The sequence below is a fragment of the Xenopus tropicalis genome, chromosome 5, assembly GCF_000004195.4.
Source record: "Xenopus tropicalis strain Nigerian chromosome 5, UCB_Xtro_10.0, whole genome shotgun sequence".
Lineage (NCBI taxonomy): Eukaryota > Metazoa > Chordata > Amphibia > Anura > Pipidae > Xenopus > Xenopus tropicalis.
In genome coordinates this window covers 69,601,699-69,673,787 of record NC_030681.2, presented here as the reverse complement: position 1 = coordinate 69,673,787, position 72,089 = coordinate 69,601,699, and the positions used below count along the sequence as shown (strand labels likewise).

At 39.7% G+C, this 72,089-nt stretch overlaps 1 protein-coding gene across 2 annotated transcripts; it reads right to left on the bottom strand.

Annotated features, from left to right (window-relative positions):
* Window positions 1–18,962: 18,962 nt before the first annotated feature.
* akap7.2 (A-kinase anchoring protein 7 gene 2) lies at window positions 18,963–67,436 on the bottom strand. 2 transcript variants are annotated; one of them, XR_004222625.1, is made up of 3 exons: window positions 67,286–67,431; window positions 19,513–19,887; window positions 18,963–19,041 (listed from the first exon to the last, which is right to left on the bottom strand). XR_004222625.1 is itself a non-coding variant. In NM_001376416.1 (2 exon segments), coding segments are annotated over 2 exon segments (243 nt in total). In that variant the 5' UTR covers window positions 67,335–67,436; the 3' UTR covers window positions 19,161–19,693.
* Window positions 67,437–72,089: the final 4,653 nt, after the last annotated feature.

Below are 72,089 nucleotides of genomic sequence, written 5' to 3'. Positions count from 1 at the left end.
TCTTTTTTTTACTGTTTGCTTTTCTTGGCGCTCTGTGGCCATTATATAATATTTCATACTATTGTTCCGGGATGCTTGTGTCAAAACACTTTTACTGCATTTTTATGTACTTTACTTCATTCTTTGTAAGCAAACCAAAAACTCTGCCTGTGTGCTAATGTTATTATTTCTGCAGTTTTTGCCAGTCTTGGCCTCTTACCTTTATAAGTATTGTATCATATTTTACTTCTGTAGGGTTTTGCACCATAGAAACCTGATTTTAAATTTCTGTGGTATGCCCAGGGTTCCCCTGTGTTAGCAGTGGAAGTGGAATTTAGCGCAACTATACAGTATAAAGTGTAAGAAATATACAGTATATTGACAAATGCCCTAAATTATAGTGTTTTTACACGCAACTGACTGAGGGAAATTTGCAGGACCACAACTGCACTTCAGAATCTAAATGAGCCCTTTCACATATAAACTTGTCAATATAAATGAATTCTGTGAACACAAAATACAGTCAAAGTAAAATAACATTCATTACACAAAATGTATTTTGTAACTACAATAGAAAATTTTTAACAGGACTGTTGTTACAGTTATCCTTGTGTTATCGGGAGTAAATTTGTGATGGAATAAGTGTAACTACAAAATAATTTTTCTGCTGAAAAGTGTATTTTGTTAAAACAAAATGATACTAATGCTTATAGAATTAATTGTGAGCTGACAAAATGTATTTTGTGAATGTACAAAAAGTAATTTGTCAGGAGAAAACGCACACATTTTGGCTTTATAAAATGCATTTTGTGTTACACAATACACTGCATAGAAAAGGCACCTCATATATTGTTATTCTGATAACAATTTTTTAATTATGTTATGGAAAACTTTACCTTTAACCATTAAGGGTGTCTATAAAAATAAATCACATAAAACAGGCCATAAGTAAACACTGATTTATGATTAAAAAAAATATAAATACAAATAAATCACTTTCATGAAAAATATACTTTTTTAAAAGTATGTGCCCTTGGTTTGTGCTTGCACACAAACCAAGGGCACACATACATGCTAGGTGACATCATCCATTAAATTGGCAAAGCTATGACTTTTACTCCCACACTTCTTCATACTACAGTTAGAGCTGCATTATTTCTTGTTAGGTAATCAGTGAGTTACACACAAACATCACAAAATGGGAAATAAAAAGAGCAATAATTACTGTATTCCAAGTTGGTAATTACCTGTTGGAAAAATTTTCAGTCTGACAGTATAGTTCTTTTTAAGAGAAAATAAACCATTCTTTTTAACATGAGCTCATTCAATTGGGCTTATGTGGAAAAGGTGCATAGACACTATCTGAACGTCTAGATATAATATAAATGTATTTTTTACACAAACATGACTGATTCCACGAAACTCTTTTCGAGTTATTTCCCAAGATCCCTTATGTAGACAGTGTAATATAACCCTCTCCCTCACTTTGTTTCATTGTAAAATGATGAATTCTGCAATTCTGTGTAAAAATAAAATACATTTATATTTATTTCTAGAAGTTCAAAGACTGTACCTTTTCTACATAGCCCTACTAAATTAATTCATTTCAAAATGGGTGGTATATTGCTCCTGTAACAGTCATTTACAAATACAGTGCAATTTGCAATTTTTCAAATCACCATATTTTTCATTCCACCGAAGTTTTTTGTATTTTACAAAATTCCCTCCTCATTGCAGGCATGAGCTGAGTTGTGCCTGCCCCAATTGTGTGTGTGAATTTTTGCTAATCCAGTGCAAATTGCCAGAGTAGGGATTACATCATTTGCAGCATGACAATGCACAAAATGCTAAAAACAGCATTAGTTGTTTGGACACAAGTACCTTTAATGAATTGCGTCAATATGTCCCCATTTTGCATTTATTGTAGTGGGTCCCACTTAGGATTGCTCACTTTTAAAATTCTTTTTATCAGATAGCTTGGGGCGGTGACAAGGTAGGTGAGTGATGTTCAAAGGGGTGGAGCTATGTCACAACAAACAGCTAGAGAGTGGATGGAGGGGAGATTGGTGGGGGGCAAAAAAGGTAAGGTTGTGGTGGGTGGGCTGAGGGCAAAATTTTAGGATATTACAAATTTACTGGTATTTACTTTGCCAGTAAATGTGTAATTCCGGCCCTGGCCTTGAAGGATGTTTTACCAGTGAGGTTAGCACCCCATGTCCCACTTGGTCTTGTACTTGTTTCATAAATTGCAAAATATATTGGTGCTTAAAATAAGAATCAAAAATGAATACTACGCATACCATATATACCTAGACATTTCTAATCAGAGGAATATATTGAAGTAGTCCATTTCTCTGTACAACTAGAAAAGCACAAGAATTTGGAGTTGCAGCTTTTCATTAGCCTAAGTCACTCAGCTGGAGCAAATATTTATTTTCTGTAACTATATAAATAAATACTGCTGCCAAGAGGAAACATTGCAGGAGTTGAGTAGTGCATAAGAATATTTTTCTGGGGCACCATCTGTCTGAGTATTAGAATGTGTGTGATTTTAGAATTTAGTAATTAAGCATGAGTGAAGTTATTGTCTTTGTGTAGATCACTTTAAGCTTCAATTGCAAACTCAGTTTGTAGATTGTAAGCTCTTTTGGGCAGGGCCCTCTTCACCTCTTGTATCGGTTATTGATTGCTTTATATGTTACTCTGTATGTCCAATGTACGAAACCCACTTATTGTACAGCGCTGCGGAATATGTTGGCGCTTTATAAATAAATGTTAATAATAATAATAATAATAATTACTCAGTTCAAATTTTGAATGCAAATTGCCATATTTTTTTCCCAGTAATGCAGGCTTTTTCCCTGGATTCCAGCATTATTGAGGGCAAGAACTGAGTTGCAGCCATCACAATTGCGCCTGAAGAGTCTGCAAGCTATTGTGTGTTTTTGTGTATCAGATGAAAGTTGTGATTTTTTTGGCAAAAGACTAGTGTGGCTTTTGATGCAGCCCACTCTGGAGACCTTGGAATTACCACCACATTCAGGTTGGGTGGTAGCTCCAGGACACCCTAGCTTCTGCTGCACTTTTCATCAGAAAAGACTGAGGAGGTGAGGAAGTGTAACAAACAGGTCTGGTCACAATTACCTTAAGAGAATGGCATCAATACACACAGCAAGTGTGTACAAATAGCCAGTAAGCCCTACTACCGCATGTGTTTGCAGTAAGCTTGAAAGGAATCACTGGGTAAACTGGTTTTGGACACATAATACACACTATTTCTGACCAAAATGTGCACTTGTGTGGAGTGACCAACAGATTCCATTCACACCTATCACTACAGTCACAGGTGATAGTGGGATTTATTGATTTATTAGCTGCAAGTGAAAACAGAGTGTGTGTGACATGAGCCTTAGAGTTTTAAGCCTGAAACCTGTAGAACGATACAGAGGTGCCAATGTTTAACACTTACAGTTTATAGACAATATAATGCAAAGAAATCTTCCAATTGTATCAGAAGACCATGGGGCTCATTTACAATGCCTTAGCATGTTGTATTGTGCAAATAGCCTTTGCCTTTGGAGCACACAGATCTGCAGAATGCACCGTGAACTGAGCGCTGCCTGCATTAGGCACCTAGGTTTCTCCCATCCCACCCTGTAACTTGTATGTCATTCAGAGGAGCACGGTATGGAGAGACAGGAGGGGCAAAGGCAATGAGTTGGAGAGCAGCATACTGGGGGTGTGCTCTTTCATCTCTTAGTGCTCTTGGACTTGGGCCCCCTGGGGTTATGAATTACCCCTTGTGTTTTGGTCATGAAACTAAAAATCATAGTAGCATCAAAAGTAGCCAGGGCTGTCAGACACACCTCTATGAACCTTAGCACAAATGCAGCACTAGTGGGTCCTACTGAGCCCACCATGGAAGAGGCGGTGCATTGGCTGAAAGTGGGCATTCCCTTGCACACACATTCCTTGAGTGACACTCAGATAATGCAAGGAAAAAGCTTCAGGTGATGCAAGTTGCAGACAAAGCCCTGTACTACCACCTGCTCAAGATAGGCAATTTAGTACAGGGTTCTCTTGTGCCAGTGAGTGCTACACTTTATATCCCAATTTAGATATTGTATCTGTTGTAACAGTTGCCACTGTAAGTGGTGTGAATCTTTATTATGTGTGATATCAGGGACACATATCATGTATCATTCAATTCATTTGCCACCTGTCTGACATGGCACAAATCATAGTTTACTAATCATTTAATAAATGAAATGATTTACAAATTTGTGCAGCTTTCTCTATTTTGAGGCACAAAAAATATTTTCTATAACAGCTAAATAAGCTAAAAACCTGCTCCTTAATCTTCCTTATCTTAATAAACTGAAAGCCATTTCTTTGTACTGAAGCTTTTATATTACTAAGAGCTGTGACAGCCAACTAATTTAGACATTCACAACAATTAAAAATGTAAAAGACTGGATTAGAAAGCAAATGATTGGATAATTTGTAGGGTGGAAAAACATACTGCATTACCTAGCCTTTGTTGACTGTTTACTTGTAACGGCTGCCCACATCATGTCCCTGCAAAGAAATATGATTTAGTTTAATTCATTCTTCACACTGCTTGGATTACAAGTTGTGTTATAGAAAATGAGAAATGTGCTATGAGAAGTGTTTTTAAATCCCAGGGGCGAGCAGCTAAATCACTGTTAGAAATATCTTGCAGAGCAGTGAATCACACTTAAATGGGAACAATGGGGGGCTTCTAAATCAAAATTTGTTATAGAGCCCCACACAACACAGAAACTCTTAATATTCCTATCACTGTAATGTGTTCCTCCAAAAAGTATCACTTAATACCATTTTTATGCTAAAATCCAGCTGCAAAACAGATCTCTTTTTGCATCATTTGAAATCCTGACAGTGAAGGAGGGCCTAAAACACTGATGTTACAAATTGTAGCAACCTCTCCACAGCTTATAGACCACATGCAGGAACTACATAACCCACAATACACTGCAATGTTCCTTTCCTTATTGACATCACATGTACAGGGAATTACAGGATTTGGAGAATGCAGGCTGAGGACAGTCAACTACTGTTACATTTTATCTCAAGGTAGTCAGATCAGCAGTAGAACAGGGGGCTAGAATTAGGTAACTGGTCCAAATCATACATAAATCATGAAAAGGCTGCATATTTTTTAATTGATGTATATTGCAAAGTTGCTTGAAATTATATTTACCTTTCAAAAAGCTTATGTTGTGTTTGGATGTAATTCACCTTTAACTACACATACTGCATACATGCAAGCAAAACTATTGATATTAAAATATTACAGTTTAAAAATTAACTGCCAAGCATATCAGCACTACATTCTTAGCTGATGGACCTTTAAAATCTAATTGACAGCTCATAGTATAAATTATGTGCCAGTATATGGAACAAATGTACTCCAAAGGGGTCACTTGTGGTTCCATATATGATGTCGCACATCTGGGTCCCCCTACTTTTTTCGAGCAGTAAGCCCTCTAGAGCTGGAGAACCAAATTAACTAGTTCCCCTTTTGCCAGCTGGTTGTTTGCAATTTGCTATCCAGCTGTCAAAGTTTTGAATGAAAAATAAAATTCAACATGCAATCTTAAAATTAAGTTATATCACGAGCACCCTTATACAAAGCCACTTGTAGAGCACCTTCCTTTTTAAAAACAAATTAATATTCACCAATCTGATCTTTTGATCGGGTCCCCCAAAAACATGTCATCCTAAAGATGATGCATTCAGACAGTTGACAGCCCCTTTGCAAAAGCTGAACTACCATGTTTTGACAGTGTTGACCCATTGGTATTAGAGCTTAATTGCAGGGGCCCAATCAAATGTTAAAATAAAAATACTTTGGGGTCTCTACAGCTTCATACTTTGGGGTCTATACAGCTTCATACTTTTGAGTGCTTGGGTAACCATTTATTAAGGAAAGACATGAAATTTAGAACATTTATGGTATAATTTATCACAGGGCTGGCAAAGTGCAAAAAAAAAAGGCAAAACATAGCATTTAATCAAGCTTTGGTAATCCTGTTTATATACGGTTCCAGGTATTCAGCAGACCCCTGAAATTCATATTTATGATATTTTGTCTTTTTAGGTAAAAAGATGTGGCAATAAGATGGTGCACATTTTGCAGTTTGGTAGTCTGTAATAGAAAAGCATTTATTGGACCAGTCACATCAAAACAGGAGAGGTCTATCTTTACATTTAAATAAGTAGCACTGTATAAATACAAATATTCATAAATAATATACTAATAACTTTCAATGCTAACAACTGTGTGTTTGGGTTGTAGTGTCTGAAAAATGAAGTGTTAATATTTTCAGACATAAAGGTGAAGCAGTCTAATTGTAAGTGTCATTAGATTATTGCCCCTAGTTATAAGGAACAGGAAGGTAGACAGAATCTCAAGTCAGCTTTGGTCTTCCTGGCAATGTTTGTTTGTGCTGCCTGTATTAACATGGTGATACATAATTAAATTAAAAGATTTTGTGGCAGGCATAAATAAGTTGCAACTGTTCGCCAGATCTAACTGATACATAGGGGCACATTTACTAACCCACGAATCCGAATTGGAAAAATTCCGATTGGAAAACGAACATGTTGCGACTTTTTCGTATTTTTTGCGATTTTTTCATCGCCTTTACGACTTTTCGGAAATTGTCGCAACTTTTTCGTTACCAATATGATTTGCGCAAAAAAACGCGAGTTTTCGTAGCCATTACGATTCGCTCGTATCTTGTCGCGACTTTTTCGTATTGAGCGCTCGTAAGCAGCGGGCGAAACTTTCAGACTTAGCATGATTTTGGAAGCCTCCCATAGGACTCGATGGCACCCTGCAGCTCCAACCTGGCCCAAGAAAAGTCACCATACTGAAGCTTGAATGAATCCGAATCTTTCATACTCGGCACGAAAGCTGCGAAAAAGTCGCGACTTTTCGCGCAAGTAGTAACGCTACGAAAAAATCGCAACATTTTGCGCAACATTCGGAAAGGCTACGAAAAAGTCGTGGCAATTTCCCGAAAAATCGCCAAATACCGATCATTACGAAAAAAACGCAATCGGACGCATTCGGCCCGTTCGTGAGTAAGTAAATGTGCCCCCTAATGTGCATGAATAATCGATAATTCATTTTGTTACAAAGTAACTCCTGGATATAGCATGTGGCAATAATACCCTGTTTATCCAATCATTCATTACCAATGTGATTTAATTTGGCTTGTAGAAGTAGAAAAGCTGTATATGCTAGATTGACTTCTCACATAACAGTGCAAAAATGTTCCCATATGCACTTTTGAACAATTGCACAAGAAGTAATTTTATTTGCATCAATTCACATTGGGCAAAATTCAGGTATTTTAGGGGGCACTGCCACTCACGGGGAGAGCGTCCCATCTGCTATTGTCTTTAAAATGAATGGGAGGTACCATGAGCCAGTTTCTCCACTCAACATACAGAACAGTTTCATTACCAGCTGTCACGGTCGGCACCCAATACCAGAGCTAGTGCCGAGCACCCTGGTCTCAGCTCGTGCTTCACCAGTAGCGTGACCGCCTTTGGCTTCGGGAGGAGCCCTCAGCTACTCGGATGCCACCTGGACTTATACGAGAGGTGCAAGGCAGGAGTTCTGGCTAGCAATGGGGCACGACTGTAAAAAGTCAGTTAGGCCAAACTGACGGTCGTCGTCAGGCAGGCTAGGTCGGGGCGGGCAGCAATCAAGGATAGTCAGACAGGCAAGGGTCAAACCGGGTAATCAATACAGCAGGATGAGACGAAATCGTAGTCAAAGTACAAGCCGGGGTCAGATATGGATAATCAGAATAGTCAGGAGCAAGCCGGGTCAAAACACAGGAAGGCAACAAGCAGGATACAGAAACAAGGCTCAGAAAAGCACCAGGATCAAATCCTATCACGGGCAATGAATCTAATACAGATGGCCCTTTAAATATTTTGAATTTCGCGCCTTTGCGCGCTGACGTCATGACGTCAGCGCGCATGCGCCTTTAAGATGGGGAAGTGCGCGCGCGCACCTAGGAGACAGCCGGCACAGAGAGCAGACGGCACGGCGGGCGTCCCCGCCGATGGCAGCGCGGCGGGCGTCCCCGCCGTGCCGGTAAGGCACCTTTCCTCACATTACCCCCCTCTCTAGGGGGGGCCACTGGACCCCCAGGCTTCTCAGGAAACCTTAAATGGAATTGCTTCCTAAGGCGGTCAGCCTTGATGTCATCAACTGAGACCCAGGAGTTCTCCTCAGGGCCGAAGACTTTCCACCTGGTAAGATATTGTAACTTACCTCTCACCAGGCGGGAGTCAAGGAACTCCTGGATCTCATATTCAGGCTGACCTTCAATCAGCACCGGGGGAGGAACGGACAAATGACGAGTGTTAGCAGCAGGTTTAAGGAGAGAAACATGAAAAGTATTAGCAATCTTGAAATTAGGAGGTAACTGCAGACGGACAGAAGATGGGTTAACTATTGCAATGATGGGATATGGACCAATAAACCTGGGTCCCAGTTTGGGAGAGGGAACCTTTAACTTAATATTCTTGGTTGATAACCACACTAAATCCCCCACCTTGTACTGGGGAGCATCCCTACGGGATTTGTCAGCAGCTTTTTTCTGGGCTAGGGAAGCTGCAGATAGCGACTCATGAACTAGCGACCAGATTTCGGAAAACCTTAAGACAGAGGAATTGGCAGAAGGTACGGGGGAATTAGAGCCAGAAAAAGAAAATGCTTTGGGATGTAACCCATAAACGACAAAGAAAGGAGACCTCCCTGAGGAGGAATGGGTAGCATTATTGTATGCAAATTCTGCCCAGGGAAGTAGTTCAGACCATGTGGACTGGTTATCGGACACATAGCACCTGAGATACTGCTCAAGGGACTGGTTCACCCTTTCGGTTTGACCGTTAGTTTGGGGGTGGTAGGCAGAGGAAAAGGATAATTCCGTCCCAACTAAAGAACAGAAAGCACGCCAAAATCTTGACACAAACTGAACTCCCCTGTCAGAAACAATATTCACTGGAAACCCATGAAACTTAAAAATATGAGTAATGAATAAATCAGCCAGGGTTTTAGCAGAAGGGAGGTGTGGGAGAGGAATAAAATGAGCCATTTTACTAAATCTATCGACCACCACCCAAATTACTGTTTTACCCTGAGAAGGGGGTAACTCCACAATAAAATCCATAGAGATGTGGGACCAAGGCTTCATTGGGATGGGTAAGGGATTTAACAGACCCTGGGGCTGCTGATGAGATGATTTAGACCTCTGACAAATTGGACAGGAATTGACGAAAGTTTTAGCATCCTGCTTGAAGGATGGCCACCAAATATGGCGGGACAATAAAGAAATGGTTTTTGCAACTCCTGGATGACCTGCCATTTTAGAATCATGAACCTCTCTTAATACTTGTTCCCTAAACTCCTCAGGGACAAACCATTTACCAGATGGGGTTTCAATAGGAGCAGAAGATTGTAACGGGGACAATAAGAAAGAGAGGTCAGATTCCAAAGTTGCAATAATTAGCTCCCTGGGAATGATGGGAGTACACTCACTAGAGTCGGAGGAAACAGAATTGAAACTCCTAGAGAGTGCATCTGCCTTAGTATTCTTTGACCCGGGCTTAAAAGTTAAAGAAAAATTGAACCTTGAAAAGAATAAAGCCCACCTGGCTTGCCTTGGGTTCAGGCGCTTAGCGGATTCAATATAAAGTAAATTTTTATGGTCGGTATAGACCGTAACTAGATGTTTAGCCCCCTCTAGGAGATGACGCCATTCCTCGAAGGCCAATTTCACGGCCAACAGTTCCCTGTTCCCTATGTCGTAATTGACCTCTGCAGGTGAAAACTTTCTAGAGAAAAAGGCACAGGGATGCATCTTATTTGTTATCGGGTGTCTTTGGGAAAGGACTGCCCCAGCTCCTACCTCAGAGGCATCTACCTCTACAAAGAAAGGGAGAGCGGAATCGGGAGATCTAAGGATAGGGGCAGAACTAAACTCTTTTTTGAGGGTTTCAAATGCTTGTACAGCCTCAGGAGGCCATATACTGGGATCAGCACCCTTCTTGGTTATATTTGTGATGGGAGCTACAATTAGAGAAAAATTCTTAATGAATTGACGATAATAATTGGCAAAACCAAGAAACCTTTGTATTGCGCGTAACGAAAAGGGTTGGGCCCAATCTAGGACAGCTCTCACTTTGCCTGGATCCATCTCTAGACCCTTGCCGGAAATAATAAAACCCAAAAACTGGACAGTAGAGACTTCAAAGGTACATTTCTCTAGTTTTGCATACAGGTTGTTCTCCCTTAGTCTTTTTAAGACCTCACACACATGTTTACGATGTTCATTTAGATTAGCAGAGAAAATAAGAATATTGTCAAGGTAGACCACTACGAATACCCCCAGCAGGTCACGAAAGATGTCGTTGACAAATTCTTGAAAAATTGCGGGGGCGTTACAGAGCCCAAAGGGCATTACTAAATACTCGTAGTGGCCGTCCCTGGTGTTAAAAGCAGTTTTCCACTCATCCCCCTCTCTAATACGGATGAGATTGTATGCGCCTCTAAGATCAAGCTTGGTATAGATCTTGGCAGCTTTAACCTGATCAAATAACTCAGAAATTAGAGGAAGAGGGTAGCGATTTTTAATAGTGACTTTGTTTAAACCCCTGTAATCTATACAAGGACGGAGACCTCCATCCTTCTTACCCACAAAGAAAAACCCCGCCCCTGCAGGAGAATTAGAAGGCCGGATAAAACCTCTTTCGAGGTTTTCCTGGATATATTCCTTCATGGACTGGGACTCAGGTAGGGAAAGAGGGTATGTACGACCACGAGGGGGAGAGGAACCTGGAACCAGATCAATGGGACAGTCATACTGTCTGTGTGGGGGTAAGGTTTCGGCCGCCTTTTTGGAAAAGACATCGGCATAAGCCGAATAGGCTGCAGGTAACCCCTCAAGTGAGGTGGCTGCTATAGTTGAGGGAATACAAATACCCCTACAACAAGAACCCCATTGAGACACCTCCCCAGTAACCCAATTAATCTGGGGGTTATGAACCTGGAGCCAGGGTAAACCCAAAATGAGTGGGGAAGAGGCACCTTCAATAAGAAAAAGGACTATCTCTTCAACATGGAAATTGTTCACACATAAGGATAAAGATACAGTTTTCTTATCTACTACACCAGACCCTAAAGGTCTTTTGTCCACCGTAAATAACCTCATGGGAACACTTAGAGGGACCACAGGAATGCCATGTTTAGCAGCAAATGTGGCCTCAATAAAGTTACCCTCTGCCCCAGAGTCCACGAAAGCAGACAAGTTAACAGAGTCCGTAGGCCAGGACAGTTTGACCGGTAGCTGCACCTTAGAGGCAAATTGGGGAGAGGAAACGCCTGCACCCAAATGAAGCTCCCCTTCTTTATTTAGGCTTGGGCGTTTCCCGGCCTCTTGGTGCATTGATTGAGAAAATGACCCTTGTCCCCACAATATATACATAACCCAAGGGTCCGCCTGCGTGTCTTTTCCTCAGGAGAGAGATGGAATAGGCCTAGTTGCATAGGCTCCTCCTGAGGTGGAGACACCGGGGAAGCCGAAGACTTAACATTGGTCACTAAGTCAGGTTTCCCATAAGTAGCCCCAGAGAAAGCAGTATGACCCCTTTCACTCCTTCTCTCCCTTTGTCTCCTATCGATCTGGATGGCTAGGGACATGAGATCATCCAGACTGGACGACAAGGGGTAATTAACCAGGCTATCTTTAATAGAGTCGGATAGCCCGATACGGAACTGACTGCGCAAGGCCGCATCGTTCCACTCGGTCTCTCCTGCCCACCGGCGGAACTCTGTGCAATACACCTCTGCATCCCGTCTCCCTTGGCGCAGTTTACGAATCGCCGAATCGGCTGATGATGCACGATCCGGGTCATCGTAAAGAAGTGCCATAGTATCAAAGAATACCTCAAGGGAAGAACGAGCAGGATCGGAAGGAGGCAGTCTAAGGGCCCAAACCTGGGGATCCCCCACTAGAAGGGTCATAACAAATTTTACTTTTTCCACACCAGAAGGGAAAGAATGAGGGAAAAAGCTAAGATATAGTTTACATGCCTCTTTGAAGACGAAAAATTTGGACCTGTCCCCAGAGAATTTCTCAGGAAATGCAATTTTAGGCTCCTGGGGCCTATAGGTGTTACCTCCCATAGCAGATGCCCCCACAGAAGGGGAAAAACTAGGAACAGGCTGCTGCTGCGGAGATTGCGAAGTCTCCAGCTGGCGGGTTAGGTTGTGAAAACCCTGCAGGAGATAATTCTGTTTTTGCTCCTGATCCTCCAAACGCTGTAGCAGGGCAGTAAGAAGCGCTTCAGTAGTAGCAGATGGAGTGGGGGGAGCAGCAGCGGACTCAACGTGATCTTGGTCCTCCATGGCCCGTGATAATGTCACGGTCGGCACCCAATACCAGAGCTAGTGCCGAGCACCCTGGTCTCAGCTCGTGCTTCACCAGTAGCGTGACCGCCTTTGGCTTCGGGAGGAGCCCTCAGCTACTCGGATGCCACCTGGACTTATACGAGAGGTGCAAGGCAGGAGTTCTGGCTAGCAATGGGGCACGACTGTAAAAAGTCAGTTAGGCCAAAGATCACGGTACAAATAGGGTTAAACAAGGTCGTCGTCAGGCAGGCTAGGTCGGGGCGGGCAGCAATCAAGGATAGTCAGACAGGCAAGGGTCAAACCGGGTAATCAATACAGCAGGATGAGACGAAATCGTAGTCAAAGTACAAGCCGGGGTCAGATATGGATAATCAGAATAGTCAGGAGCAAGCCGGGTCAAAACACAGGAAGGCAACAAGCAGGATACAGAAACAAGGCTCAGAAAAGCACCAGGATCAAATCCTATCACGGGCAATGAATCTAATACAGATGGCCCTTTAAATATTTTGAATTTCGCGCCTTTGCGCGCTGACGTCATGACGTCAGCACGCATGCGCCTTTAAGATGCGGAAGTGCGCGCGCGCGCGCACCTAGGAGACAGCCGGCACAGAGAGCAGACGGCGCGGCGGGCGTCCCCGCCGATGGCAGCGCGGCGGGCTTCCCCGCCGTGCCGGTAAGGCACCTTTCCTCACACCAGCACACTGGAGGGAATCACATTTTCCTGTGATAAAGCCAAATCTTTGAGTCTATGAATGGCATCATGAAATTAAAAGAATCCAAAGCATTATGGAAAGCAATACTGAGTGTTACAAAGTTATGCCTGATTGCAGATCATGGGTCTGAAGCGCACTTCAGACAGCGCCAATGATTGGTTAAAGATTATTCTGGAGTGCCAGCAATGATTCCAGGTCTAAATCCCATTTAATATCTGTGGAGAGATCTGAAAATTGCACTTAGAAAAAGGCCCCTTCAAATCTGAAAGAACTAGAGCAGTCTGCAAATAAAGAACATTCCAAACTGTCAGTAGCGACATGTAGAAAGCTTATTCATGGCTATAGGAAGCACTTGATATTAAAGGGTGTGCTAGCAAATACTAAGTTAAGGGTGTCATGATATGATATAATATGAGCAATATTAGATTAGTTTGTGTGCACATTTAGGTGACCTGTCGTAAGACTTAATAATAATAATATATATATAAACATTTACATAAACTGCAGTAAGATGATTTAAAGAATAAGTAAACCTTTAAATAAAATATCTTTAAATTTCTATCTTCCCCCAAAATCACATACTTCACTCTTAAAGTTCAGTCTAACCTCCTTCCTAACAAAAAAACACAACCAGGCCCGTACTGGCAATCTGTGGATTCTGGCAAATGCCAGAGGGGCTGCTGTAAGATGCCATAGACAGTCACTATTTATTGGGCTGATGGGGGGCTGTTTGGGCCTTTTTGTACTTGAAATGCCAGGGTCTATTTTGAATGCCAGTCCAGACCTGAATCTGCAGCACAGATCCGTCCCCTTTAGTCTTCTGAGCCAGTCTCCTTTTTTGACTATTAATAAAGATTATATGAGGGGGACTATAGCCCATCGCCTTACAGTCTGTGAAAAAGTCAACCTCCACACCTTGTGGAAGAAGTCCTTCTCCCCACCTTGTTACAATTACATTTTAGTAAATAGTAATTGACAAACCATAGAGTTACAAATGTCTTTATTAAAAATGCAGTTGATTTCAGAGTTCCTTAAACGTCTTTAATAGCTATTAGGCTATAAAAATGAAATGTGCATTAAAAACACAGTTTCATAAAGAAAACACAGCTCTCTGGTAAAACATTCCAGAAAAGTTTCCAGAAAAGAACATCACATATTTTCAAATTCTCTTAAAGGGGTGGTTCAACTTTATTAAGAGTTTGTAAATATACATAGTCTTTTTAATCATATTTGTAATTTGGTTTAATAAAAAAAATGGATTGATTTTAAAATAACGTAGTGCTGCGTAGATCTCTAGTTCTCTCTTCTCTGCCCAAGCCAAGGAGTTCGCCAACACTCTGGCTGTAAAAGGTCCTATCCACATCATTCTGACGTTACAAACAGTGGAGGAAAGGGTGGAGGAAGTGCAAGCATGGATTGCTATTGCACATGCTCCATCTATTTGCATATATGTGATCTGATTGGATACGTGATACAGCCAATCAAATTAATGAAGGGGTGTACACAGTAGTGAGCACTGCCTGCCCCTCCCTGCAATATCAGTCCCCTGACTGGCACAGTAAAGAGACAATCCATTTTCTGAATTAAAACAAATTGCAAATATGATCTAAATTACTGTACCTATTTATATTTCCAAACTCTTATAAAGGTAAACCACCCCTTTAAGGATCTTAATTAGATTAAAAGCTGTCTTTCACATTTATTAATATGAATCAAACGGTACAAGCAAGATTTTATTACACCATAATTGACCAGTGTAGTATAAACCATGGATCACACTGTGTATGTAAACACCTATCATAAAATGTTTACATTATTAAAAAAAGTTACTGAAAATTAGAAATTTTTTGCAAAAGTAGGAGTAGTGGTCTATGCTAAGGGGCACATTTACTAATCCACGAACGTCCGAAAAGCGTCCGAATGCGTTTTTTTCGTAATGATCAGTATTTTGCAACTTTTGGTCGCGAATGTTTCGAGCCCTCAATACGAAAAAGTCGCGACAATTCGCGAAAGTAGTAATGGCTATGAAAAAGTCGCGACAATTCACGAAAGTCATAATGTCTATGAAAAAGTCACAACAACTCGCGAAAGTCATAATGGCTATGAAAAAGTTGCGACAATTCATGAAAGTCATAATGGCTATGAAAAAGTCGCGGCAATTCACGAAATTTGAAATGGCTATGAAAAAGTTGTGACAATTCACGAAAGTCATAATGGCTATGAAAAAGTCGCGACAATTCACGAAAGTCATAATGGTTATGAAAAAGTCGCGACAATTCGCGCAAGTCGTAACGGTTACGGAAAAGTCACGACAATTTACAAAAAAATTGTAACGGCGACGAAAAAAACTCAAAAAATACGAAAAAGTCGCAAAATGTTCGTTTTCCAATCCAAATTTTTCTCATTCGGATTCGTGGATTAGTAAATCAGCCCCTAAGTATATGGGTTCCGCTTATTTTGCAAGAGTGCCTTGATATCAGTTTTAAAAGGGTGGGAACTTGATGGCATGTAAAATGATCTTCAGCAAAAACATCTTAACTATGCACCCAGTTAACCCAAGTTGCAGAGCAAGCTATACAAAAACGAATATTGCATACCACATTTAGAAATTTGCAAATATACTTAAGCCAGACATTCTGGAAATGGAACGGTAGTTAGAAATAAAAGAATAAAACTAACATTAGTTAGCAATGACATAATGTGACAAAATTACATAAAAGTGAAAAAACAGAGACAATAAAGCTCATTTACTATGGGGATGAGAAGCAAGAAACGGGTCCTAACAAGTTATGTGAAATGTATACGTTGAGACATTGGGGCAATGTATTACACATATACAGTAAGGGGCAGATTTTTCTAAACTCACTACAGTAAAATTCCACCCCTCTCTATTAATTAAAGTGGTGAGTTCTAATTTCACACTTTGATAAATCTGCCCCTAAATCCTGCGGTATCTGAAAACAGTATACATGTGTATACATGCACTATATGAGCTATTAATCAACCATAATTATTTATGAGGCCTTAGCAAAAAAATCAATATGCTGGATTTCAATTGGAAAAAAAAACATGCTGATATTTTCATATGTAAAATATATATTTTGCAAAGAGGTGTCTGAATACAACACAGATAAAATGTCTCTCTTCTAATTTCCAGGTGTTCAATAAGAATGGTTGTTTTTTTAAAAAAAGAAAGTGAGAATATTTTAAAAGAGAAAAGAGACAATTTACTGTGAATTCTATCACAGATGTTGCCATAGCAATGGCTGAAAGAGAACTTTCCTTTCCTGCACAATGTTTAACCTTTTAACATGTGTTTATAAAATAAATGTTATGTATTGAAGGAGAAATATTAGTAATACATAAGGTTCAACGTCACAAAGCTGTAACACTGCCAATTAAAGAAAACTGGGCTTTTCTAACATTGTGTGGTCAACTGAGAAGGACCAATATCTGCAGCGGTACTGGGTTGGACTGGCCTGCTAGAGCACCAGAGGATGTCTCTGTGCAACCCAGCCAAGGCACCCAAACTGTCTCTTATATGCACCTTAGGACTGTAAAACACCCAATTAAATTTAGAACTATCTAAATCTAATTTTTGTGAGACTGGCCCATCAATGTTAAAGTCTCTGATGGGACCCTAGGAGGTCAAGCCTGGCACTGGTGGAGTCTTTGCACAAATATGCATTACTGTAAAGTAGATCAATAAAGCATTAAAGTAAGAAAATTGCCCGTATTGTATTTGAATTGTATTCAAGTTTACCAATTCATATTATGATCAGTTTTGACAGAAACATTTCATCCTGCCACATTTCCAAGGCATCTTTTACAACCTCTTTAATGAACATATCAGTCTAATTTGGTCTCCTGCTCATATGTGGCACTATTGGTACAATTACTTCTTATAGGAGAATGTCGAGCTTGTTTCCTAGCAAAATGTAAAAGAGTGAGAAAACAGGTTCTTACAAACCAACACAACATTTTGCATTTTGATACAGGAGTTGAATACATTTGACATAATCAGTGAATTGTATGATGGAAGGGGTGGCACAGAGGCTGCCCATGGACCTTTAAATTGCTAATGATTCAGCAAAATTAAGCATGTAAAGATAATGTACAAAAAGAACACTTTAGAGCATATAGAGGAGCAGAATTAGGCATAGCTTCTGAGCGGATGGTGTTTTTAGTGCCTAGAGCTGCACACAAAAATAGAAAATGAGCCATAAAATGACATTATATCAAAACCATTATAGGCTACAAACAAATGGGAGGACCCTTTAGCTGGGTATGACACTAGCACCTATTGCTTTCTCTAGTTAGAAGCAATTTATAATTATTAGTAAAGCTGAAAGGCATGCTAGAAAAAATGTCCTTTTTAGGGAATAAAGGCCCAGAGCTTGGGTGCTTCTCAGCAACTCGTCAATGTTAACTGAGATGTTACACTGGAGGTACAGGCCATAAAGGCTATTTATACATCTGAAAAATTAGGCCCACTCTTTGTGATCAGTTCTTGCGTGAAAGCATCAGTCTTAAATAAAAAAGAAAAAAAAAATTATGAAATGCACCACAAGCTATCCATAACATTTTCTTAAAAACATTTTCTAGGGGATATTTTATCAGAAAATCTGTCATTCAGAAATTGCAGAGATACAATGGCATTTCCCTATACAGTCCTATTTGAAAAACAATTAATTTTTTAATGATTTATATTTTCTGTAAATAATAACACAGTTCCTTGAATCTTATTTACCCTAGCCATCATTAACTATGGTGATAGCAACACCAACATATTAGGTTAAAAGATTATTCAAGGCATGGTGCTCTATATTATGGACAAACCCCTTATCTTGAAAACCGACATGGCAAGCATTCTATATGATATACATAATTGGGATCTATTATCTAGAATGCAAAGGACCTGGATTTTTTCCGGATAATTTGGATCACCATACCTTAAGTCAATTTGAATATAATTTGAATTTTCAATTAATTAAATTAAAACTTTAATCAAACCCAGTAGGGTTTTTTTTTTTTGCTTCCAATAAGGATTCATGATATCTTAGTTGGGATCATGTACAGAGAAAAAAGGAAATCTGAATTATTTACTTATAATGGAGTCTATGGGAGATGGCCTTCTTGATAATGGGTATTCCTATAACGATCCCATACCTGTACCCCATACTCTTTTCATCTTAGAGTGTACAATGCATTATATTCTTTCTCAAATGACAGGATGCTATTCACTTCTATACAATAAGTCCCTTTGCATTTCAGTGGGCTTCAGCTATAAATTAGTAACAGATCTTTGCTTTGGAGCAGACTAGCACTACTCAACGCTTGAAGGCACAAACATTTTCCTCCCACAAAAGTAAGAGAACTTTTTGAGTCTACTTTCTTTGTTATGGTATTAATAAAACTCCATCGTGCTGGTGCTTTTGATATTGAACCTGCCCTGCAACAAAAAGGAGTCATTGCTTAGATCACACTATTGTATTTGTGTTTATGCATACATTCTGTACATATAGTTAATACATTCACCCACCCTGTTTATTACATGGGTGTATGGATTCAATGTAAAATATAAAAACAAAAACATACTGAACATTTAACTGGAGATGTGACTTGCCATCAAGCATAGTTTCATCTCCAAAACAGCATCCTAAAAACCTAAATAATTTCACATCTTGTTTCTCAAGAGCAGTGAGTGGAGTTTGTTTTCTTTTATTGGCTGTATTCCAAACAATTCTTTGTATATTTTTTCTTGTGTTTCTGGAAGAACCAATATTTCCTTTATCTGCATCAATTTGTCCTTTAAAGGCTTTATGTCTCTATGCAAAGCAGTCTGTATAAGGGCATCTCTCTGGTGTCCGCCTAGAGGAAAGAATACGTATAATGAATATCAAACAAACACCTGTCAAGATCAATGTTGAGTTGAAAGAAAGATTTAATACATACATCAAGATTTGGCCACAGTTCATATTAAAAAAGGGTGCCAGGTGTCAAAAATAGATTTATTTTATGATTAGATGTTATTGAGAAATACTGCATAGTATCACAAAACATTAGAGAATCCAATACAACAACGAACTGCCAATATATTATCTCTGATAAAACATCCAGCAAGGAAACTAGCATAGCTTTTGAAGACTGCTGTTGCAACATCAGTGATGTGATTGGAACCTCCAGCTGCAAATAAAAGAAATTCTACATCTCTAGTGAAAACAATTAAAGTCATGGCTTCCTATAGTTGCACGGCCTCTTGGATGGCCATTCATTTTTGAATTCACAGAAGGTTCCCATTCTTCTCCGGACTGTATAAAAAAAATCTTAGTAAGTATTCACCTTGCAGAAAGGTAAATGATTCCCATTTTCAGTGTATTCGATTATCATGAAGCCTGCCAGAAAGATGGAAATTGAATCCAAATGCATTATGCATATCTGCCTGTATAGGAAACCAACAGCCACTAAATAGTTTTTGGCAGAGTTTCAAAATTAGGCATTTACTTTCAGGTGCAAACTGTTCTCATTGTGCCATGACTGTGTTATTTTCATTTTTCTCACTATTGGAAGCTTCCAGCAATATCCCATCTGTCTGTCTGGCTTTGGCCTGTGTCTCTTCTATGTACTGCTGTACAGCCTTTAGTACTGCATTTTCCACCAGCCTCTTGCTCAAACTCAAAAGTTCTGCATCATCTGGTTCTCTCCCATTCTTGTGACCTATATACCACAACAAAGAAAAGCAAGTTGTTGTAAAGTCAATCAGTTCTGTTAACACGGTGCATGTAAATATTGTGTTGTGGCACATCTGGCAGTGTTTAACAGATCAATAGGGAAAGAACACTGCGATTTGTTATTGGTACTAACTACTCAAAAATGCCCAGAAAAGAGTCCCAATATCTATTTTCGATTCCTTTATTACTGTTTCTTTTCTGCTAACAGGTGATGAATAGGGGCCAGTGCCTTCCTAAAAGGTTGCGGTGCATCTTTATATGGCCTTACATGGGAAATGTCAAATAAAAAAAATTATTTTGTGGTAGTGGATGTTTAATAAATCTGCTTCACAAACAGTTTTTATACTTTTTTCTTAAAGTTGCTTAAATAAATACTTGTAAATATGTGTAAGTTCCTCAACCTAACCAACATGCTACTTCTCTAACTGGTTGAGCCATCAGTTTGCAATGCACTACCGACAACAGTTGTTCGCAGTGGGTAAAATGTTGAGGAACACAAATATTCTCTATCTCAACAACAATGTGTGTATATCCACTACGGTTTGGGTGCATGTTTGAGCAATGTCAATAGCTCTACTCTTGCCCAGTAACCAGTAAAAAGTTAAGTAGGCATAAGTCCCTCAGACAACTGACTTGATGTCATACCCCAAACACAGATCTTGTACAGTCTGTAGTGATACTGTTACTTTTAAATAATACAATTGATAACTAGAAAATAGTTATTTTTGTCTGTAAATTGCATGCGTGACATGCTGACTGCTTGTACATGTAATCTTTGGGGGGAATTAGCAATGGTAGGCAGGTAAGCAGAGGATCTGGAGCATATAGACAGGGACACCACTTCTTCAGGCAAAAATACAGGTTTATTTAGGGCAAATTCTTCCCAACATAAAGATCTCAGGAACACAGTTCATCAACAAACAGTTCAGCAAACTTGTTCAAAATGTGTTACCTCTCTGGGGCTCTCACCTTCCAGGGTAACTTTGACACTAAGGAACCTTTTTCGGTGTTTCTTATCATCCCTAATGACTTTCACACATCCATGGTGACTCTCACAATCACGCTGGCTTCTCACTAAGCCTTGACCTTCTGGCTTCACCTTAAGCCCTGCTGACTCTTCTCAGCTTTCACACACCTGGTCATGGCACCCACAGCCCCTCTGGGAGTTCCTCACACAGGCAGACAACCTTCCTGCCCTGTGCCCTGCTCTGAGAGTGGACACCTTTCTGAGTGACCCCGCACTCTGAGTGGCCCCCAGGTGTGGGAACCTTTTTACCTCTCCAGGCAGCTCCTCTCTCAGCTGCCTCTTAATTAGCTGACTGAGAGGGATTATTAATCCTGTCTGAACTAGGAATCCCTCTGCGGTCCACATCACACACCTCAAATATACACTCTCTAACATTTTTAGGAAAAAATGCTGTCTTTCCTAACCATACTGTCACTCATTTTATTTGTCCCTTAAGAGAAAAAGTGAATATGCTATGCAAACAAAAAGTTCACAGCTGCATTCACCCTAAACAAATTTCTGTGGTGCAAAAGTCTCCTAGACTTATGGCAACACCCCAATAATATAAAAAGAAGGAATGGAGACTGCCAGTGCCGGGCAAAGCGACCGGGTGCCCTAGGCAACCTCTTTTTGCAGCCATCTGTAAGATATATAAACAACAGTAGAGCTCATTTACCTCTGCAAGTGCAGTGAGTAAAGTGCCAATTTGATCACAATTGCCATGTTTTTTTTCCAAACAAAGCAGCACTTTTTCCCAGAATTCCAGCAACATTGTGGTTGCAAGGGAATGCACTTGGCAACTGTGTCCAATTTGCCAGAATTAATGCAACAGGCAATGTTCGGTCTGATGTCATACACAAACATGCACGTGATGTCAGCAACTGCCACTGAAGGTTGGAATGCTCACCATCTTCTCACCAACCAATATATGTAATGTGTCACCATCTTCCCAACCAGGAAGGTTAGGTTAGTTGCTCAGTAATTTTGGAAGGAAACAACAAATTCACAGTTGCCTGAATGTCATTTTTCACTCCACACTGATATTTTGGAGTAGAATTCACCAGTTTTTACTCCATCTTTCTAAATTTGATGTTATGATTTAAGGCTTTTGTAAATTTACCATGCTTTTATCTCCGGATTAACTCCAGTAATATATATGACTCCAATTTCAGTTTACTCCACTTTTTGAATTCCCACCAGTCACTCAATATCTAAACTACTACAATGAGATACATTAGTTGTCGGCATTGCTTAGCTCCAGCCGAGAAATGCCAGACACAAATGCATCATATTGTAACTTTTGCTCTGTGAAAGTCATTGATAAGTGTCTGGTCATCAAAAAATGTAAGAAACTGAGAAACTGATGTCACCATATTTTTCTCGCATCAAAATTCATTGAAATCAGTGGGCGTTGTTTTTCCACTTTTTCTTGTGTCAAAATGCATAAAAAACCCTATATTTTCTCCCCCAAAAAAATCACATGCCGAGATTTTAGTCCAAAGGTGCACTCAGGAAACAGCAAATTTCACTGCAAATCTGTACCAGGTGAAAAATATACTCATCCGAAATCATGGAACCAATAACTCACAAACAGATTCAGTTTGCTTCTTTTAGTGAGCAATATTATTGCCTGTCATACATAACAGTTTTATATGACTAGCTAAATACTGTAGCAGTGCCATTTAATGTAGAATTATGTGTAAGAGTGCAAATTATTTTGAAATACAGATGTATTCGATTTTCTTGTACTTCGGTTAAATTAAATTTTCAGCTGCTAAAGTGTATTTCCTGCATAGCCGAGGCATGAAATGACTACAATTACCTGCTCAGCCTACTGATATTACAGACAAGGCTCAGTGGCATGAGAGCTGTGGAGGGTGAAGTGTGTACATGGTGAATATTGTGGTTTCTATGGCCAGTTTGCTTTAAAACCATACAGAAAAATTACAAGATAGAAATGTGAGGGTTTTTTTTCTATTAAAAAATAGTAATAACAAGGTGTACTAGAGTAGGATAAACCATATTTGAAAAAAGCACGAGGACAGTCACCTCTTACAATTGCCCAAAACATAATGCAAAGTAGTGATGTGCTGGTAAAAAAAAATCAGTGAGCTGCACTGGACCTAATCTCCCTGTACTGTATCCATTCCCACCTGAACCAACACTGCTCCACTTTTCCTGGATTTACAGGATAGGATACAAGTATTAAGGGATTAGCTAAAGGCAAATTAGTATATTTGTGTATATCTGTGTGTTTTGCCAAATGAAACCATTTTGGAATGTAAATCTATCTATCTTATAATATTTTGCCTTTGATCCCCTTCAAGGTGCCAGTTCCAACAATACTGGCAGTTGAACCCACCACCTGTACCAGCAGTGCCCTCTGACTTGCAGGTATACTTGCTCTCTAAACCTAAACAGACTTAATTGTATTATATCATTATTTACATTTAACCCAGCCCTCATATATACCATATAAAAAGTGACCCACAGTGTAATAATTTGGACAGCAATGTTCGAGGGCATCAGTAGGAAAGAGATACATATCCCCATATACCATAAATGTAAACCCTTGCATCTCTCTCTATATATATATAGAAACACACCATTAAATTTGCACGTCTTTCCTTAATTAGACAGGTGAGGCCAAACTCTGGGGTTGCACACTGTAATCGGAAATGACACACTGTGAATTCTGCCTTGTGTTCTGGATACTTAAACTAAAGAAGGGTGACTTTTATGACAAAGTAGTCATATATAGGTAACCTTATGAAGATGCTTGGACCAAAAAAACTGCAATTGTAAGTAGTAAGGTTAGAAGAGTTGTCTTAAAGGACAATGAAAGGTTAATATAAATTAAAAGTAAGTCTAAAGGCATTCTTTTTAAGTACTTACTGCATATCTAAATTCCCAGATCCCTGCTTGCTTCTCTAAGACATGGTGCTGGCAGCCTACAGCAGTGTGAAGACTATAGTGATATCACTGAAATCTCTCTTCCCTTCCTATTCTCTGAGCATGTGTGTAACTTGATCCTGTCTGCTGTTCTGAGCTACACGTGCCCACCAGCCAATCAGAAGCGGATCTGCCGGGGGGGGGGAGGGAATGAAACACATGTGCAGTATGAAGCAAGGAGGGAAAGGGAGGGAGAATACCTTTTTAGAGATGGCTGCCTGTTCAAGAAAACAGATAGAAAATGTGAAGTAAGTGTGACTGAGTAAATATTTGATTAGGTGAGCCAAAACTGTGGTGTTTTTACTATTGGGCAGTATGCTTTTTAAATTTTGACTTGCATTCCCCTTTAAGGATAGCACAAGGTTGTCATAGCACAAAACATTTTTAACACTAATTCTGTGTTATGGGCTAGGGTCTGTTAACAAGCTAGTGTAAACTTATAGTAAATTAGCCCTTCTATTACCACAAGCTACACTGTATTTTACCCAGGATGAGACTGTATCCTTCAGGGGTGAGCCCTTGCTTTATATGGACACCGTGTAGATATGTGTTGTATTTCTTAATAAATGGGTGCCAGTGGTTCTTAACCTTGAAACCATATACTGTTTATTTACACAGCCACTTAGGAGTAATTACAGCATAGAATAGGTAGGTAGTTGCATCTCACAGAATAGGCAGTGCTTACAAGGAATAGTCACAATAACCCTTTAGCTGCAGGGCACAATGGGTTAACTCCCAGCTTTCAGATATATGCTTCCAGTGGAACCTGGGTGATCACTATCTAACCCTAGGTCTGTACACTGTTAACCCTACTCTGGGCAGCATTATACCCAGGATTATAGTCCCTCTACAATTCCTGGTTGGAGCCAAAATACTGCTCACTAAATAGCCCTGCCTGTCTATCACACCTAGGGGCACATTTACTTATCCACGAATCCAAATCCGAACGGGAAAAATTTGGATTGGAAACGAACATTTTGCGACTTTTTCGTATTTTTTGCGATTTTTCGTCGCCATTCCGACTTTTTCGTAAATTGTCGCGACTTTTTCGTATTGAGCGCTCGTAAACGGCGAGCAAACCTTTCAGACTTTGCATGATTTTGAAAGCTTCCCATAGGACTCAATGGCACTCTGCAGCTCCAACCTGGGCCAAGGAAAGTCTCCCATAGGACTCAATGGTACTCTGCAGCTCCAACCTGGGCCAAGGAAAGTCACGATACTGAAGCTTGAATGAATCCGAAACTTTCGTACTCGGCGCGACGGCTACGAAAAAGTTGCGACAATTCGTGCAAGTCGTAACGCTACGAAAAATTTGCAACAAATTGCGAATTTATATCCACAGTGCCACCTTACTGCCAAACTGTGGAACTGCACAAGGGGTCATGCTATGACCCAGGAACAAGGGACTTACTTCCCATTACATTAAGAACCCTTCATAGCTGTCCAAATACTAGGGGACCACAGAGTAAGAAAAGGTGTAATTTACCAGTTCCCTGCACTAGCTTTCTCACATTGTTGCATTATTTATATTAGTAAGACCTAAGCCAAAACATGGAAAAAAAACTGTTCCTCATAGTTGTCAATGGGCAAATACAGGCCAGCATACTCAAATAATAACACTGGACTACAGAATTACAATTAGGGGCATCTGTCCCTTTAACATTGTGGTCTGCCATACCTAACAGAATCAGAAATATCTCTTTCTGCAAGATTTTTACTTAGTGCTGCAAACCAGTTATTTTTGGATGAAAGCCAGAATCTCTTGGCTGTCAGAGCAAGGTATATACTTGTTTCACAGGGTGTTGTGCCCTTTGCATAGAAATAGACACCAAGATACCAGGCTTGGCAGGGTACAGATTATATCTTTATCATGCTCTCTCAGGCTCCCACAGTCTTTCTCAGCTGGCTGTGACCCCAGGCACCAGCCCATCAATACTGTGCGGATTGTAAAGCTCTGCCCATTTGTTATTTAGTGCTCAGTGTGCCAGACAAATACATTTGCTTCTGTGCTCGCCATAATTACCACGGGCAAATGTATTTAATGAGTTTCACAATTGCAGCTGGTACATTCAGTAAAATTAAGCAGAGGTTCAGAAACTAGCAGCCTTTTTTTTTTTCTACACATGTTGCTATTAAGTACGCTGAACTGGAAAGATCAAAAGGGAACCTAGCACTGTAGAATCTACAGGGTCACTAACTTTTCTACGAACTCAAAATAAAGAAATTCACAAAATCCCTCAATGATCTGAACAGCAGGTAGTAAAGTGGAGCTGCGGCAATTATTTACATGCTCTTCATCTGCCTATGTACCATGAACTGGCCAACATGGTGCATCAGCAGACAACATTTTCTAACCTGCTTGTTTCCAGAACTAAAAAAACAATATGAGACATAATTGACCCATGACATGTAATAAGTTGGACAGCAATGTTCTAGGGCAGTGATCCCCAAGCAGTGGCTCGTGAGCAACATGTTGCTCACCAACATCTTGGATGTTGCTCTCAGTGCCCCCAAATTTGGTAGTTATTTTTGAATTCCTGACTTGGTGATAAATTTTGGTTGAATAAAAACAAGATTTACTACCAAATAAAGCCCCTTGTAATCCGATAGTGTGCATAGAGGCTGCCTAATAGCCAATCTTAGCCCTTATTTGGCACCTCCATTAACTTTTATGATGCTTGTGTTGCGCTCCAAGTCTTTTTAAATTTGACTGTGGCTCATGAGTAAGAAAGGTTGGGGACCTCTGTTCGAGGGCATTAGTAGGAAAGAGTTACATATTCCCATATACCATAAATTTAAACACTTGTGTTTTTCTATATATAGAACAAACTCTATAAAATGTAGACATCTTTCCTTAATTAAACTCTGGGGCTGCACACAGAAAGGCAGAAAGCAGTGTATATGAGGGAAAGCTTGAAAATAAATGGGCCATTTACAAATACAGCCACAGTGTGCAATTTCAGTCTCAGCTTGCCATGTTTTTGCCAATAACGCAATATTTTCCACACAATACCAGAATAACTACAACCACCTGTAGATCTACAGCCACCGTAGTTGAGTCCAATGCATGACAATGCATGATTTTTTTTTTTACAAATCGGATGCTTTGTGCTTTCTGCTTGTGATTCTTTTGGTGCAAACATGCTGCATCTATTGATACAGCCCATAGGGAGAACCCAGGAATTACCGCCATTTTCAGAATGTTGCTAGACAGTTCTATTGCATGATAAAGTCTGTTTATTACATACAGTTCCAGACTCAGTTGCCAAACAGGAGCATAAACAAAACAATACCCTTGTCAAACTTGGGCTCTAACTACTACAGAGGGTACTTCTCTCTATTACTGGTCCCCTACTAGGATTCCTGGCTAAACCTAAAAAATACAACTCCACTGAGTCACAGCACCTTCACAGAGTTCTTTCTGTTTGGGAAAAAACAAGCAGCACTCCAAGCTATTCCATACAGACACAGACCTTCCCTCTTTCATGTCTGGGAACCCACTCTCCATCTGGGATTCTGGGGTTCTCTGCCTGGGAACCCACTCTCCATCTGGGATTCTGGGGTTCTCCGCCTGGGAACCCACTCTCCCTATGCTGCTAACATATCTAACTCGCTTATTATTCCCTAGGGGACCTTATATGAGACCTTATATTTAGGGTGAATGCTGTCTTGTGGTCTGGATGCTTAAACTAATGAAGGGTGACATTTATGACAACATATGTTGGTAACCTTATAAAAAAGCTTGGGCCAAAAAGTACTACACTGCAATGAAGTGATTTCAAGTAGAAGAGTAGGACTAGTGTAGAAGCTGCAGTCTTAATACATCCATGGGGCAGAATGAGGATAACAAAATGAATGGTTTAAAAAAAAAAACAAAAAAAAAACTGTAAAGTTATTTATATAAAGATAATGGAGCAAAGAGTATATAAGAAAAAAACATTGGCACTGTAAATTGAGGAAAACACAACTAAAAAAAAGATGCACTATGACACCTCAACACTAAAAATGTGGTCCCATCTGTTCAGACTGCAGACTACATGGAGAACTAAAATCTTCTCATATGAGAATGATTTTAGGATGCCCCCCCCCAAAAAAAAAAAAATCTCCTACATTAATAAAAAGTGTTTATATAGTATAATAATGTTAATTATCAAAAAGCAATTATTGTAACCTAAGTCAGGACAATTTTCAGCTTTGCTTACAAAGCACATTCAGTGCAGCAGAATTACAATAGGAAAATTACAGCTGGGTGTCGCCTGGCTCTGCATTGCCACAACATTACACCACACTGATGATTTCAGTTGAGCACACTGCAAAAATACATCAGTAATGAAAAATATCTAGAGGAATCAGTATTCTCCTAGTTGTCAGGTTTCTTTCCTACTACTACACACCATCTGCACTGGCTCAAGGAATATATTCAGAGCCTAAATTGGAATAATTACTTGCAATTGGCTGCTAAAATCTGAACTTATACACTATTGCTGACCTAACCCTATTATTGTTCTTGTATAAAATTCTGTATATGTACACATATACACACCTATTTTCTGGGTTTTTTTCTTAAATTTGGATCACCATACCATAATCTACTAAAAACATTTAAACATTAAACCCAATTTATTGTTTTGGCACCAATATAAAGTTGTATTAGCTAAGTTAAATCAAGTACCAGTACAAAGTACAATTTTATTACAGAGAAGAAGGAAATAATTTAATAGTTAGAATTATTTATCATAGAATTCTATGAGAGATGACTTTCCTGTAATTCAAATCTTTCTTGATATAAGGTTTCAGGATAAGAGATCCCATACCTATATTTATATAGTTGTATACACAACACTGCGCATTTTAACAGCTTCTGCTGTGACTTCCTTTTCATTCATAAGACCAGTAATGATGTCCCAGCATAAAATTGAGCATCAGATGATTACATGTAAAGTACAATTAATCTGAGAGGGAGCTCAGCCACCCTAAACAATATCAATATTATTTGATTGAGTTTCTTTATAAAACACTGCTTGGGAAGAGACTATGATTGCTAGAAGAGTATCACAGCGGTAGAATCAAAGGCTTGAGCTGAGTGTAAGTTTACTGGAGCTAGAGAGGTGATCCCTTGGGGAAAATCGCAAGCTACAAATTGCAATCAGAGAAAATTGCTGAACAAGCCAGGAATCCATGTTTTATATTAAAGACTTAAACTCTAATGGTGCCTTCAAGCAAGAATTCTACCAGGCACAGTGACAGCTTTATTGAGATGTTAATGTGTTTTTAGAAAGACAAAAGAATTCTGTGGTCTACATTGCAGCTGATTTGTGCAATAGAAAATGTAAGTTCATGTGTAGTGGAAAGGCCACTTTAATTAATGGGCATTTGCTTTGTGCCCTTATTTATAGTCTATTTACTTCAATGTTATATTAAGAAATTATAAAATATATGTGTCTTATTAAAAGCTGCTATATTTAGTAGAGACTTTTCTCTTTTCCCATGCTGAACGCAAGCTAATGATGCCTAATGCTTGCTTTTTTCCTCTGCAGCGTAACAGCTATAGACTAAATTGGTCCTTCAAGTCAACTGCAAACTTTACCACTCTACAACATGATTTTTTTCAGTTAAAAAGCATCCATAATTCCTTAAATGCCAGTGGGGTAAAATCACTGCATGGCATAGATTATATATTCAAAATCCTGACTGACTTTGGCCCCTCTGTTAAATATTTCACCTACAGGAAAGTTTAATAAAAGCAACCAAAGTACTCTATTAAGTACATCATAAAGTTGGAAATTAATTAATATTATCAGCCACTGAAAAACTACAGTCACTCATTGGCCATCTAAAGTTTTCCACAAGAGTAATGCTAGAGGGTATTCACTAGAAAATTGACACTGTTAACTATTGGTTATAATACATTCAAGCCAATATACACATTCCAACTGAATTTAAGAAAGACTTATTACTATGGCATCAATTTTATAGTAATGCAAAGGCCACACATGCTGGTAAACAAAAATTACTGATACTGCAGTATTCAGCACAATGCAGTAGCCTCCACAGGATTTGGAGCATACTTGGAAGGTGGATGATCTGTAAGAGCTGTCTGATTGGACAGAGGCAGACTTTTTGGTTTTGCTATAACTCTTTCCAGTAATTGTAGTAGTTGCGATGTTGGGCCCATTGTTAATGAATAAAAGAATCAACTTCAACTGAGACAATCTAGAGGCAGAACAAACCATTAATGACAGACTGCTGTTTCCCTACCAGTTATACATTTGCTAAGACACATTATTCTAAGAACTCTTCAATTTAACATAAGGTTTTAGGTCAAGCATTTTTCTGGGTCTCAGAATAAACTTGCCATTTCCCTCTCTTGTTTCTAGTTGACCTATTTTACTATGAAGTTGCTAATGCAATCAGGTCATATGTGCTACTTTCATAACAGAAGGACAATCAAAATGCAATGACCATTATTTGAAGACTTGACCATCTTGTTATCTTATCAAGTGTCATCCCAGATGTCTCAATATTATTCCTATGTTAAATGGTATACAGATATACACACTTTTAACCAGAATGCTTGGGACCTGGGGTGTTTTAGGCTAAGATGTATTTCCATAATATTGTTTACCAGACCTTAGGTCTAGAAAGTGCTAAGTAAAGCAAATAGGATTATTCTGGCTCCAATAATGATTAATGCAGTGTAGTCTGGTTCAAAGGTGCTGTTTTATGATTAGAAAAAAGCCAAGTAAATAGTTTTTAATACTTGTGCGGATAGCATTTTCCACAGCACCTTACAGAAGTTTTAATGTGCAATGTGCTGTGCAGCTGGGATGCAGATCGGCAGTATATTGGATGGCAGGAGCTGTATGATTTGTACTATTTTATGAAAATGCGACGTTCTGGCAAACAGAGGGGATATATATCCCCTCTGTTCGCCAGTACCATCGCATTTGCCAAAAACAAATAGCAGCTTTCACCAGGCTGCCATTTTCCCTCTGACATCAAGAGTGACATTTACATCTGCAAACAGCACACGTGCATTGTAAAGTTCATGCAATGAATGCAGGCTTACACAGGCAGAACTTACTTTAATAAAAAGACATGCTTGGATTGAGCACTGTAACAGTTAAACTGAGCTCAGGAGAGGAGAGAAAAACATGTTTCTCCACAGCTAGACAGAATTTCTATGGGAACCAGCAGTGCCATCTCTTCATTGGCTGCTAGAGGGCATGTTTAGTAACCTGAGTTGAGAAGAACTGAGCATGCTTAGTTAGCCAAGAGCCAATGCAAATGCCTAAGGGAGGGGGCTGAGTGGGTTAGAGGAGAAGAATTCCTAAGTGATTAAAGGAGAAGGAAAGGCTATAAAGAGTTAATCTCAAGCTGCAGGCATACGTTCAGTTGTTTCAATAGTGCCCTTAAGTCTCCCCATATTTCACCTGTTCAGAAGCCTCATAAGAAAAAAAAAACGCTGAGCTGTGTAAAGAAAGTTCCCATAATGCCTTGGTCCTGTACCAAGATCCAGACCAAGTGAACATGCTCAGGGAGGGGGGAGCAAGAGAGAGGAGAAAGCAGAGAGCTGCATGGCTGTGGCATATGAATTATAGACACAATAAATCTTTTGACAGAGAACTCAGTGCAGCATTTCTGTAAGTGCTTATGGCTGTATTTACATAGACCTTTCTGATAAAGCTTACTTAGTTTTTACCCTTCTTTCTCCTTTAAAGGGATCCTGCAGCTTTACTACTACCCTTTTAACAACTGGAGGCTGTTCACTGATTATAATATTTGTGGGGGGTTAAATGTCCTTTAAATAAACCCAATAGGAATATTTTGCCTCCAATATGGATTAATTATATCTTAGCTAGGATCAAGTACAGGATACTGTTTTATTATTACAGAGAAAAAGGAAATCATTTTTAACAATTTAAATTATTAGATTAAAATGGAGTCTATGGTAGATGGCTTTCACATAATAGGTTTCAGGATAATGGATCCCATACCTGTAAATTAGAGCAGCACATTAGCTCAATGAGATTAAAGGAATACTGTCAAGGTAAAACATGTTTTTTTCAAAACACCTCAGTTAATACAGCTTTTTGCAGCAGAATCCTGCACTGAAATCCATTTTTCAAAAACACAAACAAATTTTTGTTATAGTTTATTTTGAAATCTCACATGGGGCTAGCCATATACTTCATTTCCCAGGGTGCCACAGCCATGTGACCTGTGCTCTCATAAACTTCAGTCACACTTTACTGCTGAGCTGAAAGTTGGAGTGATATCACACCCTCCATTTCCCCCCCAGCAGCCGATCAGCTGAACAATTAGAAGGTAGCAGTAGATATCAGAATAGCCCTCAATAGTAATAAATCAAAGTCCGGCTTGGGACTCCTCCAGTTACATGGAGTAGGAAAAACAGTTAGATAAACACAGTTGTACTAAAAGCTTGCACTGACATGTACTTTGTAAAATTAGACCTATACTGTATAAAAAGAAATAAACTATCACTAGTGCCATGTGATGATTTGCTATGCTGTTAACAATAAGGTTTTAAAGGGACACTGTCATGATTTTTATGGTGTACTTTTTATTTATAAATTACACTGTTTACATATCAAATAATTCACTCTACCATTTAAAATGTTATTCTTGAGCCAACAAATTTATTTTTTTTTTTTTTTTTTTTTTGCTTTCAATAATATCTTTATTGAACATTGGAGTAAACAGTCAAAACAAGACAAACAAGGAAAAAGACATTTGTATAAATGAGTGCCGGTACTAAAGAGATTTCAAGTCCTGAGGGTTTTGTATGGTCAAGATCTTTGGGGGGTTTACTGAGGGGCGATGGCTAGAGAGGGGGGATCATCCGGGGCGAAGGGGACTGGGGGGCCAAGGCAGTCTGTCCAGTGTCTCCAGGTTTGTATGAAGGTGAGTATTTTCCCTCTTTTATCCAGGATTGTCCGTTCTAGAGCTGCGGTGTCATCCATGGCTTTTTTCCATTCCGAAGACTTGGGGGGTATGGTGTCTTTCCAGTGTAGGGTAAGTATCCTCCTGGCGTGGAACAAAGCTTTCAGAATAAACATTTTTGTGTGGCTGTCCAGATTTTCGCTTAGATCGACTGTCAAAAGACAGTTCCTGGCCGTGCCTGTGCCCCAGCCCGGTATGGCAGCTGTGAGCCAACCTAGGATATCGCCCCAGTATTGTTTTAGGCATGGACAGTCCCATAGGGTGTGTATTAGCGTGGCTACATCTGAACCGCATCTCAGGCACAGGGGTGAGGTGAGTACTTTCATAACATATAGTCTTTGCACAGTATAGTAAGCACTATGAATTAAATACAGTTGTAGGAGATTGTGTCTATATGCGAATGATACCATTTTTGGGGTGGCAAGTATCCATTCCCACTGATCATCTAGAAGAGCACCCAAGTCACCCTCCCAAGCGTCCCGCACCTTCAACTCAGGGTCTATATGTTGTGGTTTGTATAATTGTTTATACAGGCTTGAGATTTTTCCCTTGTGCGCTGGAATTGACAGGGTGTCAATAATAGGGGAGTTGGCTACCATGTTGCTAGAGCGAGCAGGTTGGGGGGTGAGGGCCCTTGTCAGCTTGTAGTGCGTTAACCACTGCGCAGGTGGAAGGTGCCTGCTGTTGCACAGTTGTTGAAGGGGTATAACTTGGTTGTCGGCCCAGACATCCCCAATTGTGATAAGGTTGAGCGTATACCAAATTCTGGGGGGGTTATGTGGTGCCAGCAAGGGGAACTCTAGATTGTGCCAGAGGGGGGTTTGGGGTGGGTATTGCTCCATTTTCACTAACTTGTGTCCAGCTTGTAGTATTCTGTTTTGGAGTACCAGTATAGGGGAGGCATTCTTAGGTAATTTCTTGGTCAGTAGCGGGGGCCAGGGAGACTCCTGATTACTAGATACCAAAGCCCACAGTTGGTATAGTGGGGGGGAGATGTCTGGGTGAACCATAGGAGAGATATGTGCTAATTGGGCAGCCACATAATAGATGTACATGTCTGGGAGTGCCAGTCCCCCCCCATCCATAGGTTTCATAAGTGTAGTTAGGCGTAGACGGGGCCTGGAAGTGCCCCATATAAATCTGCTGAGGAGTGTATTTAGTTGGGTGAATACCTTCTTTGGGATATATACTGGGGAGTGCCAAAGCGCATAGAGAACCTTTGGTAGCAAAAACATTTTGATTAGTTGGATTCTCCCTGCTGGACCTACTGGCAAGGCTTCCCAGGTTCTAAATTTGTGTTGCGCCCACTGGAAAAGGGTCTCTATATTGAGGTTATGGTATTGTGAGATCGGAAGGGCTATCTGTATGCCCAGGTATGTGAACTTGTTAGAAATCTGCAGTGGGCAAAGATCAAGGGGTTCGTTGGGTTGTTGTTTGTCCACTAAGAACAGTACCGATTTAGTGGCGCTTGTTTGCAGCCCTGAGATCTTTCCAAACCCTTGGGTTAGTTCAATCAGTGCCTTCAGAGAGGGACCTCTATCCCCTAAGTATACTAGAGTATCATCGGCATATAATTGTACTTTTTCAGTAAAGCCTGGGTATTCAAAGCCCTTGATCTGGGGGTGTGCCCGTACTGCCTGCGCAAAGGGCTCTATGGCTATGGCAAAAAGGAGGGGCGACAGCGGGCATCCTTGCCTTGTCCCCCTAGTTAGGGCAAAGGCAGGGGTAGTAAGGGAGTTAATGCGGATGCTGGCCGTGGGGTATTTGTAAAGGAGTTGTATCATTTGGATAAATTTTGCACCAAACCCAAAGTGAGTGAGCACTTGCCATAGGTAGGGCCATTCAACGGTGTCGAATGCCTTGGTGATGTCCAGGGCTGCAATGGCCCTGTTTCCCGGACCTGTGGGGGAGTGAGCTAAGTTTAGGTACAGCCGTCTGGTATTCAGAGCTGCAGTTTTTGCCGGAATAAATCCTATCTGATCGGGGTGAATTATTTTAGTGATCACTTTACTCAGTCTACGGGCTAATACTTTGGCGAAAATTTTTACGTCAGCTGTGAGAAGAGAGATTGGCCTGAAGGATTCGCACAGCTGTGGATCTTTGCCCTGTTTGGGGAGGAGAACAATTGCCGCTTCATACAGAGATTCAGGAAATTGGCCCAGTTGGAGTGCTTCTTTGAATAGCTTAAGCAGTAATGGGGTTAGTATCTTAGAGTGCCTCTTGTATATTTCTATAGGGAGACCATCTGCCCCCGCGGCTTTACCCAGTGGGAAGGAATTTACGGCCTCTTGTACCTCTATCTCGGTGAGTTCAGAATCTAAGTACTCGCTGTACTCTTGGGACAGTGTCGGGAGAGCGAGTGGGGCAAGGAAGGAGTTAATTTCAGGCTCCAGGGCTGTCAGTTTGGTTTTGTATAGGTCCGTGTAGAACGAGACCAGCATATCTTGGACCGCCTGGGGGTCTGTGTGTAGGTTGCCTGAGGGGTCTCTAAGTACTGGGACTGGGGGGGGAGTAGTGTGAGCTTTGGCCAGGTGGGCGAGCATTCTCCCTGCCCTCTCGCCCTGCTCATATATATTTGTTTTGGTAAAGTATAGCTTATTCAGTGCTTTTTGCTTGATAGTTTGTGTGTAGTTAATTTGTGCTTCATTAAGAAGTTTAAGGTTCTCCGGAGAGGGGGAGGCAGCAGCTACTGCGTCTAGGTGTGAAAGTTGAGACTCGAGGGCTTGTGTGGCTTTTTGTGCCTGACTTTTGTAAGCCACTATTTCGGCAGATATAGCACTCCTTATGTAGGATTTCAAGGAGTCCCAGAAGGGGAGTATGCAATCCGCTGTTTGGTTCAATGTTGTAAAGTCATTTATGTAGTCATCTACTGTTTTGGAGTTGTCTAGGATGTTTAGCCATACTGGGTTTATGGAGGGGCGTGGGCGTTTAATCTTGTGTGGGAGCACAAGTTTGAGCTGGAGTGGGGCATGGTCCGAGATACCACGGGGGAGGTAGTTTGTTTCGACCACATATGGAATTGCGGTTGTGTTAATAAAGGCCATGTCTATTCTGGATAACGCTAAGCGGGCAGAGGTAAAGCATGAATACTGAAGTACCCTGGGGTGAGTTTCTCTCCATGGGTCTATTAAGGCTAAAGAGGTCATTAGTCTAGAGAGCTGGGTGCTCTTGGGGGGAGCCCTTGTAGGGTGCTTCCAGAGTCTGTCCAGTTCAGGGAGCAGGACTTCGTTGAAGTCTCCGGCTATCAACGTTAGTGCTCTCGGGTACAGGGCTAACTGGTCCGCCAAGGCTTGAATTACCTCTCCGTCAAACGGAGGGGGAATGTAAATGTTGGCTAGGAGTATTTCACAAGAATAAAAGTAGCAATGTAGAAATATAAATCTGCCTTTAGGGTCAGTCCTGACATTGTCGAACCTGAAGGGGACAGATTTGCCTATGAGGATGGACACCCCCGAGGAATGTGTGGAGTAGGTGGCATGGTATGCCCATCCCACCCACGGGCGCTTAAGAGCTAAAATTTTGGAGCCTGTCAGGTGCGTTTCCTGGAGGAAGGCTATTGAGGTAGAGTGTCTTTTGAGGAAGTCTAATACTAATCTACGCTTGATTGGACAGTTGAGGCCTCTCACATTCCAGCTTGTCAGCCTAATCGCCATGATTTAGGGTTAGGTAGGTAATTAAGGGTATCCCTACTTACATACACTGCATAATACCATAGATAGAAATGCATATTGACATTATACCGACATTCATATTGAGAATTAACACATAAGGTAAATTTTCCCATAAACTTGCCCCCCTCCCCTTCCACCCGGTTCCCAACTTTGGGTAGAACTTGTCCCATAACTAACACTTTAACTCTGATCAGTATTGGGGTGGGTCAAGCCACTCCGTTAAGCTTTAAGTAAAAGAAACTAGTGTGGTAAAGCTTAAAGCAACTGCTTAAGCAAAATGCAAACAGTTAGGCTCGCTGTGCCCTTACTATGGCCGGGTGTGTAACCCGCTTTATATGACAACCTGGTCCGGCGCAGGGTTGAGAGGTGAACCTCAGCAGGGGTGTCGTTGGGCCGATCGTTCAAGGGCCATTAGGGATGCACTCCTCTAGCATCCAGCCATGTGCTGAGCTCCTGTGGCGTTGTAAAGAAGGTAAAGCGGCCTTCAGCTTGCACCCGGAGTCGGGCAGGGTAGAGCATTGCATAGGGGAGACCGGCCTCTCGCAGTCTGGCCTTGCAGCTTTGGAAGCCTGCTCGTTGTCTCTGGACTTCCATGGAGTAGTCGGCAAAGATGGAGATGGTGGACGCTTGAAGGCGTAAAGGGCCTTGCGTTCTGGCCAAAGAGAGGATCTTGTCGCGGTCCCGGGCGTTTAGTAGTTTGGCGATTAAGGGTCTCGGGGGCGCCCCTGGAGGTGATTGCCTGGTTGGGACTCTGTGTGCCCGTTCAATGGAGAACATACTTGAGAGTTGCGCAGCGCCAAAGGTATCCTTAAGCCAGGTTTCCAGGAACAGTTCTGGGGTGTTGCCCTCCGCTCGCTCGGGAATGCCCACAAACCGCAGGTTGCTGCGCCTCAGCCGGTTCTCGAGATCATCATTTTTGGTCAGACAGTCTGCGAGTTGTTTCTGTAGGTTCCTATACTGGTTAGGCAGGTCTCTGCATGTGTCCTCCAGGTTGCTGACACGGGACTCCACTGCAGTGGTGCGTTCGCGCAGCTTTTGCAGGTCTGCTTTTATGATAGAGAGGTCTATTTTGATCTCGTCTGTTTTAGCATTTATAAGCGATGTGCAGGAGCTGTTGGCGGCTCTTATTTCTGACATTATATCGTGCAGAGTGGGCTCCGCGCTGTGCGAGGTTGCCCCAGGTGTGCTGTTTGTGCGTGCAGGTGTAGCGCCCTCAGCGGTACTCACGGCTTGGTCGGAGCTGTTTGCGGCCTGTTCCGAGTCGGCGCCATTTTGGTTTGTTTCCCGGGCATATTTCTCAAGTCGGGCGGCTGCCTCTGAGGCTCGCTTGTGTGCCTTGTGTTGCCCCATCTGCACTCTCTGGGGTAACGGCTGCTTCTCGAGAGGTTCTGACTCCGTTGCGAAGGGTTATTAGCGGGTTATGTCAGGATATTTGCAGGGTCTAGTGCGGAGCTCTAACAAGTACGTGCGCTCACATCGGTGGTCAGGCCACGCCCCCAAATTTATTTTTTTTAGTTGTATTGTTGGTTTTTAGGCAGCCATCTCAGTGTGTTGTGCCTAATCCTGAGCTTTCAGAAGGAGCCAGCGCTACACATTAGAACTGCTTTCAGGTAACCTATTGTTTTTTCTTTATATTGTCTAAATTTAAGGGAATATGGAAATCTAAGTCTCTGTATTCATTATTCTGCAAAACAAAGTTATGGCGCTGAATGGTTTTAAAATAGTTCTTTGTTTTGTACTGTTTACAGAAGGTGAGGATTCTGGAAGGCGTAATTTTTACACATTTGTATGCCAAGTACTTTTGGCTCTAGTTACATGTGACTGCAGTGATCCAGAGAGTGCATGAATCCAGAACGATTCAAGTTTGCCTGTTTTATTTAAAATGAAAAATTCTTCCTAGAAATGTTTAATTCAAAGTTTTTAAAAGGATTTTCATGTACTGTTGAGGCCATAGTTTCCACTAGTGTTTTGTTCTTCTCTTTTTAATCAATATATACTGACATTCATGAGCTATAAAAAAAAACAAGCACTTATACCTTCAGTTAGATATGACTGCAAAAATATAAGAAACATAATAAATTGGCTCTTTTATAAGTTTCCTGCTCATATATATATATATATATATATATATATATATATATATATAAATAAACCTTGAAAAAGGTCCCAAAAGGGACCGAAACGTTGGTTGTACATGCACTTATAATACACTAATTTTTGTTTGGACCACAAGACCCTTGGTCTGGTTGTGTTTGATTTGGTATATAAATATATATATATACTCGGGAGACAATCTGTCTTTAATGCTAACATAAAACTATATATAAAATGTTCCAAACTGTGATATGTGTAACTGGGCTTGGGTTTGAACACCAAAGAATGGAAACTCTGCCACTGTTCCATGGCTAACTATACTGGTTTTTACACATTCATTCATTTAAAATCATAATGAGCAATTATATTTCCTTAGTAAGAATTGGAGGCTGCAGAATTCTCTGTGTAAGTGATGAGAGCCAAATATGCAGATATATTATTTGCTAAAGGTCGAACACTTTATTTCTTTTGAGAACTGAAATGTAAATAGTGCCCTGTTTCTATTCCAGTCACATTTATACATTCATTGCTAGTTACATTTATCACTAAGGATTTTAAGTGGGATGCACTTATCTCTAAGTCAAGCACTGTTATTTATGCCCTGACTTGGAAATGTTCCAGCTGTTGGCTATCTAATTATAGTTCAATTTGGCTTCATTGTTTTCACAGCAGAGATGTTTTAAAGGGAAATTAAGATTTCTTTGACATTTTAGTAGGAAAATTAAAATCTGTTAACAATAAAAATAATTCGTAAAACTTGAATATAATTATGTTATCGTCACATTAAGTAATTATAACTTGCAATTTTATGTGATTTTCATATTTATTTTACCTTTAAACACAATTAACTGAATATTTAAATTGCCCCATTTGGATATTTTTTTACAGAACCAGATGCAGTTGTGTGTATTGGTACGATTCATTAAGTAGCATAAACTTGCCTAAAGATGCACCTGCCTGTATTTGTGTCACAGTTCATTGTATCTTCTTGGATTAATTGCTAGTTAATGCGCCAACCGACAGAGGGGAACCCTGGAGCTACTACCACCTCGAAGGTGATGGTTCTAAGGAAAAGAGACGCTTGCGAGGGGACATGATTACTCTGTACAAGTACATTAGAGGGGATTATAGGCAGATAGGGGATGTTCTTTTTTCCTATAAAAGCGATCAACGCACCAGAGGCCAATCCTTTAGATTAGAGGAACGGAACTTCCATTTGAAGCAGCGTAGGTGGGTTTTTCGCGGTGAGGGCAGTGAGGTTATGGAAAGCCCTTCCTAGAGATGTGGTAATGGCAGACTCTGTTAATGCCTTTAAGAGGGGCCTGGATGAGTTCTTGAACAAGCACAATATCCAAGGCTATTGTGATACTAATATCTACAGTTAGTATTAGTGGTTGTATTTATATTTTATGTATGTTATAGTATAGATTGGTAAGTAAAGGTTGTGTGTGCTGGATTTACTTGAAAGGGTTGAACTTGATGGACTCTGGTCTTTTTTCAACCCGATGTAACTATGGTTATTCCAGGGTGCCCACTGTTGGACAGCACAGCACACTTGCGCCTAGAAAATAATGTAAAAATTTAATTTTGACTCAGAGCACTGCAAATAACGGCATCGTAAGTCAGATAATTTTGAGTGCAACTGTAACTTTTTTGATTTGCATCAAAAAGCAAACTCAATTGCATGCAATTGTGCTGAGCAACAATCCGCACACAGCCGCACTGCACTACACAGGAATTGTGGCAAACAACATTTAATTGTAAAAAACACAAAGAATTGCATCCAAAATTGCACTTTGCACACTGCACTTTTAGTCATGAATGCAGGCCCGGGCCTAGGGTGGCACAAATTTAGGGGCGGCATGTCGCCCTGCCGCACCAAAATTTTATTCCCACATGGAGCAATGGGAACCTCTCCCCACTGCTCCGTCGAATGCACAAGCACGCTTGCGGGGGGGAAGTGTTGTGAATGCGCATGCGCTGGGAGGGCAGCAGCGAATAAGAAATTCGGTGCTGCATGAATGAACTCTTAAAAAATCTTTTACATGATTTCTTCAGTGAACTGCACTCCTGTCTTTACATCTCTGCGCCAAAGGTGAATCAAGTCTCTTTGATGGATACATCTTTCATAGTTATGCTCTAAAATATAAGTTTTTAGGAATATTACAGAAATTAGATGCTGCTATATGAAGTACTGATTTTATTTACCAGGGCATCCTTCTAAACAGTTAACAATGCAATGAGGAACAATAGCTGTGATGCTTTTCTTGGAGTTGGCCAACATACTGGAGTCTAGAACAAGTAATGGGGGGGAGAGTCGAGATAAGACATAGCAACCTACAAGATGTTTGCTTTTTAACAGGAAGCCAGTAAAGACTATGTGCTGATTGGTTACTATAGGTGACTAGGCCTGTAGAAAACTTTGGAGTAATGGACGAACAATAAAATTGATGTTGCCCTGCCACAGTAACACGTCTCATGCAGTGGCATAACTAGGGTTGCACGGACCCAGGTTCAGGATTTGCACATGGACCCCATCTTAGATGCATGCATGCTTAGTCACCTTTGTTATTGTGCCACTGCTTTTCCAGTTGGCCCAGGTGCAATCGCATCCCCTGCACCTCCGATCATGGGTGTCATGACCTTATATTATGTTACTACAGAAAGAAAAACAATAATGCACCTTGTCATGGTGTGTAATTTCCCAAATATATCAATTCTAAATTATGTACTATAAGTTACCTTAGCATTAGGCCATATAGCAGACAAAATAATGTGAATGATGAGTAAAAATAAAATGTTTTAACAGCTAAATGGATTCTCCTATATCTGTAGAAACATACAGAATGTTATAATGGATATGTATTTTTAATTGTCCTTTGCTAGTATTTTATCAGACTGTATTATGTCTGTTTTCTCATCAACATCATATACAGCTTTTTCTTTCCTTGAACCTAAGAACATGTTATGACTAACAAGGAAAAGAGTGGCAAGAGGAGGTTGTACAGAACAGGTAATTGATGATGGGTTATAGATGGTAGCAACAGAATAATGAGGGGAAAAAAATGAACCAAGCAAGTAAATAAAATTGTTCCCTTTATTGCTTACATTCATTATATGTTATTATCTGCTGAAGGCCATGGCATGGATTTTTCCCAGAGTAAAACAACCAGCAACAAAATTCTTGGAATTATCTCCCATAATAAATCAGTGTGAGTAGCCTGTAACACAAGATTATCACCCTGTTATCCATATACAATATGCTGTGAATATATTTAGACCCTTAACCAATGACCTCATTTTACTGAATAACAAATCCAGTTGTGAAAAATGATCCACAACCTTACAGACCAGGCTGTGCACTAGATCTCCCTGTGTGCTCTGTCCAGGCACAACACTCAAACCAGAAATGGAAGAAATAGGTGAACAAAGACACTGTTGAACTAAACTAAAAAAAGTGTGTTCTATTCACAGCTCCAAAGGCCCTTTATCAATTATGACTAGTAGAAATGAGAGAAGTTATACCTTAATACAGATTTGAAGTGAAATTATCTATTTTTGGGAGTGGCAAAAATGTTTGTGAATCTGCACTAGAATTTCACCATGTGTTTTTCTTTGCTGGGAGAAAAATCTCAAGAAAAAATGGGAGAAAAATGCCCACTAACTCCAATGCATTTGGTGTGAGAAGAAATATGAAAAAAAACGGCAATTGACTCCAATGCATTTTGTGGTGGAAAAACACATCAGGAAATTCACAAAAGTGGAGATAGATATGTTGGATTTTCAGCTTTATTCACAAACCACTATCTCCAATTTTGTCCTTTAAACAGACAGTTTTAAGATTTTCTCTTTTCAATTACATTTATCAACTTTTTTTTTTTTTTTATAAATCTTTCTTATTAAATAGGTCTTAAATAGGTATTAATAGGCCTTATTAAATCTGTCGGTCTGCCATCAAACCAAGTCCCACATCTACATGTGCCTTGTAATAATGATATTGCCAGCAGGGCTTTGCATTTCATTTACTTGTCATTTCACTTTAGGGGAATTTCCTGAAGGGTAATTTTAGTTTGCCTAGGAAAACTATACATCAGGTTAATCAGGACAAGCTGGGATTTCTATTTTTATTTTCTAAATTTGTGTGTAATTCCATCTAAATATAAAAAAAAAGAAAATATTGCTATTTTGAATGACATAGGGATATATATATAAAAAAAAATATTCCATACGTGCAAATACAACTGCTTTAGAAATCTGGACTTTCATAAATGTGCTAATACCAAATATGTATAGTTTTATGGACATTTCTGACTTATGTGTGTCACAAACTCAGTACACTACCAACATTTCAAAGCAGCACCACAGACATCAGCATACTGAACTTCAGATTCCAAAGCCTACAATCCTCTAATAGTAGGTGAACCCCAGGAAACCAAATCCAAAATGGGTAAATATGTCTTTATTCCAAACTACATTTGGGATCTTGAAATGCCAACATAGATTTCAACTAGGAACACGCACACAGTGTCAGACTAGTATATTTGGAGGCTCATGGGAAGAAGTGAATCAAGAGCCCACCCCCTGCACTACATCTCTACTGCCACTGATAACTGGTTCACAGCAATCTGGCCTACCCACCAACATGCCCAGGTCTGTTAACTCAGGGAGACTTGCGTGCGTCACATTTCTATTAAATAGAATATGCTGTATTTTATATATATATATATATATAGATTGCGACTTGGGTAATTAAGAATGTTGTGTAATTTACATATTAGATACAATCAGGTTACAACACATGCAAGCTTGAAACACATCCTATTTAGCACACAATTACTAAGGGGAATATTTATGATGCTGTGTAAAAAACAGCAAGAACATCACCAGGCTTTGCCGTGTAAAAACCGGTGTAAAAGTTTTACGCATTTTTTCTTCTGCTGGAACTAACATAAAATAACGGCGTAAAATCTGGCGTTTGGATGGCGATCTTCCCGGTTATTTTACACAGCTTTTTACACCATTTTTTTGGCAAGTTTGTTTTACACAGCATAATAAATATGCCCCTAAGTCTCCACCCCTTTGACCAAAGGTAGTTGGAAAGTCAAACCCTTTTGTCCTCAACTGTACTTTTCCAAATTCCATTGTCCAACCTGCCTCAGGAATCCATGGCCAACTCCATAAAATAACCTAATGGTCATTGACTAATCAGAACTTGACACATGAACCTTTTGTCAATCTCTAGGTAAATAGCATGGGTTAAGTTTTAGTTAGTGTATTCCTGGTGTTCCTGGAGTGAGGAGTGGAAGGATGAGTATAAGGGAGGCAGTGGGGTTATATGTAACATGTTACTCCAAAAAAGGTATATCTCCACTTTTGTGAATTCCTCTCATTGTATCCAATACATTTAGCAAAATGTTTATGAATTTTTCCGAAGTTTTGCAAATTTTTGGGTGAAACAGGGCAGTTTCACTCATCACTAGTAACTAACACTGTTCAATACAATCCAAAATGTGAAGTAGAAAATTACACAGTTAATTTTCAAATATCAATTTACTAGTCCAATTGCTTAAAACATAGTACTGGCATAAGGCCTACCTACAGAAACTGCAAAACTTGTAATCAAACAGGCATTCAAGACAAAATACAGTGTAAGGTGATGTCAGCTTTTTAAGAATTATTGCCCATTAGTGACGTTAACTAAGTAGATTATTAGTACATTGTATAGCTTCAAGAAGGGGTTGGGTGGCTTTTTAGCAAGTGAGGGAATACAGGATTATGGGAGATAGCTCTTAGTACAAGTTGCCCCAGGGACTGGTCCGATTGCCATCTTGGAGTCAGGAAGGAATTTTTCCCCCTCTGCATCAAATTAGAGAGGCTTCAGATGGGGTTTTTTGCCTTCCTCTGGATCAACTAGAAGTTACGCAGGTTATATATAGGCATTATGGTTGAACATGATGGGTGTATGCCTTTTTTTCAACCCAACTTACTATGTTACTATGATTCTGATTTTAAGACTGTTATCCTGCAAAGATGAACTGCACTGTAATGTTATAAATGCCTCTTTTAATGCCTATTTAAAAAAATAGGTCAGATTGTCTAGCTGATTACAGTGGGGTGTCTGCCATTTCTGGGAGCTGATTAGTTAAAATAATTGCAGTTGATATGCCTGATGATAGCAATAGCAGTATTGGGGAGCTCAACCCTCTGTTAACTTACCCAAGCGGGTATCAGGTGCAAATACTGGAAGAACCTCATCTTGCATGGGGGTCAATATCCAACAGCAAAAAAATCCAGTAGCACACTGAAGATGCAAGCCGTGAAAAAATTGTGTTTTATTTGCCCAAGTACATATAAACAAGCAAAGAGCAACGTTTCGGGACCCTCCTTTCTCCGCTTGAGAAAGGGTCCGGAGGGTCCCGAAACGTTGCTCTTTGCTTGTTTATATGTACTTGGGCAAATAAAACACAATTTTTTCACGGCTTGCATCTTCAGTGTGCTACTGGATATGCCTGATGATAAGCCCTGGGCAAAGCTTTTTTGGGCCTTTTATTGAATTATTTATTCTGTGTACAGAAAATGAATTCTTAGCAAAGATGGCCACATATGATGTGTATCACTGTTGAAACCTGATTAAATCAGACACAATCGAACATGTAAATGTAGGGTTGCCACCTGTCTGGTTCAAAACCTACTGCCCAGTTTGTACAGGTTGTAAAAGCTGACAAATCACATTAAATCTTGCAGCATGTGATATCAAAACCCTGCCTTTAATATCACAATCCCACTGCCAATGTCACTACCCCACCCCAAATGGCACCGATGTGCTACCAAATATCACTGGCCCTACGCCTTTATATCATGGGCCCACCCCATTTGTGTCTAGATATTTAAAAGACCCCAACACATTTTGACGAATCAACATACATCTTCCTTTACAACATAACCAGTTAAGGAAGTAGCTGTAGGTTTCTAACTTACTATAACTAGACACCCAGAGGCCAGTGGCGATGAAATCAGCAGGTAGTTCTAGGGGTGGGAGCCTGGTTGCAAATTTTGGCTTCTGGGTGTCTATTTTCTCTTAGGTAAAATATAGAATTGCCACATATTCTAGAAAAAATAGCCAATATATTTGTATTGTTTTCCCTATTAATAACATTGGCATCAAGCAACATTTTTACTGGACGTATGGCAACTCTAGTAAAAGTCCAGGGTCCTGATTTACTAACATTGGTTCTAAATTGCATCAGTACAGTCATCAAGACCAACCAGTTATCTTCAAATTAGCTACTACAAGTTATAAAATAAAGAATTTGATTTACTGCTAGTGGTAACCTAGATCAGGGGTCCTCAAACTTTTTAAACAGGAGGCCAGTTCACGGTTCCCCCGCCCCTGCTCCGTCCTCACCCCTGGCTACTGCCTGTCTGCCTCACTGTGGTCCTCGGCCCCAACGCGTCATGTCACCGTGTCACACCGGCGGATGCTAAGGACACTGCGTCAAAAGTGTAGGATAGTGGCACGTAGTAACATGATGTGCTGGGGCTAAGAGCCGGTAAAATTACCTTGGGGGGCTGTATTGGGCCCCCAGGGCATAGTCTGAGGACCCCTGGCCTAGATCTTTACAATCTGGCATACAAGTATGTATCTAAATATCACATTATTCCCTCATTTATCCAATAGGCCACACAGTAAACACACAATGTAGGCCCATTTCTAGCAGTGTACTGGAAGAATTTACAGCTTTAAAAATATCATTTGATTTCAGAATTAGGTATTTTACACTGATTTGATTTGTATAGACCTCTCTTATTAATATATATATGTATTCTAAGATTCTAAGGGACTAAAATAAGCAGTAGAGAAGGCGTGAAAAGGAAGGGGTAAAAAAAAACAAGTAATGGGCAGCAGGTATTAGAATAATATAAAGTGTAATGAAAAAGAAATTACATTTGAAAAAAATAGTACAGATACATGAGATAGTGATAACATACAAATCATTTTGTTTGACAAAAAGTAGTTTCTGTTTCTGAAAAATGCATTTTTTCCTAAAGGAAGTGAAACTGGCAAGTGTTTGTTTATGTAACATGTCCCCATGGGTGATGCCTGTTAGCATGTGTTGCTTCTGCTGCATGTGTTAAACTATGTTTATTCCATGGAAGATCACTGAATTAGTTCTAGGTAACCCTTTATATGACCATTTGCAAATGTCACTGAGGCTCTGCAAGGATATGATTAGGATTTGTAGTTATTGTCAGGTTTAGCTGGAATTTGTGCTGTATATGTTCTATTTTGGTTACAAACATTACTGTTTAAATCACACAATCTTGTCCCTGATATGTGAAATATATGGAAGAGGAAACCCTGTATGGCAGGGTATAATTTGTCTTACCATGCGTGTTGTCCTTCTCATTTCCGTGCAGCTGAGACAGAGGTGTAGCAGCCAAGATAGCTCATCTAATAGATTTATGAGTTTCCTGCTGTCAGTTCTTAGCAGCACAGCATTTATTTGCAGGATGCCATTTGTTTCAAAAAAGAATTTCCTTGCTCTGTTTATTTCGCACCCCACAATCCCAGAGCAGGAGCTCAGTATCTTATACTGGTAGTAACTATTAATGGTTATGGAAGCAGAGGCTTTAACACTGAAATTATAGGATTAACACCCCTTTAGTGTGTTTCATATGTCCTGAAACTGTATTTATAAAAGAAAGAGAATATTCCCTAACTACATTTTCCAGAAAACAGTTCACTGATACATGCACTTGATTATTTCATACCTTTCTCAGTTTAGACTACAAAATCATAATGTAGGCCATGCCCAGTTATAAACAGCTAAAGCCCTGGGCTAACCTAAACATCACTTTATCTAACTGAAATTTTATCACTGCAAAGCAGGACTTTCCAATCTTAACAGAGATAACTGGAATTGAAAATATTCTGTTAAATATTAGCACTTCCTGTCTTTTCTATTTTTGTTCTAATTCACACAAATGTTATGTTTACAGGGGTAAAGGTAGAATGATATATCCATACAAAACTGTTCAACTTACCTAAAGTTTAGAGTTAATGGGACCATAAAGAGGCTTACTATGAGCCGAGTGACTTTGAGAACCAGTTCCCCTTAACTTTAATTTCTTGATCACATTATGGACAGTGAAAATTGTGAGCTGGAAGCAGAGTAGCAAGGTTTTTATAGCCTTCCCCTGCTTTGTCAACAGGTGACCACCTGTTATTACGGCTATTACGGCCCTGAGATCTATCCTGCATTTAAATGGCTTCCAGTCAAGTGCATTAAATATATATTAATATATAAAGGCTGTAATCTCCCTGTATTGTGTATACATGTAATCCCCTGTAGTGTTTACACCTTTTAATACCTGTATTGTTCACCCACTGCATGGTTTACACCTCAGGCTCAGGCTATAATCACCCACATTGTTCACTTCTTCACACCTCAAACTGTAGGAACAGTGCCATTGTGTCACTGTATGTACTGTGTGTGGCACACTCAGGCAGCATAGGGCAGACAGAGCATGGCACACACAGGCAGCTAAGGGCAGGCAGAGTATGGCACACACAGGCAGAGTAGGGCAGGCAGAGTATGGCACATACAGGCAGCATAGGGCAGGTAGATTATGGCACATAGGGGCAGCATAGGGCAGGCAGAGCACTGCCTGTGTGTGCCATACTCTGCCTGCCCTATGCTGCCTGTGTGTGCCATACTTTGCCTGCCCTATGCTGCCCCTATGTGCCATAATCTACCTGCCCTATGCTGCCTGTATCTGCCATACTCTGCCTGCCCTACTCTGCCTGTGTGTGCCATACTCTGCTTGCCTGCCCTATGCTGCCTGTATCCTTAGGAACACCCTGGTTAATTACCAGCTAGAGCAAAAAACAAAACTGTGTGATATATTTGTGTTACTATCAAACTGTTTCAGAATGCATAGTATTACACATCCTGATATTTTAAGCATGATTCAACAGGAAGGCATAAGTGTATAACTGCCCTTTAAAGACAGAAATATTGCAAAAATGATAACCCGGTACAGGTATGGGATCTATTTCCTGAGGTATTCTGGATAAGAGGTTTCTCCATAATTTTGATCACCTTACCTTAATTTGACTTAAAAACATTTAAGCATTAAACAACCTACAACAGTATAGTTTTGCCACTAATGTGAATACATGCAGCTTACTTAGGATAAAGTAAAAGGTCCTGTTTTATTATTACAGAGAAAAATAATGCTTAATATGGACACTATGGCTCCCCTTTTAAATGCTTTTAGTGGCAGTGTTCAACTACAGTTTGCAGTGCAAATCCCAGGGTGACTGGGTGAGTAGAAAGTAGGGTGCTTCTAGATTCAGTGTCGAAGTGGCTGCTTTTGCAACATTTCAAACATCAGACTTGACTACAACAAATTAAGAGTGTGCTGGTATTCATCTGTGACTTATGACGTTATTAACAAAACAAATGACTTTGCAAAGGGAAAAAACCTAAAGCATTTTCTATTGAAAATAATGATTGTGTTGGTATAAGGCAGAAATCATTTGAGAAAAACTCAGCACTAATTTCAGCACAAAAGGGTTCTTATTTTGGATGAAAGCCATGCTTTATAAAACACTGATCAGATGTTTGTTGGGCTGCATAACCCAAATGTATTTATAAGCAAGCAAGTAAGCAACAGCTTTTAGTACCTTATGTTACACATAGAGTAACATGAATAAATGGAAATTACTCTCTGGTTTGTTTTCTGATTTTTCTCAAGGTTTGCCGCTTCCGTCATCAATTAATATTATCTGTCACTACACAGATATTATAAGAGAAGTTCAGGACACTGAGAAATTAAATAGGTCAAACTAATTTCTTGTTAATCAAATTTAGTTTTTTTTATTAGCTAAATCTTTCTAACTGACCATTAAGACCATATATTATTTTATTAAAGTGCTGCAGGCAAGACACTAGTGATTCATAGGTTCACCCAAGACCTGTGGGTCGGACAGGTTTGGGTCATAAAATGGGTCTGCTTGTCATAGTGTTTTTTTTATCTTGCATCCTCTTACAAACTACCAAAGCCAGGATATGAAAAACTATCCACAGTGTAACGACAAAAGATATTATTTGCACTTATCAGGCACTTAAGTGCCAATGCCACGCCATAACCCTAATCACCCATGACACTTCTTCCTACTACCCCCTGATTTCCACTACTGTCTGTGCTTCATAATGAGCAAGGGTACAGAAGGTCCAGAACTCAGGTTGCCAGGAAAATAAGATATGCGCCTAGCGCCCAGACCCCCCCAACCCCCCCCCCCCCCCCATTGCATATGCCTTCTCTGTTTACCCCTAGTTCTGGCCCCGAACTAATCTACTGTAACCAGTTAACTTTAATCAGTGCACAAATGTTAGACCATGTAAGGTAACGTCTGATACTACTATGGGATACTCAAGCTCTAGTTTATTACCAATTCATAAATTAGCCTTACTGTTTTAAACAAGGACATCATATAGAACATAATATCTGCCTGCCATTAACTCCATTCCCACATACTGCATCTTTGGAAGTCCATGTTCCCTCTATTTGATGTTATATAAATTTGGAGGACAGTGTTATCTAGAAAACTGACAAGCAATTACTCCTATCAAACAATGATGAAGGACAAACAAGCATAAACTGTACTCAAACGACAGAACTCAAGGATAGGATGATAATAGCTGTGGGAAATATATTCTTCACAGTTTACATTTTATTGAGCTAATTTATTTGGTTTGTTTTGTTATGATTGCACTATTTGTGCCCCGTAGTGTTACTGCACTTGCATGTAGGGTCAATATAAGTTAGCCAAGCCCGGATTTACAAAACGGGCACCCCTAGGCCCCGTCTCCATGGTTACTGCCACCCCCTCTCATTCATGCACACACAGAGGCTCTAGACACTGTAATTGTAAATTTAGCAACAAAAATACACTTTGTTAAGGACAAGAAAAAGAGGCAAAAATATGTGTTGAAGGAAAAGGTAATCTGAAAAACTGGCAGACAGTTTTTTTGACTATTATGTATTTGCCACCAAAAGTATGTGTGGCCCTTTAGCACTGCATTTAGCTTTAGAGCTGTATGTATAGTCCTATAACAATATCTATAGATTTCTTCAGTATGTACATCTAAACAACCAGATGTATAACCCTACAGCAGTGAGTCTTGTCCTACAGTTAACTATATGAAATTTCCTCAGTACGCATGCCAAACCAGCTATATATATAGCTCCTCTGTAGTATGTATAGCTCTACCTCAATATTTACCTATTCAGTACACATATTCCACCAGACCACATACAGTATATCCCTACAGAAATATCTGTGTGAGATATCAGAAGTATTCCAAGTACATAGCACAACAATTCAAACTGTATTTTTTACCCAAGGGAACCCAACAAGGCATTGCTGCATAAGCAGTACTGTATTGTATTAACCACATACAGGTATAGGACCCATTATCCAGAATGCTCGGGACCAAGGGTATTCCGGATAAGGGGTCTTTCCGTAATTTGGATCTCAATACCTTAAGTCTAATAAAAAATCAATAAAACATTAATTAAACCCAATAGGATTGTTTTGCATCCAATAAGGATTAATTATATCTTAGTTGGAATCAATTACAAGGTACTGTTTTATTTCTACATAGAAAAAGGAAATCAGTTTTAAAATTCTGAATTATTTGATTAAAATGGAGTCTATGGGAGACGGGCATTCCGTAATTCGGAGCTTTCTGGATAACGGGTTTCCGGATAAGGGGTCCGATACCTGTACAAGAAAATGAAATATTCCCTCTCTCTCTCCTTTTTGGCTGTATCTGCAAAAATGATCTTTTGTGTATACTTTTTAAAATAATATGTAAACTTTTTATTTTTTTCATTTTTTAGCAGGCAAACTATGGCACTCCACATTACAGAAAGATCCCTTAACGGATAACCACAGTTCCCAAGCATTCTGGATAACAAGTCCTATATCTTTATATATTTTTTCAGCAGTATTTATTGTTTATGGCAAATGTAGGTGTGTAATGTTTCTTTAGCATTCTGTCTAATGCTAAACTTTAAATCCAATAATGGACGTAAGTATTCTTACATACAATGCCAGGTATTATTTATATCAAGGACAAGCAGCAAGAAGGGTAAGCATTTAAACCTTACTTTTTACCACCACATTGTTGCGATTTCTATACTACCAAGCAGTATGATTTAAGTAAACCAATAATAATTACATATACACTGGAATTACTTTGGAAGAACATTTACCAAGAATGATGAGCAAGTAATTTCAAACAGTTCACTACATGTACTATAGCTTTAGGAAACATGTTTCATGAATTGTACAAGCTAAAATTGAAAGATTAATTTCCCTCATATCATGTTAACTAATAACTTATGAAATGTAATTAATTATCAGTCTTTTTCCTATTTAAGAGAATACAGAATACAGTTTCTCATAACCTATTCTTATGAATAATGGGGTAAGGTGCAAAGTGCCAAACTCAGGTGGCAAGGTGCTGGGACATTTTTTCAATTTTTATACATATTAGTGTTCCCAAAATCTCTCTGTGTTCTTTTTATTTGTTCTCGCATTGGGTTAAAAGATGGGAGCACCCAACGTACTTGGGGATTTTGGTAAAAAACACCTGTGCCAATTGGCGGTTTACAATTTTGTAACAGGGCATATACAATGCTTCCGGGTGCAGGCAAGGTAGCAGGCTGGTTCCAATGTTGGGGATGATTCTCAGCCTACCTTTTTTTTAATTTGTACTTTTGAGTTGCACTCTGCACCTTCTACTAGGGGTGCCATTGATCACTGAATGGGCTGATTGCATTGGTAAATATGATTGTTTCCTGTTTGTGCCACCTTCAAAGAGATTTTATCATTAGAGATTAAATAACTGCTTTCTGTTACTCTCTGGCACTGCTGTATAACAAATTACATTCAAAGTTTTGGACTTTGTTATAGTAAGCAATACTGGGCAATTATTTATTACAAAACCGTGAAAAGAGATTTCTTTCAGCTTTTCCGATACATAGGCTTGTAATGTGTTTTGCCATAATTATCTCTACCCATAGTGTCCTGTTAAATTTAAAGGCACATAAGTAGGGTGTGGTGCAAAGAAAACCCCTGCTTGGCAGGTAGTTGTATAAATATAAAAGTGAGCTCCATATTCCTTGTTTCTGAGAAGAAAATGCTTTAGGGGCACCAACAGTGACAGATTTTATAAGGATGCACTAATGAAACAGATATATATGGTGAAGTCTACCTCATTTGGAACAATCAATTGTACCCATGATGTAAATCTATTAGGGCTAAACTCCACAGGAGATTTTGTAGGATGGTGTTGGATCAAAAAACTCAAATGTAGTCACATGGGTCAAAATATAAAGGTACTAATAAAAAAAATCTCAATATTCAAAGTTCAATATTCTGTACTGTTTGAAATAATCAAGTTATTCCTCAGTATTTCACTCTCAGCAACCTGTCAGTCTCCATGCTGAGGTCTGGGTCAGTTTATGATTGACAGGTATGTCTAATATGTCTTTTAGGGGGTGCTCCCTTTCCTAGCAGATGTTCTAGAGCTAACTTAAATAACCAACTCAAGCACAAACAAAAGCTAACAAAATAACTGGCTCTAGCACACACCTTGAATGCAGAGAAACAGGATTTCCATCTGAGCCAGTTATTTTAAAAGAGTGAGCTCTAATACATGTTCTAGGCCAGGGGTCCCCAACCTTTCTTACTTGTGACCCACAATCAAATGTAAAAAGACTTGGAGAGCAACACAAGCATCATAAAAATTAATGGAGGTGCCAAATATGGGCTAAGATTGGCTATTAGGTAGCCTCTATGCACACTATCAGCATACTCACCAAAACTTGCCACCAAGTCAGAAATTCAACAATAACTACCTGGTTTGGGGACACTGAAAGCAACATCCATGGGGTTGGTGAGCAACTGGTTGGGAATCACTGTTCTAGGCAGAAAATGCAACCCCTCCCCCAAAGGATGTTTTACAACTTACTATCTATCAAAACCTGACTTCACCTACTGCATAGCTAAAGATTGCCGTTGAAGAGTAACTTTATTTTGTAAATGGTACAGAATTTTTAATTGACTATATTTAATATCTAATTATTATATTCTTTCTAATTTCCATGTGATGAAGCTTATATTAAATTCCAATTTTTATGATAGATCCCCTTTAATGTCCACAACTAAAAACACACAATACCTAGGGGCACATTTACTAATCCACGAACGTCCGAAAAGCGGCCGAATGCGTTTTTTTCGTAATGATCAGTACTTTGCGACTTTTTCGAGCTCTCAATACGAAAGTTGCGACAATTCGCGAAAGTTATAATGGCAATGAAAAAGTCGCGACAATTCACGAAAGTCATAATGGCAATGAAAAAGTCGCGACAATTTACAGAAAAGTCGTAACGGCGACGAAAAAATCACAAAAAATACGAAAAAGTCTCAAAATGTTCGTTTTCCAATCCGAATTTTTCTCATTTGGATTCGTGGATTAGTAAATCTGCCCCCTAGAGTTCATCTTTCAGTGCGTAAGAATGGATCAAGAACAAAAAGATGAATATCCTGCAGTCATTGAGGGTTTTGGCTAGGTGTAAATAACCATGTTTACCACTATAAAGTTTTCCCCCAGAATACCAGTATCATTTGGAGTGCATGCTAGTGTCTACTGAAGTTATGTCCTGCAGTTATCCATAGGATAGAAGTATTTTATCTGCTGGGATTGATACAATGCATGATTTACTGAGTTTGTTGTGAGTATCCACTTACAGAGGCATAGTTATTAAAAATTAGTTTTCCATTTGATACCTTTTTTAACACACACTAATTAGCTGTGAATCATTTTTACCCTTTAATAAATAAGCCCCAAAGTAGATTTGACAGTTTGCCCCAGCAACTAAAAAAAAAAACTAAATTAAAAACTGCAGTCTCATTAGGCAAATAAAGACTTGCACGACTTCCTAGAAAAGTGGTAATTTCCTTTCACGGTACAGTAACTTTGTAAGGACACTGTTACGAGTGCCGGGAGACAGGCGCATGCTCTTTCCACAGGCGCGCCAGTCCCCGTACTCATCTTGCATGCCAAATGTCTGTGCATGTTCTTGCTCTCCGTATGCATGTGCAGTAGTTTTGACACCACGTCTGCGGGCGCCCTGTTGTCACTTTGTTGTCAAATTCAAACTTAAATAGTGCGCTTGTTTGTTTTCATTGCTCAAGCTGGCTCTGGGTATCCAGACCTTAGCTAAGTCTTGTCTTTGATTGTTCCACTAGCAGGTTGCATCAAAAGCCACTACTACACCAAGTGAATAATGCTAGAATAGTGCTAATTCTGAACACACTGATACTAATTCTGAACACTGATGCTCCAGGAGTGACACCATCTCCACTCTGTAAATGTTACTAGAAACTTTTGAACCGTAACCCCCTCCACAAAAAAACCCATGGTCACTAGATAGCATACGTGCTGGTACATCACGTGCAACTGCGATAGATGCAGTTAAGCACACAGAAGCTTACACTGAAATTCTAGGGACAATGCTGCATTGTGGAGGAAAAGTATACTATGTCTTTAAAAACAAAGAGATCTTCTACAAGCATCCACAAGCTTGACTCCTCCTAAGTCTCTGTATAACTGTCCTGCATGATTGTTGGTAAGACTAGTAGGGAAATCTTTACTGTTCACAGAAACATAGATGCTTGGACATGTTTCATGCAAACATTTAGGGTCCAATAATCTCTTCATTTAGGTGAGTCAGTGCAATATCCCTAGCAATGAATCAAGAGTTTTATTATTCTTACTTTTCTATAGCAACTAAATATAATTGTGCATTGGTCGACATAAGTTATACACTGGAGCAAAGCTGCACCTGCATTTACTATCCACAGGGGTACCTGAGCCCAGACTGATATGACCCAGAAAAAGGTCTATTCTTCACGTAAAGAGCTACAAGAGGGGGCAGCAATAATCTTGAATCTATTTCAATGTCCCCATGATAATGGTATGGCATGCATTCCCTGAAAATGAACATTTCCTATTTTTGTGCAGAAGAGGAAACTAAAGACTATGCAATTCCAACCAGTTCATTCTAAACATTACACATTGTTTTCTCTCCTTTCAAACCTGGTAAGGAAAAAACTATTTGGCCACTGAATAACACCTCTCTAGGCTTCCTGGCCTTATTAATAAAAACACTGGGCATTATCTCCGCTCCATGAAAATGAGCATAATCAAGCACCTTGCTAAATGCCAGTACCAATGTTAATTACATTTAAGAATGTGCACATGATTTTGCCATTTACACTTTCATAAATAAGTCTTACAGATACAGCATTTGCAGTCCCCAATAGTTTCTCTGGACGACCAAGATGGTTAGAATTTCTAAAATCGATTCCTAGGGGTAATTTGATCTGGGATTCACATAATTTCTTATAGCCAGCACTGCATCTGTATTCTCACAGAATCCCACAGGAAAAGCTCTTAATCCAAAGCAATGAAAAATGGAAAATACAATGTGGATGAAATCTGTAAAATCTAAGAAACACATTGCGCTTTTATACTGCATGGGCTATAAAACCCCAGAGGGTAAGCTTCAGCCTCTAGAGTACTCTATTTAAATTAACATTTTAGATGTGGTACTGTTTTACTATTAAAGAAAAAGGAAATAATTTGTAATAATTTTGAATTACTTGATTATAATGTGAGATGGCCTTTCCATAATTCAAAGCTTTCTTGATAAAAGGTTGATAAATATGGTATCCCATATCTTTACTAGCACTTATTACCAGAGAACATTACTCAGGGGGGCACTTACATCTAACCCCAGGTTGTGTCTGCAAGCAGTGGATTTACCCCAATACATTAGAAAAACCTATAAAGCTGTTTATTATTTAGATATTGTTTATGCAAGGAGAGTAATCATCCTCCACTGCTAAGACTCCCTGGTCCCTATATAAGAAGCATGGACCAAGGCCCTGAATGACCTTGCCACGACTGGAAAAAAGGAAATTTCCATGTACAGTGGCTTGCAAAAGTATCCGGCCCCCTTGAACTTTTCCACATTTTGTCACATTACAGCCACAAACATGAATCAATTTTATTGGAATTCCACGTGAAAGACCAATACAAAGTGGTGTACACGTGAGAAGTGGAACCAAAATCATACATGATTCCAAACATTTTTTACAAATAAATAACTGCAAAGTGGGGTGTGCCTAATTATTCAGCCCCATTTGGTCTGAGTGCAGTCAGTTCCCCATAGACATTGCCTGATGAGTGCTAATGACTAAATAGAGTGCACCTGTGTGTAATCTAATGTCAGTACAAATACAGCTGCTCTGTGACGGCCTCAGAGGTTGTCTAAGAGAATATTGGGAGCAACAACACCATGAAGTCCAAAGAACACACCAGACAGGTCAGGGATAAAGTTATTGAGAAATTTAAAGCAGGCTTAGGCTACAAAAAGATTTCCAAAGCCTTGAACATCCCACGGAGCACTGTTCAAGCGATCATTCAGAAATGGAAGGAGTATGGCACAACTGTAAACCTACCAAGACAAGGCCGTCCACCTAAACTCACAGGCCGAACAAGGAGAGCGCTGATCAGAAATGCAGCCAAGAGGCCCATGGTGACTCTGGGGGAGCTGCAGAGATCTACAGCTCAGGTGGGGGAATCTGTCCATAGGACAACTATTAGTCGTGCACTGCACAAAGTTGGCCTTTATGGAAGAGTGGCAAGAAGAAAGCCATTGTTAACAGAAAACCATAAGAAGTCCCGTTTGCAGTTTGCCACAAGCCATGTGGGGGACACAGCAAACATGTGGAAGAAGGTGCTCTGGTCAGATGAGACCAAAATGGAACTTTTTGGCCAAAATGCAAAACGCTATGTGTGGCGGAAAACTAACACTGCACATCACTCTGAACACACCATCCCCACTGTCAAATATGGTGGTGGCAGCATCATGCTCTGGGGGTGCTTCTCTTCAGCAGGGACAGGGAAGCTGGTCAGAGTTGATGGGAAGATGGATGGAGCCAAATACAGGGCAATCTTGGAAGAAAACCTCTTGGAGTCTGCAAAAGACTTGAGACTGGGGCGGAGGTTCACCTTCCAGCAGGACAACGACCCTAAACATAAAGCCAGGGCAACAATGGAATGGTTTAAAACAAAACATATCCATGTGTTAGAATGGCCCAGTCAAAGTCCAGATCTAAATCCAATCGAGAATCTGTGGCAGATCTGAAAACTGCTGTTCACAAACGCTGTCCATCTAATCTGACTGAGCTGGAGCTGTTTTGCAAAGAAGAATGGGCAAGGATTTCAGTCTCTAGATGTGCAAAGCTGGTAGAGACATACCCTAAAAGACTGGCAGCTGTAATTGCAGCAAAAGGGGGTACTACAAAGTATTGACTCAGGGGGCTGAATAATTACGCACACCCCACTTTGCAGTTATTTATTTATAAAAAATGTTTGGAATCATGTATGATTTTCCTTCCACTTCACCACTTTGTATTGGTCTTTCACGTGGAATTCCAATAAAATTGATTCATGTTTGTGGCTGTAATGTGACAAAATGTGGAAAAGTTCAAGGGGGCCGAATACTTTTGCAAGCCACTGTAATTTACAAATTAGATTTATATTATTTTTTTGACCAATGCAACAACATCTAAGTTGCAGGATGTTTTTTGTTGATCCAACTCCAGTCTACAAAATCTCTGGTGTAGTTTAAGCTCTATGGGTTACAAAATTTTAACAAGTATACATATCATCAACAGTTGGAAGGGTTTGGCATATGTAGGGTAATGCTATATTTATTACCCTAGACAAATTCTGTTGTGATTACTTTATAAATTTAAAAAGATTTTATGTTTCATCATGCTGTTTCTGCAACACTGTGGAATACTGTACAGCATTATGAAGCTTTATACATACTTAACAGTAAGAGCAGTTACCAAAATTTCTGATCCTAGTTTGCAAATGAGAAACTTAGCAATCACTGTTCCACAAATAAATCAACAGACAGGCTTGCAAGGAATATTTCCAAAAAACACCATCATAAATGTCATGATGACAGTACCAATAACAGCGGACAGAGATATGGACTGAAGGTGGTAACAGGAGAGCTCTGAAACTTTGGAACAGTTGTAGGAAAATAAAATGACCTGCCATGATTATTTTTATCTTGTTAGCTCGTGTCACATGCTGAATATCAGTTCAGCCCTTAAACTTGCTAAGGTAAATAGCCTCAAAATGTACACTGTTGTTTTTACTATGGCCAAACTATGCTTTATTTCAGTGGAGATTTATGTTTTAAAGCGTAAAGTAATTGCAAGATGAAACTATCATCTGGTCTGAAAGCAGCTATACTAGCCTCAGACATGGAATAGAATATGGGTGTCACTGTTTTGAAGTTTAAAAGTGCACAAAAGGGGAGGTCCATGACATAGTAGGGGCAGGGTAATGATAAAAGTGGTTGAACTATGTTGTCACAAATGACACGTGGAGGATTGGGGAAGAAGAAATAGGATGATGATGGGTAAGGTTCTTGGCGGATTGGTGGCTTAAAGGAGAAGGAAAGGCCAAGTCACTTGGGGGTGCCAAAATGTTAGGCACCCCCAAGTGACTTTAATCGCTTACCTTGTACCCGGACTGGTGCCCGTTAGGAGAAAACCACACCAGCCCGGGGTACCTGTTGCAAGGACTTCCTTTTTCCATGTTTCTTCTGTCGGCAAAATCCCTGGTCCGGCGCATGTGCAGTAGAGTGAAAAGCCGACTTCTTTGTTAAAGTTCGTCTTTTCACTCTACTGCGCAAGCCTCGAAGTAGGACAAGGAAGCGCTCGCTACAGGTACCCCGGGCTGGTGCAGTTCTCTCCAAACAGGGGCACCAGCCCGGGGTACAAGGTAAGCAATTAAAGTCACTTGGGGGTGCCTAACATTTTGGCACCCCCAAGTGACTTAGCCTTTCCTTCTCCTTTAAGGGGGCAGGCAACCCTACCTATACACAGAAATAAACAAAACTAACAATAGGGTGTAGTGAAGTGCAGGTTAGAAAAAACACCTTGCATTCGACCCTAACCCACAAAATGTTGCTATTTTAATCCAAACCCTGTGGGTCAACCCACACATTACTAGTTGTGCGCTACCCAACACAAGGCAGGGACAGTGTGAGTTGTTACAGAGGGATTTGCTCACTGCTACATGAGACAAAGATTTAACCTCTTGTATTGGTTGTTTTTTTTCTATGGAATCTAAAGGTTCGTTGATTACACTCATTTATTGTACATCGCTGCAGAACATGCTGGAGCTTTATAAATGTGTGTTAAAATCCACAACACTACAACAGTTCTAACTAGACTAAAGCTGCAAATGTAAAGTAAATCTAATTGGTTGTAATGAGTCATAGGACTGGGACGAACTGTGGCTAAAAATAAAGTAATTTAAAGGAGAAAGTTTCAGACAGTATGTCATTGGAGTACTCCAACATAAGAAATTAAACAAATAAGAAAAATATATAGCACAGAGCTCTGGAATAGTATTGTCCAAAAGAGTATATATGCTATATTTCTGTTGGTTCTACCAGTAACTAATCATTATGCCACTCTATAAAGGGTTACCACATACACATTATGCACTCTACAAAAGGGTTTTGCTTGTAATAAGCAATAATTATCGATCAAACAAAGGTTCTGTTGTAGTTAAATAAAATTATGTGATAAGAAAAAATGTGGATAAGGAACTGATTTTTTTAACTCTTTATTTTCCCATTGTTGTTTTAAGTGACATCACATGAAAAGTAGCTAGTCTTGGCCAATTACACATTGGGCAGATTTATTATGTGGTGTAAAAAACACCAACAACATCCCTTAAAATACAGTGTATACAGAGTGACTTCCTCAGGAACTTACTAAAATAACGTTAAATAGCATAAAATAATGAAATCAAATCTGAAGTTTAGACAGCGTAAAATAGAACACACCTTTCATACAGTTTTTTGGCAAATTTCATTTTACACATGATAATAAATAGGTTTTATTGTGTCACACAGAGTTTACATTGATATCATTAAAGTAAGGAAAGAAAAAGAAATAAGGCAATAACTAAGACAAAAAAGGTTTCTATTAGAAGGAATAGAGAAAAGAGGGGAATAAAATTACTTAGGGCTAGTGATGAGCGAATCTGTTCCGTTTTGCCGAAAAATTCGCGAATCTTTAAAAAGATCCGCGAAACGGCGAAAAATTCGCGAAACGGCGAAAATGTCGTGCGACAAAAAAAATTTGTCGCCCGCGGCTATTATTTTGTCGCGCGGCTATTGTTTCGTCGCCCGCAGCTATTATTTTGTCGCGCGGCTATTGTTTCGTCGGCTGCGGCTATTATTTTGGCACGCGGCTATTTTTTCGTCGCCCGCGGCTATTATTTCGTCGCCTGCGGCTATTGTTTTGTCGCCCGCGGCTATTATTTTGTCACGCGGCTATTGTTTCGTCGCCCGCGGCTATTATTTCGTCGCGCGGCTATTATTTCGTCGCGCGGCTATTCTTTTGACGCCCGCGACAATTCTTTTTTTACGCCCGTGACAATTCTTTTTTTACGCCCGCGACAATTTTTGGACGTGCGGCGAATTTTTTCATCCGTTTCGCGAAACAATCCGCCAATGGCGAAACGCGGAAATTCGCCACGAATCCATGCCTGGTGAAACATTTCGCCCATCACTACTTAGGGCCAATCCTTGGGAAAAACAAACATATATCATATACATAATAAATCCATGGCATCAGTGCAAAATATCCTCTAGTGTCCAAAAAGGCCTAGGCTACATGCATGGGGTATTAAGATTTTTTAATGGACTGAAATAAAGAAATATTTTTTAAGCTAAGCAATGGTGCATAATTATAAAAGAGGGGAATAAACTTGAGCCCAGGGGGATTAGTATAATCATTTATTGTAACTGGTATGAATCATGGCTCTTCAATTTTACAATGTTCACCTGGTTACTCCTATGATGCTCACTAATTTCTTTCTTTCTATTTGAGCGCTGTGTAATAGGCACAGACAGGCATTCAAAAGGCCCTGGCATTTCAAGTACACAGAGGTCCAAACAGCCCCCCATCAGCCTATTCAATAATGACTAGCATCTTACTGCAGCCTCTCTGGAATTTGCCAGTTAGAGGCTGATACACAGAACTCTATTTTTGGAAACTATTTAGAGCTGTTCTCTTTGTGCAGTGACTAATGCATATTTTTTAACCCCTTAATTCTTTTTAGGGGAGGTTCAAGCTTATTTTACACATGTCAACTCCTCCAGTTCTACAACAGTTATGCAACTTTGAACTCCTCCCCCAGCCCTACTGTTACCTTAAGCCAGGGGTGCCCAAAATGTAGATTGCGGTCTACCAGAAGATCACTTTAAAGTTTCTGGTAGACCTTGAGGTTGAATGCAGTGGGAAGACATCCCACCACTTCTTTTTTCCCCTCAGCATACTGGAGCTTTTGAGTGCGACTGCTCAAGTCATCTGTCTTTGTAGTTTCATCCCAGTATAGAAGATTGTCCCCACCGGGCCGCTGTATATATTTGTTCCCACAATATATGTTTTTGTGTGCAGTCTAGAAAGTGGGCAATGAAAAAGAGAAGTACAGGTATAGGACCCATTATCCAGAATGCTCGGGACCAAGGGTATTCTGGATAAGGGGTCTTTCCGTAATTTGGATCTCCATACCTTAAGTCTACTAAAAAATCAATAAAACATTTATTAAACCCAATAGTATTATTTTGAATCCAACAAGGATTATAACTTAGTTGGGATCAAGTACAAGGTACTGTTTTATTTTTACAGAGAAAAAGGAAATCAATTTTAAAAATCTGAATTATTTGATTTTAATGGAGTCTATGGGAGACAGGCTTTCCGTAATTCAGAGCTTTCTGGATATCGGGTTTCCGGATAACGGATCCCATACCTGTAATAACTACAACAATCCTTTCACATTAAACTTGAAGTTATGTGAATAATGTTATGCGGACATTAAATGTGAATATGGCGCTCCATTTATATATTGCTAAGTGTATTTGTTAAACATCGATTGATACTTTTTCTTGCTTATTGCACCAAATGATAGAAATTGCACTATTTTAACTGTGGTAGATCCTATGACGTAGGTCACAAGGCAAGAGTAGATCACGGGGTGACAAAGTCTGGGCACCCCTGCCTAAGTCATTCACCTGAGCTTGCAAGTGTTTACGCATTTAGTGATGTCAGTGAGCTTGTGTGCATGTGCAGCAAGCAGCCAGCGTCTTCAGAAAAGTGTGTGTTTGCATGTACTGTGATGTCACTTTCAGTTGTGGCAATCTGTGCTGATGGCATTTCCAGGCTTTGCTGAAAAAATATCAGTTCGCGCAACACATTTACCCCAGATGTGCCCCTCCCCTGGATTGACATCTCTGTTATTTACCAATAGAAATAATATAGCTTGTGGCACAATATATATTTTTCTCGTTTTGTTCTCTTTCTCCCGGTGGAGTACTCCAGTGAATTTTAGTGATTAAAGGATGAAGAATGCCTTATTTGTTAAGGAGTAGGAGAACACTTGATTTTGGGACTTATTTTTTTTTATTGGAGAATGTGCCACTTTGGAGAAAATAAATAATGTTCCACAGGCCAGTCTAAAACCTAGGAGACCTGCAGGTTTACCCACATGTCATTCAGTTTGGGTTGGTGCTACACTCTTTTAGAAGGCCCCATGCTGTTGGCATGTTGAATTTTGTCCACGGCCCCACGCTGCTGGTGGGCTGAATTTGTCCATCTCCTATTATTCACCATTGCTTATTTATATACTCACATCTACCTACCCTGCCCCCTCTGGTAACATGGGTACGTTTGGGTTGGCGGACGGCAGGTTAAGGTCAGGCCAAGTTTTTTTTTTTTGTATCCTATTTTAAAGGGATTGTGGTGACCTGCATAAATTCTTTGTTTGGGGATAAAAACTCAAAAACTACATGTGATCTACAGCAGCCAGGGATCTACAAATGGACAGATTCCAAGTGGGGATGCAGTGAGCTGTAATTCAAGCAGCAGCTGGAAAAAAGACAATTTGTACTTAGCACTGGAAGTTGCTCTTTACATCTCAACATCTCCCTAGGGACTGTAAGTCTAAAATATGTTACAGCAAAGAGCTGTTAAGTAAATTGGCTAAATAGTTGGAATAGCTCTTTTAAAAATAAAGAACAAGAGACGTGGAACTCCACAGATAATTAATCTGAAGCCACTGTTATAAATAAACTGTTAATCATATACATTCTTTTTTAACTTTTTTCCATATTTAAATGGCATTCAGTTACACATAAATATACACACTGATTTATGAAGTTATCTGCCTAATCAAGTGTTTTTAGTGACATAATTGTCAGTTTTTGACACATGCTAACATTAAATGTACTATTAATATTTTTTATTAATAAAGCATGTTTCTTAAACCTGTGTCTCTTCAGATATTGCTGAACTATTTCCCTTCCAAGCATCAACATGAAAGCCACCATCTGTTATTCAGATGCAGGGAATCATAGTTCAGTGACACCTGAAAACCACAGGCTGATAATAAATGCACTATAGAATGAGGTTGGCAGCTTTGGCGTGGCGATTTGTGAAGACGAGAACAGCTTTTGCGTGGCAATACGGTCCTTTGGTGCACTGGTGGTAACTATGATCAAACTGTAGGCCTGAGGGCCAAGTGATCACCTCAAGTGAACATATCAGTAAAAGATCAGCTTTTCTGGTGACTCCGCCAAATGACCAGATCTGTACATGTATGGCCGCCTTAACACCAGTTGGTCATAATATGCTGCCTGCTTTGCTCACTTTGTCCTCAATATTCCTATTCTGAACCAGAACAAGAAATACCTGCACATAAATATAATAATTATTGTTATAGATAGCCATGTGGGTATCCCTTCTAGTATGTCCTGTCTGGATTCAGCAAGAAAACAGATTTTAGCTGTACACAGCCTAAAATCAATATGCTTAAAAAAAACCCAGTGTGTCAGTAATAAATGTCACCTAATCAATTCATCAACAGCAAATTAAATTTGCATCTCCCTGCGAGATTAGACAGTGAACCTTCCACAAAAAGAGATATTAAAGTACAGAAATTGAGAAATAAGATATACTTATGGATATGAGAAATGTAAGAAAAAATTCCTTTACTAGGGCAAAATTCAACATGCCTGTATGTGTTTGGAATGTGGAGGAAACTGGAGCACCCAGAGGGGTCCCACATGTGGCCTTATATACCCACACCCATCCCCTCTCCATGTGGACAGGATATGTCTGAAGATGTCACCAAAGGTGTTGGAATATGTGCAGTGATATCACCAGGGGGCAAAGAAGCTAAAAAAACAAAATCACAGACCACCCCCCAAAAGAAACCTGCACATGTCCTTGACTGTAATACCAATTCCACCTCACTAATACATTTTGTTATTGGCAGTTATTTAACTTTTTTCATTTTTTTTTTTACATTGTATGGATTCTTTCTAAAGAATCTAAACCACTGTGTGGCTGCTAGGAGGTTCACCGACTCTAGTAACCAAATGAAGGATGAACATGAGAATGCTTGATCCAAAAAACTAGCAGTAATAGCAATAAAAACATCTCACAATCATTCTGCTTTCTGGCAGCTAGGGCAACTGACCCTAGCAACCCAAATGGATAGCATTTAAAGTTTCAGTTGAGGGAAAGGCAGAAGTAAAAGGGGAAATAACAAACACATGCACCAAAATGAATAGGAAATGAAGACTAAATGCTGCACAAAAAAAATCTGTTAGTAGAGGAAGAATATATTCACATCTGCAAGAAACCAAATCTCCTGGAAATACCTTTTCCTTAATATTGGGATCACTGCATGTAAAACAAGCATGGTGATCCATCATGACTGTATTGGTCAGTTATTTTCTGGTACCCCACAGTTATTTCAACCTTTCCCTCTTCTTTAAGGTAATCCTAATTTACTACTAATGTAACATACTTTCTCTTAAAAAAATGTAAGGTAATTTTTTTCCAAACCCTTGCTGCCATTAACAACTCAACAGTGGGCACAGCAGTGCTGACTTAATGGAAACCTTTTCTTCTATTATCCAAGTATCTTTTTAATAGTGTTTTCAGCCATTTGGACTAGTAACTCCCAAAGGGCCCTGTTAATTAGCTCAAAAAATGCAATTAAAAAAGAATGGCACGCAGCATTGGAACAGACCAGCAACCAATGCAACACTGAATAGAATTTCTCAGTAAACTGACAAAAGCCACAATCAACATCTTGGAATTTTCCCAGTATCTTTTTCTCTACTCCATATGTCACTATTTTGTCAAAAAATATCCTGAAACGAGTGCAGTGTCTGAACTTACTTTTCACAGAATGAAAAGGGGAAGATGAGACGTACAGGTATTTTCATTTAATTTGCCCTGTTCCTGAAGTGGGGACTTTATTATCATACCACCTGGCAGCAATGATTCCTATTATTTGTAGAGGTTTGCTATGTTTTGTAGAAGAGGTTGACAGATGTATGTTGCTTATCAAAATATTGTCATTTCTAATCCAGTTTTCCAAGGAACAAAAGCACAAATGTAAACCATATGTAGACAATTGGCTATTTGGCCTGGATACAGAGGAATTTTAAGGCCACTTGTATTCTTTAAAAACCTCTGAGCGGCATCCAATAGTTTTTAAAGTGACAAACTGTTCAACAGCAGCAGTGAAGGAAAGGCCATTAACCTCAGCTATGATCCTATAGCAATCCACATAAATCTCTGTGAAGGTAATAGGAACAAATGTGGAAATTATCCTGGCGTCTCATCATAAACTAGCATATCATTTTACATAGAATTGAACAAATTTTATATGGCAGCAGAAAAACAATGCACGGTCTAAGTAACTATGCGCTATCAATTCTATTCTGCTAAAAGTCACTCTGGATCAGAATACAATATTGATAATTCCATAAATTAACAGGACAGAATCAGCATTACATAGGCATGCACCGAATCGTTAACATTTGTATTTGGCCGAATACCAAACCTGCCAAATACAAAACTGAATCCAAACCCTAATCTGGATATTAAAATCCCCAAAACTGTGTCACCTAAAATACAATGTTGCAATGAATAGGCTTAATGTCACATAAAGGGTTTTGGATTGAGTTCAGCTAAACACTTAAGGTTTGTCTGAATCAAAATCAGTCAAAAATTGCTGGGATTTGGGCAAATCCCAATCTGAATCAATTCTGTGCATCCCTAGGATTCCAGTCCCACTATGCACTATCACACGACACACAACTAAGTTTACAAAATTCACAGCTCTAGTGCACCTAACAACACATATAGCGTTACCTTGTCTGGTAAAAGATACAAGCTGCCAGAAAACTGGAAAGAGGGAAAGCAGATAAGCACAGTTAATAAGTAGATATCAATAATTCTAAGGAGAAGAAAAAGCCTGCCACTGAGCTTATACTATATATATACTGTATGTATATATATCTATATATTTGCCAACTCCCACACTATAAGCAGTGTTTTTTTCCTACACTAATGCCAATTGCTTGTGCCAAACGTGCTGTAAAGTGTCACAAGAGCCCAGTAAGCCATGTAAGGCACAGTGAACACTTACTGATTTTCTCTTCGTCTCTAGAGAATGGGAAGCAGCAGAGCTGGCCCATGGCACCTCACTTGTCCTGTTAATCCTCACAGGCAGCTGATTATTGCAGAACGCTGCGGCTTTACTCTCAGGGAGACAGACAAGGGAGGAGAGGCTGAGGAGAAAGGATGGTGAGAGGAAGAGGCTCCTCCTCCCTATCCTGTGGCTCCAGCCTTTGCTTTAGGACTGACAACGGCGAGGAGTCATATGAGGCACTTTGTTCTTGCTTGGAATTATTTATTGCTGTACAATTTATCATTTGTAAACACAAACGTGATTTATGATTTTCACATATATATGATTACATACGCTTCCTTTTCTTACTAAAGTATGCTGTCTCCCAGTTACTAGGTTTCAAGCTATTATTATTACTATTGTGCATGTAAATTATGCTATAATTGGGGCAGGAAGCTATATTCTTAATCATATTATGCACTTCAATATTAATGAGCATGTTTTATCTTATCAAAGGGTGCTTAATATATTTTGGTTCTGAGAAGTATTCTCAGAACCAGATTTCCAGACCAGATTTCCTCAAACTGAACTACACTTCCCAGAATCTTCTTATATTGCTGCAATATAAAAGCTGCAGAATGACACAACTCTCTAAAGTGCAGGCACTGACCTAAATAAAGGGTCAGATAAAACATTTAACAGCAATCTTATTCCGCTGGCACAAAGCATGGTGTGACAGGATTGTTACAGTTGTCACAGTTCTGTTCTTTATTTAATACCCTATGAGGAGCAATATATACATGCAGCATTTACAAAGGCACACAAGGAATCTTCTCTATGTATCCCTCAAAGCTATATGAAGTTCATTATAAGTTAAACTGGTTTTGCCATTGCTGTAGGCAAAGAGGGTGCTGTAAAGGATATGCATCAGCTGGTGAAGTCAGCATGGGGAAATAATTATAGGAAAAGGATGCCTAAGAATTATGCAGTAAAATGACAGTTATATTACAGGCTATGGTTCTATTATCTGGAATCTTGTTACACATTTCTTATAGTGCCCTAATATTTGTAATTGTGGGAGGTATGGGCAGGGGTGTAATAGGGTATGGCGAAAGTATGTAACAGGCATAGTCGAGACATATATGGAAAATAAAATTCAGGTTGTCTTCTTTGCAACATAAATCTGTGCTGGTGTGTGTAAAAACAATGCTATTAGGTTTATCTAATGGTTTTAGGTAGCAAAGATCCTGCAGAAATTGCTGGGATTCGGCCAAATGCTGAACTAAGTGCAGTTGCCAATAGCAACTAGTCAGCAATTACTTTAGATAGTTCTATGTACAGCACTGCTAAATATACTTATATAGTGAATGCACTATAAAAATAATATTAGATGCTGAAGGAAAGCAAAAACTTGCTAAGACTCAAATATTTGTGGGATCTGTACAACAACACTTGGGAATATAATACATAGGAATGCAGAAGACAGCCTAATCGTCCTAATATTGCATCTGCAATGCCACACATCCATTTGTTTTTGCTTATGCAGCACCAGATTTGCTTTTATTATACATTTACCAATAAACCCAGCAATGCACATAAGTACATATTCAGACTGTTACAGCATTATATATCCAGATATTATATCAGGCCAAATTGCAGATCTTAACAGGAGAAAAAAACTCACAACACAATCCATTCAATCTCCAGTTTGGAGTACATTTACCCCCTTGCCCTCTATTCCAAGCTTATATTTCTAATGTCAGTACAGAATTCAGGGGCTCTGGTTTGCAGTATAACTATTATATATATTAGATGGTGTATTATTCTATACAGAAACCAAAAAAGAAGTGTTAAATTACAAAACATTCAATACAGTGCAGGAGTCCTGTTTAAAATAGCAATGCTCTGACAGCTAATATGACTGATTTTATAACTCCAGTTTGAGACTCAGTATCTAGAAACCTGCTTAATGCATCTAAATGTGATTCATAACCCAAGCAAGCTTGCAAAGAAATAGGGAGTAATGTGTTCATATATTTAATGAGAAGTGAATCTAGTATGTCTTGCATTTATTAATGTACATGCCTTCTGTGTGCCCTTTCTTAACCTCTGCATTTTCTTACTGACACATTTCACTATATGTGACAAGTACAGTGCCTAATTGTCTCTCTAGGTTATTCTCATTGTCACTATTATCTCCCATATTAATAGAAATAAGAGTTATGACCTCTTTATAGACCTTTTTCTGTGATTAAAGCACAATCAGACTCTGTAATGAACACTGGCTGATACCATTAAAAAAAAGTCACTCAGTGACGCACTAGGGTAGCATAGTCCATTCAGACAAGCTGACGTTAAAGGACAAGGAAAGGCTAAGTCACTTGGGGGTGCCAAAATGTTAGGCACCCCCAAGTGACTTAAATCGCTTACCTTGTACCCCGGGCTGGTGCCCCTGTTAGGAGAAAACAGCACCAGCCCGAGGTACCTGTCGAGAGCGCTTCCTCCTTCCTAGTCGCGCTGCAGCCGGACAAAACGCATGCGCAGTAGAGTGAAAAGCTGACTTCTCTGTTCAAAGTTCGGCTTTTCACTCTGCTGCGCATGTGCACACGATCTTTTAGGAAGGAGGAAGCGCTGGCAGCTACCCCGGGCTGGTGCTGTTCTCTCTGTACAGGGGCACCAGCCCGGGGTAGAAGGTAAGCGATTAAAGTCACTTGGGGGTGCCTAACATTTTGGCACCCCCAAGTGACTTTGCCTTTCCTTCTCCTTTAAGGGCCCATAAGCCAGCTACTTAATTTTTCCACAATTATCAAGGGCTCTAGTTCACAAGTACACACACAGGCAGCTGGAGAGTACAGAGCAGAGCGCAACGAAGCGTGCCAGAACCTAGTAATGAGAAAGTCAGTGGTTTTAATTTAAATCAAAGTCGCTAGCCTGAAAATTAAAACAGGATATGAGGGCCCACCAGCACCAGGCCCCACCGGGATATTATCAGCAGGCCAGTCTGACCCTGGCAGGAGTATTAGTACAATATGTAAGGCTCTAATCCCCTACTGCAACCCGCTGCCTCTCTGTGCCCTCAGACTGAGCTGTGAAAATATCAAAGATAGCCGTGCAGTCCACAGTGGAACACATGACCATCTTGGATTTTCTCTCAACAGAAGAGACAATGCGGCAGCCAGTGATGGCATGGAGAGTAGGGGATTGATTGACATTGATGTGGGATCAATGGAAAAAAAAACAATCGGTAGTTAAGTTTAGGCACAAAAAAAACAAGAAAATCTGCCATGGTTTAATGGCATCCCATAACAGTTTCAAATGGCTGCATCCATTTACACCAGATTTCTGCACAGAGGCACACGATCGCTGAAAATCATTGTACTGCTTCATAAGTACACCTTATTTTTAAAAGTGATGTACTTTGTCACCGTTTTTTTTACACAGCGTAATAAATAGGCCCCTCAATGTTTTTCTGCATTCACCTGGCTGTGACATGTTGTACTGAATCTGCCTGTTGGTGTAGACATAGATATTCTGAGACAATTTGTAATTGTCTTCATCTGAGACAATGTGCGGTTGGTCTTCATCTGAGACAATGTGCGGTTGGTCTTCATCTGAGACAATTTGCAGTTGGTCTTCATTTATTTAATTTTTTTCATTTATTTATGTTTCTGGTTTGCAGTTCTACAGGTTTTCAACAGCTATCCAGTTGCTAGGGTCATATTTCCCCTAGCAACCAGGCAGTGGTTTGAATGAGAGACTGGTATATGAATAGTTGAGGTAATGAACAAAAATTTGTGTAACAAAAATTAACAACAACAGTAAAATTGTAGGCTCACAGTACAATAGTTTTTTGGATGTTGGGGGTCGTGAGTGACTCCCATTTGAAAGCTGAAAATAGTCCAAAGAGGAAGACAATTTAGAAACTATAAAAAAAATAGCAATAAAGCGCAAGTTGCAAGGAATAGGACATACTGTAACATACCAAAAGGTGAATCACCCATTTCAGCCACGAGCATGGGGAGTTTCCTGCAGGCTCTGCAGCACTTCTGCTCACCCTGGGCAAGTTTCTATCTCTCTCCTACTACTTCTTCTGTTTTACGAAAGTAAACTAAAGCACTTTTCTTGGTCTACCTACCCCTTGGTTACCCACCAACTTACAATGTAAACTCTATAGGGCAGGAACCACCTTCCTCTTGTCTCTAACACTTTTTAATTTACTGTTCTACTGTATAGCGCTGCATGCATAAGTAGTGCTATCTGCCCCATGTGGCACTAGCCTTAAGAACTGATTCATCTTTACCCCTGTTTGTGTTCACACCTTGTAAAGAACTGTACAATTTTGGTGCTATATAAATAAATAAACAAATAGAACTTGAGTCAGTCACCATTTATGATGACCTTATTTTCTATATAACTGCAGTGCTTTGCAGACACTTATTCAGTATTTTTATTCCAATCTAAGTGGTTGTATGGAAGGATATCTTTATGGAACATAGAGTTAATTAAAGCAGTTCTAATTGAAATAGTTTCCAGCACATGGTCAATTGCTGCTCCATTCAGAGAAGTATTTTCTGTTACAGCATAAAAGTGCACAACAAATTAGATGACCTTGTAGTAAGCATTAGCAAACAAATTGTTGGTTCTTGTCTAACTCACTGCTCTATAACTGGAGCAGAGGAACAGAGAAATTCACTGATTACACAGCCAATCAGTCAGTCAGTCAATGAATCTAGCTGGATAACTAACATTTACTGTATATAACTGGAAGATTTTTAGGCCTTGTACTCTCAGAATGATACTGTTTGTGATAACAGCACAGTCC